At 44.6% G+C, this 72089-nt stretch overlaps 1 protein-coding gene across 1 annotated transcript; it reads right to left on the bottom strand.

The window, feature by feature from the left end:
- Positions 1-28762: 28762 nt before the first annotated feature.
- LOC144693502 (intelectin-1a-like) lies at positions 28763-46429 on the bottom strand. The gene is made up of 7 exons (XM_078563353.1): positions 46321-46429; positions 45200-45352; positions 39875-40122; positions 37382-37540; positions 36172-36292; positions 29525-29628; positions 28763-29197 (listed from the first exon to the last, which is right to left on the bottom strand). Exons 1-7 carry the CDS (start codon positions 46388-46390, stop codon positions 29045-29047), a joined length of 1008 nt encoding a protein of 335 aa, XP_078419479.1. The 5' UTR covers positions 46391-46429; the 3' UTR covers positions 28763-29044.
- Positions 46430-72089: the final 25660 nt, after the last annotated feature.

Raw genomic sequence — 72089 nt, 5'->3', positions numbered from 1 at the left:
GAGCTTGTACAAATATAAACATCTCCCCATTGGGTTCTGATCTGGAAATAAGTCCTTCCTCACCTACTGGCATCTTTTTTTAACTGCCTACATTTTAAGCTGGAATTCTCTCTCCCTTTTTCTCTTTCCTCCTTTTCACCTTGCCATTTCTAATTCCCTTTCTTGTTTTCATTCCCTCTCCTGCCTTTCTGCCTGTTCCCTTTGAAAAGCTTTTTCCTTTTCTGCTGCCTCTAGTTCCATTTTTTTCATTTGCAACTGAAAGTGAGCCCATTCCAATGACCCACCCGTTAAAGAATTCGGACTCTTGGGCACTCCCAATCAAGGAATTTCAAATATATCCCACAAAGAGCCCCCAACTTTGTAATGGCACAGCCAATGGTAAATGCTGAGCTGCTCAAATCTCAATGGGAAACTTGGAGCAACTGCCGCAACTGTTTTGCAATTTGTTAAAATTTTGAGATGCGTGCCTTGAATTCAATACTAATAAGACCACCGAGGCATATAGGTTTCTTACAAAACTAAATTAAACCTTTATTAATAGAAGAAATGATTTTAAGCACACCCATAGATCTACAAATTGCTACTATGATAACTTCTAAATCCCCTAATTAATCTAGCTCCCAGTTAAACTTTCATTAAGGCAACATTGAGACACATAGATTTTAAAAGACCCAGGCAAAGTAACACACGATACCCTGAAACAGTTGAATTCAAAGTGAGTTTTCTTAACGTCAGTTCTTTGTAGACAGAAACTTGAGGCTTAGATGCTGGAGGCATTTCACACTGGTTAGATCTTAGAATGCCTTCCCTTGCACACAGCCTTCTCCCCTTTATCCATATTTCCCCCTTTGAATGCAAATTCCCATTGTTCCATATGTCTTTGGACTTTACCCTCTCTAATAATAAAAATCTCTCATTGTACCAATTTTAGTAGTAATCTTTGGGAAAAAGAAACACACTGTTTCTCAACTTCTCCTGGCTAGGTGAAGCATTTCATCCCTCCTTTGAAATCCGTCTCATCTTATTTATTTAAAAATGCAAACGTTCCCTTAACACCTATGTTTACCTACTCAACATTTGAAATCTAGTTTTATCTTCTGTTACATCAAAGCCTTCAGACCAGCTGCTTTTAATTCAATTAAGTCACACACACACACAGACATAGATGCAGACCCCACTGTTACTCTACAATAAATTCCAATAACATTATGAAAATTATTATATCTTCCTGACACCTGGAGAGTCCAAAGACTGCAACTGGATGAAAAAGGAGTGTGTAGCCATTCAGCAACCTGAAGAAATGGAGATTGTCTTAAACAATGACATGGAAGAACAGCAGAAGAAACTCAAGGAGACTCTGCTGAATTACAGAATTCAAGATGAAGCGAGTGAGCTTCGCAAAGAAACTGAAAACCTGTTGAAAGTCCTTCACACACTACAAGGATCCCTCAGGTCAAAGTTTGTACCTCTGGAAAATTACAAAGAGAAACAAGAAGAATTTAATGTCAGTCTGAACAAACTGAAGAACCAGTTGGCAGAGAAAATGCAAAAATGTTCAAGGTTCCAGGAGGAAACCAACAGACAGAAGAGCTGAAGAATCGGCTGAATAAAGTTAAAGAGGTTTGAAAGCAAAGGTCATAGAACTTTCGAAGATGCGAGTAGGTAATGGTAGCTGTACAACTGAACTAAGACAAGTTGAGATTTCACCAGAGAGAAGTCTGGCCGACAGTGAAGTCAAAAAGAAGGCCGAGACTAAATTCTGTGGTAGAAAGAAGACAGGTAGAAAGAGGATGCAGAATTATTGATGAGGTGCCGTCTTCGAACAAAACTAAGCCTGAGACCTTGTAAATACGAAATATATAGAAAAGTTAAAGGGGGAGTAATGTAGTAACTATAGTTTTGATAAACATAGGACTGTAGCTTTAAGAATAAGTTTGCATTGTAAGATCACATGATCTGTGTAAACCAATGAGTTATCAGCATGGGGAACATCTAGGATGGAGTTCTTCTTTAGTTATAGAGTTGGATGCGCACATGTAGCTGCTGCTGCTGTCTTGTAAATAAAGCTCATGTTTCCACCAAGAAAAGTTGCCAGAAAAATCAATTCTATAGTATTTCTAAATGGTAAAAAGTTCAAAACAGCGGATTTCCACAAAAGCTTGAAGTCCCAGGCACAAATATTATTAAAAGGTCATGAAAAAGAATACAAAATAATCAAGAAGGCAAATGAAATGTTCACCTTTATATGAAGAGGACTAGAGTGCAAGGGGTTAAAAGTTATGGGGCTCAGTTTGATAAAGCCTCAGTTAGACCATACTTGGAGTACTGCAAGCAGGTCTGGGCTCCAAACCTTAGGAGGGATATATTCAGTTTGGAGAGTGTGCGCTTTAGCTTTCCCAGAAAAGTACTTGGGGCAGAATTTTGCCCTTGTCGGGCGAGCCTGGCGGGAAGGTTCCAGGTTGGGAAGCCGACCGCCACCCGCGCTTGGGGCTGGACCACGATTTCATTGCTAGTGGGCCAATTAAGGCTCACCCAGCGTGAAACGTGTGCTGCAGTGCTCAGTGCTGCCTGTGCAGGGGGGTGGAGGAAGGCGAGCGGGGATCTTCATGCATGCACGCGGGTGTGCGCTGGAAAAGCTCCCTGAGGCACAGAGCTGCCTTAGGGAGATGAAGAGTTCTGAAAAACAAAAATAAAGAATTTTTAAATGTTAAAAAACATGTCCCCTTGTGTGACTCTGTCACATGAGCAGGGACATATTATGAATGAGGTATAAAATGTTTTATTTTATTTTTATTTGCTGTTGGAAACCTCATCCTGTCCATTGATGAAGTTTCCTAAAAAGTGCAAAGGCCACTTTGCCTTTTCGCCTGCCCGCCAACCATAAGGTTGCATGGGCAGTGGAAAATTTAATTTAATGTCCATAATAGGCCTTCTAATTGTCAACAGGCGCGCTGCCGATTCCCGTGTACGCCCGCCAACCGAACTATCACACGACTGTGCGTTGACGTTGGGACACTCGCCCAACGTCATCGCGCGTCATTTCACACTCGAGCCGGTCGGGGGCGCGCCCACCTGCCAAGATGAAAATTCTGCCCCTGGACTCTAAGGGTTAATTGCACGGGGATATTACAGAAACTAAGTTTGTCTTCCCTAGAGTTTAGAATGTTAAATGGTGACTTCACTGTGGTTTTCAAGACATCAAGAGGAACTGATAGGATAGAGAAACTAATTCTGCTGGTTGGGCAGCCAAGGACTGTGGGGCGTATTCTAACTATGAACATGGGGTCCAGCAGGACTGAAATTAAGAAAAACTTCCATAAACAAAGGGTGGTAAAAGTTTGGAACTCTTTTCTGCAAATGACAATTGATGCTCACTCAATTGTTAATTTTGTATCATTGATTGAGAGGTATTTTGTAAGCAAATGTATCAAGGGACATGGGTCTCTGGTCAGTCACAAATTCACCAAATGGTGGAACAGGCTCAGGCGGGGTGGGGGGGCGTGGGTGGTGGGGGGCTAAATCGAGTGCTCCTGCGCTTGTTTTTCTAAACAACATGATAATTGTTAATACAATGTCAATAACTTCTCCAGCTCAGAAAAGGAACTATTTAAACTGTTGAGTGTCATTCCTGCATGTGGTAAATTCTTCTTAGAGATTTAAAACAAAGTTAGATTTCAAGCATTAAATTGTTTTGCCCTACTTTTCATTTCTGTCTTTTTTTTTCTTTCTCTCTTAATCCATTTTTTCATTCCTCTCTTTGCTTCTCTTTCTGTACCCGATTTGACTTGAATTCATCCTTCTTCCCAACATTCCTTTTTTCCTTCTTTATGAATCTTCAACTTTCATTGGTGAAAGAGATACACTGTTGGTTCCATCGTTCATTAAGGCCCCAGATGTCCTATTGTCAACTCACACTCCCAGCAAGTTAGAGTGAGAATTATATTGGAGCTGAAGAGTGGAGGAAAAATCTGATGCCATGAGACACATCGCTCCAGCAAGATTTAGCCCAAAGGCATTGTTTGTTTTATCATACTATCTGTTCATCCAGGATTAACAGTGATACTAAAGAAAGGGAGCAAGAGACACAACAGAGGCAGCAACATGGGAAAAAAGCCATGAGCCCAGTCACAAGATGACATTATTAAAAAGTTCAAGTTGCATTTGTGAGACATAGATAGAAAGACATTTGATCCCATTAGATGATTCAGTAGCTTACCAGGAACACCAACAACAGCAAGAAAAGTGTAGTAAATGTCTTCTATTTGATGGAGTACTGTTGGTTCACGCATTTTCTGTGAGATGTGATGATTTCTGTTGACGTTGGAGCCAGTAACTCTGCCTTATTACATGAAGCATTCAGCGGAGTGTTGTATTTATGCAGGAGGGAAATCTCCAGTGAGATAATTCAGTTACATCATTATTAATATTAATTACAGTTCATTGAACAAACAAGTGGAGGTAATCATGTCAAAATCATATGCTCCTTGCCCACTCATACCTTTATGTTAAGCTCGGTTATTTTTCTCAGGTTTGGGTTAACATCCAGGTTTTAAATTTGATGAGTGTTCTAACTTCTACGATTTGTTGCTAAATCATAATGTAATAATGTGCTGCTCAAGTAAAATTTGGATGCAAGTTAAAAATCAGTTTAAAAATGCCTCATTAACCTCTTCTTAATGATGTCAATTGCACCAATAAATATTCACTTGTATCCCTAACTTTGGCGAGTTAGTTTCTTGCTGGCATCCAAATGAGCCTCCATTAAACTTTGAAATGTAATACCCAAAACTGGGTTGCATCCCATCCTAAAAATCAGAAGAAGTTACCTTCCACCCACTCCCAACCCACCCCTTCTTGGGAGTTGGAATTTCATCAATTTAATTGAACTGATTTGAAGTAAGACTGTAGAGAGATCCAGATTCCCAGACCAGATCCATGAAGTCAGTTTTCTGGAGAACAGGGGTACAGTGTAAATAGGCAAGGCTGGGGTGAAGAAATGACTCTGATAGTTACTGCTCTCATCCAGTTATTGCATTAGACATTGTAATGTGCCACAAGGTTTCCTCAGTATTTTGCACATTGCTCAGGCTCACACACATACCAACCCTGATAAACCCACAGCTCCATCTAATAAGCGAACAACACTTTTCCAATCATCGAACAATTCAAACATGTTCTGATTGTTTTCTCTCCAACCTTTCTCCTTATTAATGTTCTTCCTTAGTATTGCGGGCATAGTTGAGGCAGTATAGAGAAGATATTTCCAATTGAGGAGGAGACCAAAACTGAGATAAAACATAGAAAAATAACATAGAAAGTAGGAGCAGGAGTAGGCCACTTGGCCCTTCGAGCCCGCTCCACCATTCATTATGATCATGGCTGATCATCCAACTCAATAGCCTGCTCCCGCTTTCTCCCCATATCCTTTGATCCCTTTCGCCCCAAGAGCTATATCTAACTCCTTCTTGAAAACATACAATGTTTTGGCCTCAACTGCAAATTCCACAGGCTCACCACTCTCTGGGTGAAGAAATTTCTCCTCATCTTAGTCCTAAATGGTCTACCCCATATCCTCAGACTGTGACCCCTGGTTCTGGACTCCCCCACCATCAGGAACATCCTTACTGCAGCTACCCTGTCTAGTCCTGTTAGAATTTTATAGGTTTCTATGAGATCCCCCCTCATTCTTCTAAACTCCAGTGAATATATTCCTAACCAACTCAATCTCCCCTCATATGTCAGTCCCGCCATCCCAGGAATCAGTCTGGTAAACCTTTGCTGTACTCCCTCTATAGCAAGAACATCCTTCCTCAGATAAGGAGACCAAAATTGCACACAATATTCCAGGTGTAGTCTTACCAAGGCCCTGTATAATTGTAGCAAGACATCCCTGCTCCTGTACTCGAATCTTCTCGCTATGAAGGCCAACATACCATTTTGCTTCTTTACCGCCTGCTGCACCTGCATGCTTACCTTCAGCGACTGGTGACACCGAGGACACCCAGGTCTCGTTGCACATTCCCCTCTCTCAATTTATAGCCATTTGGATAATAATCTGCCTTCCTGTTTTTGCTACCAAAGTGGATAATCTCACATTTATCCACATTATACTGCATCTGCTATGCATTTGCCCACTCACTCTGCTTGTCCAAATCACCCTGAAACATCTCTGCATCCTCCTCACAGCTCACCCTCCCACCCAGTTTTGTGTCATCTGCAAATTTGGAGATATTACATTTAGCTCCCTCATCTAAATCATTAATATATATTGTGAATAGCTGGGGTCCCAGCACCGATCCCTGCGGTACCCCATTAGTCACTGCCTGCCATTCGGAAAAAGACCGTTTATTCCTACTCTTTGTTTCCTGTCTGCCAACCAGTTTTCTATCCATCTCAAGACACTACCCCCAATCCCATGTGCTTTAATTTTACACACTAATCCCTTATGTTGGACTTTGTCGAAAGCCTTCTGAAAGTCCAATAAACCACATCCACTGGCTCTCCCTCATCAGCTCTACTGGTTACACTTTCAAAAAATTCCAGTAGATTTGTCAAACATGATTTCCCTTTCGTAAATCCATCCCGACTCTGTCCAATTCTGCCACTGTTTTCCAAGTGCTCGGCTATTGAATCTTTTATAATAGACTCTAGATTTTTCCCCACTACTGATGTCAAGCTGACTGGTCTATAATTCCCTGTTTTCTCTCTACCTCCCTTTTTAAATAGTGGGGTTACATTAGCTACCCTCCAATCTATAGGAACTGTTCCAGAGTCTGTAGAATCGCGGAAGATGACCACCAATGCATCCACTATTTCTAGGGCCACTTCCTTAAGTACTTTGGGGATGTAGATTATCAGGCCCTGGGGATTTATCGGCCTTCAATCCCATCAATTTCTCCAACACCATTTTCCTACTAATATGATTTCTTTCAGTTCCTCCCTCTCACTAAACCCTATGTTCCCCAACATTTCTGGTATGTTATTTGTGTCCTCCTTTGTGAAGACAGAACCAAAGTATGTGTTTAGTTAAAAGCAAAAAACTGCGGATGCTGGAAATCCAAAACAAAAATAAAAATACCTGGAAAAACTCAGCAGGTCTGGCAGCATCTGTGGAGAGGAACGCAGTTAATGTTTCGAGTCCGTGTATACTTAGTTCTGTTGAAGAGCCATACGGACTCGAAATGTTAACTGTGTTCCTCTCCGCAGATGCTGCCAGACCTGCTGAGTTTTTCCAGGTATTTTTATTTTTGTTTTTTATGTATTTAGTTGGTCAGCCATTTCTTTGTTGCCCATTATAAATACCCCTGTTTCTGACTGTAAGGGACCTACAATTGTCTTCACCAATCTTTTTCTCTTCACATACCTATAGAACCTTTTACAGTCAGTTTTTATGTTCCCCGCAAGCGTACTCTTGTACTCTATTTTCCCCTTCTTAATCAATCCCTTGGTCCTCCTTTGCTGAATTCTGAAGTGCTCCCAATCCTCAGGTCTGTTGTTTTTTTCTGGCCAATTTGTATGCCTCTTCCTTGGATCTAATACTATCTCTAATTTCCCTTGTAGGCCACCTTTCCTATTTTACTTCTGCGCCAGACAGGAATAAACAATTGTTGCAGTTCACCCATGCACCCTTTGAATGTTTGCCATTGCCTATCCACCAACATCCCTTTAAGTAATGTTTCCCAATCCATCATAGCCAACTCGCGTCTCATACCATCGTAGTTTCCTTTATTAGGATTCAGGACTCTAGTCTCAGAATCAACTACGTCACTCTCCATCTTGTTGAAGAATTCTATCATATTATGGTTACTCATCCCCAAGGGGCCTCGCACAACTAGATTGCCAATTGTTCTTTTCTCATTACACAATATCCAGTCTAGCCCTGTTCTCTAGTTGGTTCCTCAACGCATTGGTCCAGAAAACCATCCCATATACACTCCAGGAATTCCTCCTCTACGGTATTGTTACTAATTTGATTTGCCCAATCTATATGCAGATTAAAGCCACCCATAATTACAGATGTTCCTTTATTACAAACATCTTTAATTTCCTGTTTAATGCCATTCCCAACATCACCACTATAGTTCGGGGGTCTATATACAACCCCCACTAATGTTTTTTGCCTCTTAGTGTTTCTCAGTTCTACCCATACAGATTCCACATCGTAGGAGCTAATATCTTTCCTCACTATTGCGTTAATTTCCTCTTTAACCAGCAATGCAACTCCACCACCTTTTCCCTTTTGTCTATCCTTCCTAAATACTGAATACCCCTGGATGTTTAGTTCCCATCCCTGGTCACCCTGCAGCCATGTCTCCGTAATTCCGACTATATCATGCCTGTTTACATCTATTTGCGCAGTTAATTCATCCACTTTATTGTGAATATTCCTCGCGTTAAGGCTTGTCTTTTTAACATTACTTGTCCCGTTCCCACTACTGTTCACTGAGGCCCTGTTTGATTCTTGACCTTGATTCCTCTACCTATCACTTTTCTTATTCCCCTTTCTGTCTTTTGTTCTTGTCCTTGATTCCCCCTCCTCTGACTCCTTGCATAGGTTCCCATCCCCCTGCCATTTTAGTTAAAACCCTTCCCAACCATTCTAGCAAATAGTCAATAAAAAATCCAGTAAGGAGTTTGGGAGAAACAGTTGAGTTGATGGAACGGGGAACTTGATATCACATGGAGCAGCTGAGATGATAAGCAGAGGTCCATTTAAGGGGAAGCTAGATAAACATATATGGGAGAAAGGGATAAAAGGATACGCTGATAGGGTGAGTTGAAGTGAAGAGAGAAGAAATTCAAGCATCATAAACACCAGCATAGACCTGTTGGGCAAATGGCCTGTTTCTGTCCTGCAAATTCCAGGTAATTCTATAATTAAAACACAGAAATGTTACCCTTTTATTGATTATTGCGACTGTTACAGAAACATCCACACAATGGGCGGAATAGCCCCAAATTTGTACTAAGAGAGACAGCGGGCAGGAAAAACAACACTTTACCCTCTGGCCACAATGGCAGCTTTTCACGCCGTATTGTCCCATATCTGCTGCATTAATTATGCATCCCCGGGCAGGCTCCGATTCACCTGCCACCCCTTCACCTCGCCACTGCATCACAGCAGGCATCTCATTTAAAGCACAGCCATGCTCAGTGCTTCCAGCCCAGGACTACTGCAAAGAAGGCATGGCCCCAAAAGACAAGAAGGCTGCAGCCCTTGAGTGTCTTTTGGACACCATGGAGGCACAATGTGATGTCCTTTACCCCAGCTCTGGACGCAGGAGGGGCAGCAACATTACCACTCTGGCTTGGTAGGCGATGGCAGTGGTGGTCAGTGGCAACCATCTCATCACTCTAAACTCACACGCTCAAGCCCATCACACATCCACTGGCACCTCACTCACTGCCAGCTCAAGGGACATCACCACCTGCTGTCACACACATTCCCTCACATGTCCACCTGTCCTCATCTCCTCTGGAGACTGCCTCCTCAACCCTCACCATCTTGAGGCCACTTGCACAGATCAACATGTGCCCCCACACACATCCTGGGATACCCTCCTTCCCCAGTACAGCTCTCACCCTGCAGCCACTTCCCTTGCCTAAGGCCACTTCTCCCCCTTCCCCAAGCAAGCCCTAGCCGTGCAGCTGTTGAAAAGCCACTCACATGTGGCTGATCTGGTAGATAGAGACTTGCCCGTGAGCCCCCCTAAAAGTGACTTGGTGCTGTCTGTGAAGCCTGGCGCTGATGATTGCGAGTGCTGCCCGAAGCAAGGTAGGCAAACAAACCTTTAAGTCCCGAGCAAAGTGCAGCCCTCCCAGGTGCACGTCGCTTATGTGCTGTTGTGAAACACGTTGGCAGGAAGGGCAGACGATCCTAATAATGGTATGCAGATGCATTGCAATGAGGTTCCCCAGGTCCGATGGCAGGAAACACAGCCCAACATCGGTGGGCTGAGCAGACGATCGCAAACTGGTTTCGCGCCGTCGTGAACCGATCACGCCATGTTGTCTGCTCATGTCACTGAATACGCCCAACAGTAGCGGGCACGGAAAATCCCAGCCAATGTCCTTTCATTAGGGAAAACAATGTAACAGCTTGAGGCTGTTGTCAGAAACTCATCTTTTACTTGGAGGCATTGCGATGAGAGGATGGTTTTGTGCCCGATAATATACAAGTCTGAACCAGATTATTGTTAAATCTTTTGCTAGTTTAAGCAAAGGGAAGCAGAGAATGTTCTGTTACATTCTGAATATGTCAAAACATCCACAATTGGTATCCCAGTGCTACATTAAGAGAGTTATGAAAGATTTATTAACTCTGATCAGATAAAGTTGCTCGTGGCCCAGTTGACTAGGAGAGAAAGGATAAAGAGAAAAGCGTTGAGAGAATGCCAAATATAACAGCACATTTTTAGTAGCTGAAAAAGCAAACCAACTATTAAGCCTGTAAATGCTACTTCTTATTTTATCCATTGCACAGAAAAAAAACTATTTTTATTATTTCAGGGGATGTGAGCTTGGCTGGCAAGGCCAGCATTTGTTCCTCATCGTTAATTCCCTTAAGGTGGTGGTGAGCCACCTTCTTGAACTACTGCAGTCCATGTGGTGTAGGTAGATCCACAGTGATGTTAGAAAGGGAATTCCAGGATGTTGACCCCATGACAGTGAAGGAATGGCGATATAATTCCAAGTCGGGATGATGGACTGGATTTTTCGTGCCCCCCCAAGGAATATGTTTAGCAGGGGAACACGTAAAATAGGTCAGGTGGCTAGCCCACCACGTTCACACTCACCCCCAAGCTGGCCCAATAATACACGAGGTGAGCAAGTGCTAAAATCATCAGTATGCCCACCATATTTAAATGAGTAATTAAAAGTCTATTAGACTTGTTAGCAAGCCTATTGACTTAAATAATATGCTGCCCACAGGGCAGGAAGATGGGAAGGTAGAGGTGCACAATCAGATTGGCTGACAGCTCCCGAGGGCGGGACTTCCTCCCACTGAGGGGCAGAAGTTCCATTGTTAAACAATTTAGCTTGCCCTCAGCATATTGTGGCTGTGGGGCGGGCTTCCTCAGAGCATATTAGATTCTTGCCGACTTTCCTTTCACAGGAAAGGTCCGCCTCCTGTAAAATGCAGCCCAATGTGTGGCTTGGAGGCAAATTTGCAGTTTGTGGTGTTCGCATGTGTCTGCTGCTTTTGTAGGTCTAGGTGATAGAGGTTACGGGTTTGGAAAGAGCTGTCAAAAGAACCTTGGCAAGTTAACACAGTCCCTCTTGTGGATGGTACTCATTGCTGATACTATGTACTGGTGGAGGGAGTGAATGTTGAAGGTGGTGGATAGGGTCTCCTGGATGGTGTTGACTGTTTGACCTGCATTCATGCAGACAATTGGGGAGTATTCCATCATGCTCCTGATTTGTGTCTTGTAAATGGTGGACAGGCTTTGGGGAGTCAGGAGCTGAGTTACTCTCCAGCAGAATTCCAAGCCTTTGACCTGCCTTTTTTAGACACAGCAGTTATATGGCTGGTCAGTTTTTCCCTCTTGTCCATTCCTTCACCACCTGCTGCAGGACCAACTGGCAATTATTTCCTTCAGGACTCAGCCAGCTTGGTCAGTAATGGTGCTACTGAACCACTTTTGGTGATGGGCATTAAAATCCCCCACTCTGAGTCCATTCTGCGTCCTTGATACCCTCAGTGCCTCTTCCAAGTGGTATTTAACATGGAGGAGTACTGATTCATCAGCTGAGGGAGGGTGGCAGGTGCTAATCAGCAGGAAATTTCCTTGCCCGTGTTTGATCTGATGCCATCAGTCTTCATTTGGTACAGTCAATATTGAGGAGTCCGAGGTCAACACCCTCCCTTCCAAATACCACTGTGCTTGAACCCTGATGGGTCTATCCTGTTGGTGGAATAGGACATACCCAGGAATGGAGGAGTCACGTACATTGGCTGAAAGGTATGATTCCATGAGTAGGACTCTTGTCAGGCTGTTACTTGACTAATCTGTGGGACAGCTCTCCCAATTTTGGTACAGATCCCTAGATGTTAGTACAGAGGACTTTGCAGGGTCATCTGGGTAGGGTATATCATTGTTATTTCTAGCATCAAGATCATTGCTAGGTGATAGTCCTTTTAAATTCATTTTCAACCTTTCTGTACCAGCTTGGTACAACCAAGTGGCTTGCTAGGTCATTACAGAGGGCAGTTAAGAATCAACCACATTGCTGTGGGCCCGGACTCTCAAGTAGGCCAGACTGGGTAATGCTGGCAGCTTTCCTTCCAGAACCAGATGAGATTTTATGACAATCTGACAGTTTCATGGTCACTGTTACTGAGACTAGCTTCTAATTCCAGATTTATTAATGAACTGAATTTAAATTCCACCATCTGCTGTGGTGGGATTTGAATTTGTATCCCCAGAGCATTCGCCTGGGACTTGGATTACAAGTTCAATAACATCAACACTATGCCACCATCCCCCCAGAAGGATCAGAATGAGTGACAAATGTTTAAAGACCTGGCCAATTAATGGTTACAGCTGATAATTTCAGATCAATTAACAGTAATAACTGTTAGATACAGACCAATTAATGGGTACAGCAGACCAACTGACAGTTACACAAGGTGACTCCTGACTAATTTAGAATCACACCTGAGAATGACAGATTAATGCACAGTCACACCTGGTAACTGTTGGCTCATATGGGCAATTTTAATGGGCAAGTGGATATACACACAGGTGTGGGTGTGGGGTGAAACCCCCGAAAATTGGTGTTAGGTTAGATACCCCTACCTGAAAGATCTGCCATCAATTCAGCATTTATAAAAGCTCGCAAGCGATCAGTACTGACCTGACATCACATGGTGTAATTTGGAATTAGTATTGATTGCAATTCATTGAAGCACTCATAGCTTGCCTGTGGAAGCAAACATTCATGTTTGGAAGTGATCATTAGGCATTTTAGGCATTAAGTGCACTCATTAGGCATCAAAGTGACCCAGGAGGGTTTCAGTGCAGCTTCGTACATGTTATAATGAGAAAAATAAATAAATCTTACTGCTTATTTTTGGAATTTTTCCCAAGAATTTCCCTCACCTGCTCCATTTCAGCTGACATGTTAACCCTTCCTTCTAATCATTCTCCCGTGCCCCTGCTGTGCCTACTCCACCAGAGTCACCAACTCTGGGGAAAACAAGGAACACTTCGCCAAGGAGGGGGAGGTGGAGGGGTGAAGAGATGGTCAACAATATAAGTAACAAACTAAATGTGGCACCATTGAGAAGTGACAGAGCAGAGGAAATAAATGTAAAAGTATATAATGAAATAAGAAAGCTAGCAAGTGACCAAGGCTCCTCAATAGCACCTTCCAAACACACAACCGCTATCACCTAGAAGGACAAGGGCAACTGACGCATGGGAACACCATCACCTGCAAGTTCCTCTCCAAGCCACATACCATCCTGACTGACCGTTCCTTCACTGTCTCTGCGTCAAAATCCTGGAACTCCCTTACAGCCCCTGTCTACTTGGCCACTGTTCTTGAGTACCTGATTGCAAAGATCCAGGAGCTTGCGGGCAATGTGGCTCGGACAACAAGAAGAGCCACATCATCCTCCACCACCTGTAGCTTGTCATCAGCAATGACAAGGAGCTCAATAAGCTGCTGGGAGAAGTCACCATAGCCCAGGGCGGGGTCCTCCCCAACACTTAGGCTGTGCTACTGCCCAAGACTGGACATCCCAGCAAGCTTTACACCTGAAGGGGAATGATCAGAAAAAGGTAAAAACATAATGTGAATAAAAAAATTTTAAAAGAAAAAAAATACTGTTCAATGCATGGTTAAAAACCACAATCTTACAGTATCTTTCCCTCCACTCCTTCAGTTCTCCCCGGATCCCAATGGCCCTGCTGTAAGTCAGCAACACCCAGCATCCAGCTCTCATCGCCCAGAGCCTCCCCCTCCCCGTCAGGCCTGCCGGAAATGTACCTACATGGGACTGTGTGCCAGCCCCCATCCCAGTCTCAGGGCCTACCGCCGAAATCCCCTCAAGCCTTGGGCCTACATGCCCCACCCTCAAGTCTCGGCCCACTTTCCTCTCCTCCTCAAGCCCTTTCCACTACCAGCCTCTCCTCACTTCCCTCCAGTCTTGCTCTCTCTCGTCCCCCACCCTCTCCCTCCCCATCCTCCAGACCCCCTCTCTGTCCCTGTCTCTCTCCCTCTCTCTTTTTCTCTCTCTGTGTCGCTCTTTCCCTGTGTGTCTCTCTCCCTGTATCTCTGTGTCTCTCTCTCTCTCCCTGTGTCTATGTCTCTCCCACTGTGTACCTATGTCTCTCTCTCCGTCCCTATGCCTCCCTCTCTCTCCCTATGTCCGTGTCTCCCTTTGTGTCCCTGTGTCTTTCTCTCCCTGTGTCCCTGCATCTCTCTCTCTCCCTACGTCCCTGTTTCTCTTTCCCTGTGTCTTTCTCTCCCTGTGTCCCTGTTTCCCTTTCTCTCTCTCTCTCCCTGTGTCTCTCTCTCCCTGTGTCTCTTTCTCTCCCTGTGTCCCTGTGAATCTCTCTCTCCCTGTTTCCCTGTGTGCCTCTCTCCCTGTTCCTGTGTCTCCTCTCTCTGTCCCTGTATTGCTGTGTGTCTCTCTCTGTCACTGTGTCTTATTCTCTAAAAAAATTATTGCAATTAAGTTTTTCTATGTAACATTCAGAATACATTGGCAACATGGTCTGTTTTAGCAAGTATCGGTTTAAGAAATTGTATAATATCAAAAAATCAGGTTGAATGGGCTGAATTTTCAACTTTTAGTCCCAGCCAAAATAACAGGACCTGTAGCGAGCTGGGAACCCAAATGCTGAAAGAACGGCTTGTTGAATTGCTGAGGTCTCCCAGCCAACCAGAGAAGGCACCCGATCTCCCAAACAATGAAAACTGTCTATTTAAAGGGACCCAGCAGGGGACTGAAAGGCTGCAGGAAATCTTCCTGGGAAAAGTAACAGAAAGCTGTATTTGGAACCCAGAAGTGGGAATGCTACTCCGCCTCACCAGTTCTCGGATTCATCCCTGGAAACATTGAGGGCCAAGAGAAGCCCTCTTCCCTGAGAATGGGAGTGGAAGGAGAACCAGCTCAATGAAGCAGGCATATGGCTGGAGGCAGCGCAGTCTGTGAGCAGCAGAAGTGTGGTTCCATAGACATTGATACCATGCTGGAAAATGATTGATGACCTCATTCAGACCGGCAAGGCGAGTGCCATATCACTTAACTGGCAGTCATTACTCTCTGACCTCCCTATCATTCTCCTGCACAGCTCTCCTCTGATCAACACAACTGTATGTATCAAAACTCTATTATTTTTTGCTATTTTAAAATGAACTTCTGCTGAATCACAAAATGGCTGCTACAAGTCACATGACCACAGGATTGACCCTTTGTTCTGGAAGCTACCAACAGGAGTTGCAAGAACAAAAGAATTCTCCTTATCATCGTGGGATCTCACACCCAATTATCAGGACATTATAATCACAAAACCAGGGGATTCGCAGATTGAAACTCATTCCTGCAGTGTTGTTAACAGATCCATCTCAGGTCCATTTCAAAAGGGGACCATTGAAGGGACAATGGACATCATTTGCATCTTGATAAGCTTAGCCCTCTAGTGGAGTCAGAGGGTCTCCCTAAACGATGGGCAGGAGTTTCCCCCATTGCACTAAGTGTGGGAGCAGGCATGAAAAACGACGTTTTTTCTGCTGGCTGTAATGGTGGTTCTTTGCACCATATCGTCCACTTCCTGCCTCAATTATTATGCACACACGGGAAACATGTTGGATCGCTGGCAGGCTGCCTTTGATTCACCCGCCTCGCCGTCAACTCACCGGTTCCACGCTCTGGGCGCTTTATTTAAATGGCACCTATGCACAGCTTTCTCAATCTCTCTAGCTAAGGACTGCTACAAATACCACAGATGGCCCCAAAAGGGAAGAAGACAGCAGCCCCCAAGTTCAGTGATGCCTCCTTCAAATGCCTGCAGGATGCCGTGGAGGCCCGCCACCATGTCCTCTACCCCTGTGAGGAGGTGCACCAACCTCACCACTCTATCTTAGGAGGTGGTGGCAGCAGTGGTCAGTGCTAACTCTGCACACAAGAGATCAACCACCTAGCGCAGAAAGTGGATGAATGTTCTCACCCTTGCCACCAGGGTTAGTCAACCATCTCATCAGTCTCAACTCACACACTCATAAGCCCATCGCACAATCACAGGGCTTTCACTCAGCTCAAGGGACATCACCACTCATTCTCACACGCACCTTCACATCTCCATCTGGCCTTATCACCACTGGAGATCGTGCTCTTATCCAGTCCATGGCTCCACTCACCACCCACACATGCGAGGCATCCTTATCATCAACCCTGTCATGTGTCTTTCTCACACTCTCTCCATCTGTCTTTATATAGAATAAGCTAGCACACAATTAAAGGGAGAGGTTCCATACTGGGGACTGAGTGCCAGAACTCAAGATTCTCATTCCCTTTGAAAATCACACCATTGTTTTTATCTCTACTTTCTTTCATAGGTATCTCTACCAAGCACCTGAGGCCCTCAACCAGCCAGGCCATTAGCTCCAGCCCCAAGGACACTTCAGATGAGGAACCTGAGGACAGCACCTTTGAAAAGTTGTCACAGTGCTCACCCACACCCTCCACTACCACAGAGACACACATTCCAGTGGGACCAATTCTAGAGCAGCCTCTGGGTCACAGTCTGATGACGAGCCTCAGACCTTGGTCCTAAATCAGTTACTGGAGCTGCAACGACAATCATCGGTACTTCAGGAAGGGATGTCTGCTGCATTCCTCAGATTGCAACGTACGGTGGAGGAGTCCATCCTCATTCAGTCTGAGGTCATAGTGCCAGCGTGCCAGTGCATTGAGGGCAACACTGGCAGGATGGCAGCCACTATGGAGACCTTGGTCCAGGACAACGGCCCTGCACTGCTGCAGGTGCCACACTCCACCGCTGTAGCCGTTGGTGGCATCCATCAGTGTCAATGCAAGGAGGGGGTGGTGGGTAACCTTGACCTCATTCCAGCTTCCCCTTATCCTCAAGGAGCCGAACAGGGGCCCTCGGACACCCATAGGGGGAGGACCTGCAGCTGGACACCCTGGGGCTATCCACCCAGGTGACTCCGGGACTCTCCTGCTCATCCAAATCTCCTCTTCCTTTGACCCCATCACCACCAGCTCCACAGGCCAAGGATGGTACATCTTCCCCAAGGAACACACCCAAAGCAGGCTGGGGCCTTCCAGGTCTCAGCTGTCCAGAGGACGCCTGCCAAGGTAATCACAGACAACAGGGCGTAGCAATCAGCGGACTGCCTCCACCTCTGCTGAGGATGTCAGGGAAGCACCAAGATGTAGTGGTGGGGTTAAGAAAGTTACAAAGCTAGGAGCAGAATGGTGGCATGAGTGTTCAGAACATGTATGTAATTTACCATATATAAATAGAATCCCATCCATTTCACCTCTGCTCTTGTATATGCCTCCTTTTTATGATGAACTGTGTACCTGTCAATCAGGTGCGATACCGTAAGACCATAAGACGATAAGACGTAGGAGCAGAAGTAAGACACTGGCCCATTGAGTCTCCTCCGCCATTCAGTGAGATCATGGCTGATCTGATAATCCTCAATTCCATTTTCCTGCCTTTTCCCCATAACTCTTCATTCCCTTACTGATTAAAAATCTGTCTATCTCAGCCTTAAATATACTTAACGAACCAGCCTCTACCGCCCTCTGTGGTAAAGAATTCCACAGATTCACTAACCTCTGAGAAAAGAAATTTTTCCTCATCTCTGTCTTAAATGGGCGACTGCTTACTCTGACATTAAGCCCTCTGGTCCTAGACTCTCCCGCAAGGGGTGACAACCTCTCAGCATCTGCGCTGTCAAGCCCTCTAAGAATCTTATATGTTTCAGTAAGGTCGCCTCTCATTCTTCTAAACTCCAATGAGTACAGGCCCAACCTACTCAATTTCTCCTCATAAGAAAATCTCTCCATACCCGGGATAAACCTAGTGAAGCTTCTCTGGACTGCTTCCAGTGCCAGTATATCTGAGATAAGGGGACCAAAACAATTCACAGTATTCTAGGTGTGGCCTGACTAGTGCCTTGTATAGTTTTAGCAAGACTTCCCTATTTTTGTACTCCATTCCCTTTGAAATATAGGCCAACATTCCATTTGCCTTCCCTCTTACCTGCTGAACTTGTATGCTAGCTTTTTGTGATTCATGCACGAGGACCCCCAAATTCATCTGTGCTGCAGCTTTCTGCAGTCTTTCTCCATTTAAATAATATTCAGCTCGTCTATTCTTCCTGTCAAAGTGCATAACCTCACATTTTCCCACATTATATTCCATCTGCCAAGTTTGTGCCCACTCACTTAACCTGTCTATATCCCTCTGTAGACTCTTTGTGTCATCCTCACCACTTGCCTTCCCACCTATTTTTGTGTCATTCCCAAACTTAGCGATAGTACATTCACTTCCCTCATCCAAGTCATTAATATATATTGCAAATAATTGTGGCACCAGCACTGATCTCTGTCACGCTCCACTAGTTACAGGCTGCCATCCTGAAAATGCACCCCCTTATCCCAACTCTCTGCCTTCTATTAGTTATCCATTCCTCTCTCCATGCTAATATACTACCCCCAACACCATGGGCTCTTATCTTATTAAGTAGCCTTATGTGTGTTACCTTATCGAAGGCCTTTTGGAAATCCAGATATATTACATCTACTGGTTCCCCTTTATCTATCCTGCTTTTTACATCAAAGAATTCTAATAAATTTGTCAGGCATGATTTCACCTTCATGAAGCCATGCTGTCTTTATTTGATTATATTATGTATTTCTAAATGCTCTGCTATTAGAATAGACTCTGACATTTTCCCAACGACAGATGTTAAGCTAACTGGCCAATAGTTACCTGTTTTTTGTCTCCCTCCCATTTTGAATAAGCTTGTTACTTTGGAAGTTTTCCAATCCTCTGGGACTTTTCCAGAATCTAAGGATTCTTGGAAGTTTACTACCAATGCACCTACTATTTCTGTAGCTACAACCTTTAATATCCTAGGATGCAACCCATCAGGTCCAGGGGACTTTTCGGCCTTTAGCCCCATTAGTTTCTCTCTTAATTTTTCTCTTGTTATTGTTATTGTATTTATTTCCACCCCACCCCACCCTTGTGCCCCTTGATTATTTAGTAGTTTTAGAATGCTATTAGTGTCTGGTACCGTGAAGGCTGAAGCAAAGTATTTATTTAACTCCCCTGTCATTTCCTAGTTACCCATTATTATTTCCCCAGCCTCATTTTCTAAGGGGCCTATGTTCACATTGGCCTCTCTCTTCCTTTTTATATATCTAAAGAAGCTCTTACTGTCTATTTTTATATTACTTACTAGTTTACCCTCAAAGTTTATTTTCTCCCTCTATTATTTTTTTTGGCCATCTTTTGTGGGTTTTTAAAACTTTCCCAATCCTCTGGCTTACCACTAATCTTTGCCACATTGTATGTTTCTTCTTTCAATTTGATACTATCCTTACCTTCTTTGGTTAACCATGGTTGGTTTATCCCCTTCTTAGAATCCTTCTTCCTTACTGGGATATTGTTGTGAGTCATGAACTATTTTCTTTAACGGCTGCCATTGTTCGTCTTTTGTGATAAACTCCTTTCCCAGTGCACTCCAGCCAACTCTTCCCTCATTCCTTTGTAATTACCCTTATTTACATTTAGCACAGTTGTCTCCAACCCAAGTTTCACACTCAAGCTGAATGTTCAATTCTAGCATGTTATGGTCACTGTTTCCTAGGGGATCTTTTACTCTGAGATCATTTATTAAACCTGCCTCATTTCACATTACCAGATCTAAAATAGCCAGATCCCTAATTGGATTCACAACATATTGTTCTAGAAAACTTTCCTGAATACACTCTATGAATTCTTGCTCGTGGCTACCTGTGTCAATTTGATTTTCCCAATCTACATGAAGATTAAACTCACCCATGATTGAGGTACTGTCTTTTTTACATGCCCTCATTATCTCCTGATTTATTTTCTGTCCTACAGTATAGCTACTGTTATGGGGGGCCTATAGACTACTCCCACCAGTGCCTTCTTCCCCTTATTATTTCTTACCTCCACCCATATGGATTCTACATCTTCTGATCCAAGGTCATTTCTTGCTCTTGTACCTATTTCATCTCGTACTATCAAAGCTACCCCCCAACTCTTTCCTCCCTGCCTGTTAGCTCAAAAAGTCACATACCCCTGAATATTTAGTTCTCAGCTTTGATCTCCTTGTGACCATGTCTCTGTAATGGCTATAAGATTATACCCATTAACCTCTATTTGTGCTATTAATTCATTTATTTTGTTCCGAACACTTTGTACATTTAAGTAAAGAGCCATTAATTTTGCCTTTTTACCATTTTTCCCCCTTTGATCCTATTTGCTGCTGTTTTTTTATGTTTGTACACTTTGTCCCTTCCTGTCACGCTCTGGGTACCATTACCTAAATAGCTGCCCTGCAATACTGCCATATCCTTTTGCTTTGTAAGCCTATGTATTCCTTCTCCAGAACCCTCTCCCCCTCTATTTAGTTTAAACCCATCTCTACAGCCCTAATTATTTGGTTCACCAGGACACTGGTCCCAGCACGGTTCAAGTGAAGTCTGTCCCACTGGAACAGCTCCGTTTTACCCCAGTACTGGTGTCAGTGCCCCATGAACTGAAACCCATTCCTCCCACACCAATTTTTGAACCATTCATTTAACTCCTTGCCTTTATCTACCCTATGCCAGTTTGCCCATGGCTCAGGTAGCAATCCTGAGATTATTACCTTGGAGGTTCTGCTTTTTAATTTAGCTCCTAACTATTCAAATTCTTTCAGAAAAATCTCCTTTCTAGCCCTATCAATGTAGTTGGTACCAATGTGGATGATGACAGCTGGAATCCACCTCTGCCACTCCAAGTTCCTCTCCAGCCCTGAGGAGATGTCCTTATCCCTGGTACCAGGCAGGTAACATAGCCTTTGGGACTCACATTCTCAGCAGCAGAGAACAGTATCTATCTCCCTAATTATACTGTCCCCTACCACTACTATGTTCCTATTTCCTGCCCCCACTTGAATGTCTCCCTGTACCATGACACTGTGGTCAGTTTGCTCATCCTCCCTACAGTCCCCGCTCTTGCCCACACAGCTTGCAAGAACCTCATAACTGTTGGACAATTGCAGGGGCCGAGGCTCCTTGAACACTTCTCCTGGGTCTCCATACCTCCCTTACCTGCAGTCACACCGTCCTGTCCCTGATCACAGGCCAAATTGGAATTGCCTAATCTGAGGGGTGTGACCACCTCCTGGAGCAAAGTGTCCAGGTACTTTCCCCGTCCCTGATGTGGCGCAATTTCTGCAGCTTAGATTCCAGCTCCTCAACTGAGATCTGAAGTTCCTTGAGCTACAAATACTTACTAAAGATGTGTTCACTCTGGATTACCTTTTGGGTGACCAGCAGCACCCACATGCTGCAGCAGCAACACATCACCTGTCCTGCCATTACTATTGTATTTTATTTAACTTATTAATTAATTACTCTAGTATCCCTGCCCTTTACACTTCATTGTAATTATGTTTCATTACATCAGTATTGATCTTATACTTAACAAGCTATTTTTATGAAAAGGAGAGAAAAAAAGACTAGAGACCTAAACACAAGCTAAAGACCTTACTTTTACCTTAAAGACTAGAAATACTCACCAATCCTACTCACCAATCAGCTGCTTTCCCAGCACTCACATCACGTTGTGGTCTCTCCGCCGCTGGTCTCACTGCTGGCAGGCCTCTCAATCTGCGCCTTTTATTCCCTCCTGCTCGCCTCTCGCTCAGAATATACTATCTTGAGCCTTAGGAATAGAATAAACCTTAATCACTTACCAGGTATTAATCAGCTTCTTCTCCTGTAGCAGAGCAAGAATCAATTCCCGGAGGCTGAAAAAGTTTAGGCCAAAGCAACCAAACACCTCTTTCCCTTCCTCTGCTAAACTCTCTAAAGCACTCAACTCCAGCGCTCTATTGTAAGGCCCTCCCCCAACTTATCGCACATGTCGCTATCATGGGCTGCTTCGTCATAGTAGTATGCTTCCATATCACTACAGTGTGTGCACCTTTTATACACCATTCTTAACATCAGCAATGTCTTGACCTTAAAGTTAAGTGTGCTTGTCGAATGAACCTCGTTCACATGCTTTGGAGGGTCTTGTCATGTTTATTCTTGGCTGTGTAAGATTGAAGCAGAGGTGTTCTTCCATCTCGCCTGCATTCTTGAAAAGTGATGGTATAGTGTGCAAGGAGAATTGTGTTCACGCAGGGAGAAGGCTCATATATCATGCAACCTCATGTGCTCTCTGTCACTCTCTCTCTCAGCAGGGTTTTCATGCTCTGAGCCCATACACAGAGCTCATGTGTGTTGCTGTCAGCCAACCATGTTTTCAACTTTCAGAGTGTACATCTGCTAAGCTCACTAATAGATGGGGGCACCTTGCCACCTCAAATTAGCAAAGCTCAGCCCCTCTCAGCCACATTATTGTCCTGGCATCTCTCACCCTGTAGTTGTGTGACTTGCGGGGACAAGGCTCTCATCACAAACTAGGGATGCAGCGCTGTGTGTCCCCTCACCTGAGCACTCACCAAGGTCACTGATGCTAATTCCAAACGGTCATTCCTGCAGGCAATAGAGGCTTTGAGCAGGCTCTGGAAGCGCACGTGGTTGCTTTGGACAATGTGGAGGGGAGCAATGGGATAGGAGCAAGGATGTACATGAGGCTGAAGTGTGCTCTTTATTCGCAATGCCACATGCCCTTGAGGGCTTCATGGTGTGTGTGCATTTTGGACTTGGCAAGGGCCAGGGCTGGCCATGAGGGCACAATATCTGTGTTAAAGAGGAGGCATTTTAATGTCCGGCAGGCAAGTGTTTGTTGTCACCATGCTCAGGTGGTCCAATCCATATCAAACTGAGGATAAATGCAGCACAGGATCCCTAACTGAGAGCGCTGGATGTCAGTATGATTTGGAGGAATACACCACAGACAACTGAGTCATCTATAAATGCAGCGGAACCTCTTTGGCTGCCTCGCCCAAGTGTGAATTATCTGTTTCAACATCGATGTTACACAGAGTGTGTCGTTGCATTGCTTCAGCTGGATCTCCTTGAGGAGCCTTGTCACATTGAAGGCATATAGCTACTAGACCATGAGATTAACCGACAGCTTCTGGGTCTTGTAGGGTGCCATTATGGATGCTGGAAGAGGCAGCACCTTCTCATGTCTGATGCTGGGACACCCTCCTCCAGTTAGCACCTCATCTCAGCAAGGACACATGCTGCTGAGGGTTCATCATCCTTCAAGGATCAGGACAACATGAGCCTGATGTGTAATTATTCACTCTCATATTGAAGTGCATGGGCGAAATGAGATGAGTTGCAATGCTGAAGCACATGGTGGCCCGTGATGGAGGGCTCTTGTCCAAGAGGGTGATCACTACAACTTGCCATCCTCCTCATGGAATCTGGTGGTTATCAGGGCCTCACAAACCTGCCGACTTCATCTGGCCCATAGCACATGGCCTCTTCCCCTGCAGCATCGCCTTCCTCGAACTCCTCTCTCTCATCCCCTTCGAGGTCCTCCTCATTGGGGGAGACGTGCAGTCCCTCCATTTCATCATCTGGCAAGTCCTCCCCACTTTACAGCTCCAGGTTGCGCAGCACGCAGCAAGCCATGATGGTCCATGAGACCCTCTGGGGACTGTACTGGAATGCTCCACCGGATCTGCCCAGGCATTGGAATCACATCTTTAGGATCCCTATGATGTGCTCCACCAATGCTCAGCTAGTGCCATGAATCTTGTACCTTCTCTCTGCAGGTGTCTGAGGGAGCTGCATGGGCATCATCAGCAGGTAACCTTTGCAGGTACCTTTTGTCACTGAGGAGCCTGCCCTGGATCCTGTTTGATCTCTCGAAGATGCCCGGGATCTACAATCTACTCAGAATTTATGAGTCGTGGACACTTCCTGGGTATCTGGCGCAAACCTGCATGATCATTTTCTTTCGATCGCAGATCAGCTGTACGTTGAGCGAGTGGTAGCCTTTCCCTTTTATGTATTACAGTGCCTGTTGCCTGAGAACTTTATAGCCACATGAGTGCCATTGATGGCACCCTTCACCTGTGGGAATTCAGCAACCCCAGCAAAGCCCAGTGCTCTCGCGTCCTGGCTTGCTTGATCTCTGTCGAAGTTGACATAATTGTGGGCCTCGGCAAAAATATCATCTATGTCCTCATGAATGCATTTGTGCATGGACGTTTGAGATCCCACAGTGGTCCCCAGTGGAGCCCTGGAAGAAGCCACTGGTTTGGACGTTCAGAGTGACTGTTACTTTCACAGCCACCGGCAATGGATGCCTTCCCTGTGGCACCAATTCCTGGAGAATGTAGCCAATGTGAGTTACCAGATCCCTGGACATCCAGAGGCATCAGTGACATTGGTTCTGGCTCATCTGCAGATAAGACATGTGAGCTCTGTAGATCCTGGGTCTTGTGAGCCACCTACACACAACGTGTCTGTGAGCCTCATCCCCTGCGTCCAGAGGTGGCCCTGCTGGCCCTTGGTCTTGAGAGTCTTGCTCCTGCAGTTGGCGATCCAGGCGCCTCCGTCATAATCTTCTCCTTCTTCTCTCCTGCCTTTTAGTGATAATGGAGGCAGCGATAAATCCAGCCTCTATTTTCCTGATGGTCTCCTCTCTGCAATATCAATGAGAAAGAGACAAGTGTCAGCATTAGTCTCCAAGGGTCCTCTTTTTGTCAATGACTTGTCAGTAAATGTGGGTTCAAGGGCTTTGCCCCATGTCAAGACTATTGATCCCTGAAATGATGGTCAGTGTGGGATGCATATCAAGGTCCCACCAGCCCCCCACCCCTCCCCCCTCCCACAACATGACTGACAGCTATGACATTGCTTTGGCCAAGTGCTTGGATGTGCTGCTTTCAGCCCAGGCATTGGGATCCTCATTCACTGTACTCTAATGCTACATTTTTGGGAATAAACATGAGGGTTCATTTAGGAAATTATTTGATGGGGGCCTGAGGCTTCTCTTCAGTTAACCATCCAGCACCAACTTTTTAACAGGCTTCTGGAGCTTGACCATTCATTCAATTGCTGTGGAGTTCATTATTACTCTGGGGAATTTCATCACTTTGAACAAGGGGTTAAAACAAGGAGATCAATTAATGCCACTTTGCAGGATTAGTCTTGCATGAATGGGCATAATTACTTCACTTCAAAAACAGAATTACCTGGAAAAACTCAGCAGGTCTGGCAGCATCGGCGGAGAAGAAAAGAGCTGACGTTTCGAGTCCTCATGACCCTTCAGCATCTGCTGTTTTTGTTTTGGATTTCCAGCATCCGCGGTAGTTTTTTGTTTTTATCATTACTTCACTTTCCTGATTCCCTGCACTGTCACTGAAAGGTTCCTAATATATCTCAGCTGTGCCTCTCTCCTCATTTGGGAATGCACAGTTCAGTTGTGTGCCAATGTAATCAACACACCTCCCCAACAGCCCCCCCTGCTCCCCGCCACCCCCAGTGCATGCACCTGCCCTCCAATTGGCCTGCACAGCGCCCACTAGCAGAGTTTCTCCTCGTTTTAATTTTGCACTGTGCCATTGCTGCAGGTTTAAAGGTGGTGGTGCAGAATTCTCACTGCCAGAGGTGGTGGCATAGTTGTATTATCACTGGACTAGTATTCCAGAGACCCAGGGTAATGCTTTGGGAACCTGGGTTCAAATCCCACCATTGCAGGTGGTGACATTTGAATTCAATAAACATCTGGAATTAAAAGTCTGACCATGAAACCATTGCTGATTGTCATAAAAACCCATCTGGTTCATTGTTTCCCTTTAAGGAAGGAAATCTGCTGTCCTTACCTGGTCTGGCCTACATGTGACTCCAGACCCACAGCAATGTGGTTGACTCTGAAATGCCTTCTGAACAAGGGGAATAAATGCTGGCCTGGCCAACGCCACCCACATCTCATGAATGAATTTTAATAAAGACCAGCTTGGACCCTCCCTGTGTGAGTATGGAAACCCTTCCCAGCGCCCCAGAGGAGCTTCATGTTCAGGTTTCCCTCACAGACACCCCCCCCACCCATCCAGATTGATCCAATCGTGCTTCTGCTACATGTCAGATGTTAGCCCCTGAACATTTTGAATTGGACATGTGGACTATGGCTCGTGTGGACCTCACCCAACCCCATCTTGAGGCCACTTGCACTGTTCAACATATACTCACAAAGCATCTCCGCAAGCATTACCCAGACATCCCTGTCACTTGCCATTTCAACACTCCACCCTGCTCTCATGCCCACATGTCCGTCCTTGGCTTGCTGCATTGTTCCAGTGAAGCTCAACGCAAACTGGAGGAACAGCACCTCGTCGTCCGACTAGGCACTTTACAGCCTTCCGGACTGAATATTGAGTTCAACAGTTTTAGATCATGAACTCTCTCCTCCATCCCCACCCCCTTTCTGTTTTTTCCCGCACCTTTTTGTTTTTTCCAATAATTTATATAGATTTTTCTTTTCCCACCTATTTCCATTATTTTTTAATGTATTTCCATCCATTGTTTTATCACTACCTTTTAGCCTTTTTAGATTCCTTCACCCCACCCCACCCCCACTAGGGCTATCTGTACCTTGTTTGTCCTGCTTTCTACCCTTAATTAGCACATTCCTTTAGATGATATCACCACCTTCAACACCTCTTTGTCCTTTTGTCTGTGACATCTTTTGGTTATCTCCACCTATCACTGGCCCTTTACCTAGCTCTTCTTGTCCCAACCCCTACCCCTCTTAAACCAGCTTATATTTCACCCCTTTCCTATTTCTACTTAGTTCTGTTGAAGAGTCATGAGAACTCGAAACGTCAACTGTGCTCTTCTCCACTGATGCTGCCAGATCTGCTGAGTTTTTCCAGGTATTTTTGTTTTTGTTTTTGTTTTGGATTTCCAGCATCTGCAGTTTTTTGCTTTTATCAACATATACCCACCCCATACCCTCCCCCCTGTCTTGTGTCTGAGTGCAACCTTCCCCACTTGTAACCCCCAGTACAGGCCTAGCCTTGCAGCCCCTTCCCATGCCTCAGGCCAGCTCCCTGCCTTCCCCAGTGGAGCCCTACCCCTGCAGCCCATTAAATGCCACCCCCACCTTACTGCTGGTCTGGTAGGTAGAGGCTTGTCTATGACACCATCCCCAAAAGCGATGTTGTGCTGCCGTGAAGCCTGGCACTGATTCATGCAAGCGCTGTTCAATGCAAGGTTGGTGAACTAACCATGAAGTGATGTGTGAAGTCCAGATCGCCAGCTGCACGTTTCTTATATCCTGTTGTGAAACACGTCATTGTAATTGCACGCCGACATGGCCTAATGATCCAGCATGGGGGGATGATTCCAGTGAGCGGGGCTTATAATGATACAAATGTATTAAAATTGCATTTCTGACGTGCCACAGTGGGAAATATGGCCTGCCATCGACGGGTGGAGCAGACGATTGCAAACTGGTTTCACAATGACATAAAACTGATTTTTGGCCTTCTTGCAATGTTTTCCGCTCCTACCCGCCATGATGCCCACCGCGAACGGTTGTGGGAAATCCAGGCCAACGTCTTCCCACGCAAGAAGTTCAATATGAATGGTAACTCTTTCAGAAGCTAATGGCTGGGACACTATCAGTCCTGAAACCATAAGCCAGTTCCAAACAATAGATAAACATTCCTTTTCATATTATATGGAGAAAGAAGGTCACATGACTCAAGTGACCATATTGAAATCTCTATATTCCTTTGGAGAACTGAGGAATCCTCAGTCTGCTGTTCAAGATCCAACTGGAAAGAACTAACCAAGTAGCCGGCCATCATCTCTCAACTCTTGACAGCTTGTCTGATTTTAAAAGTTTCTGATCAACGCCTGCCAAGCAGTCTAAAAACAGAAAGCCCATTGTGCGTCCTTTATTTCAAGGATTTTTTTGTGTTGCTATTTCCAACCAGGAACTCATCTGGACTGAACACCGCCACAGAGGAAACAGCTTATAGACTTTGACTTCTTGGACTTTGGTAATCACGTGAACTAATATTCATTTCTGTGGTTCTTTTACTGTTGTCGCCCATAGTTGTAAATCTTGTTCTTTTCCATCCCCCATTACTGTATATGTATATGTGTGTGTGTGTGAGGTTGTGGACACTTCCCCTCCCCGGGTTTGAATGTGAATAAACTAACCTGAATTAATTGTAATGCGAGTTTGCTGTGAGTTATTTGTAATTTGGGTCACACAAACTGAGGGTTTGGGGAAACACATCATAGCCTATTTTTAAAATAATTCAAAAACACCCTCTGCTTACAGACAGGGAGAGGATAAAGAAGTTCAGTTTCTCTCTCTCCGTTTTACATGAAATCTGGACAGGGTGTCTCCTGCCTGTTTTTGTTTACTGCTACATAACAGACAGTTTATTATTCATTGGAATCTGTCATAAGAGCTAATTTCCTGAAAGCATTCCTAAGGGGCCTTTTTGTAACAAGTCACTAAATATTATAACTTGAATGATATAGTAATTATCTCACACCAGTAGCATTTGCAATTCCAGTTTATTGAGAACCTGTCAGGAATCTGACAAAAGTCATTAAGGAATTCAGCATTAAGAAAAGATGATTGTCGAAAATCCCTGGCATGATCAGTGATTAATGATATCTCCCTCACACCAAGTGTTAACTGTTATACAATTGGCCCCTTCACTGAATGTTGGGATTATGTGAATTTCTGACTGCAGAAGCAAGAGGAGCATTAGATAAAGTCATTTAAAAAATATATGTTTTGAATGCTAAATGTTGTCAGGTTGCATTCAGTTGTCAGTGTACTAGCAAGAGACACCCATGAAGATGTGGCTTGCATTAACGGTAGAATATCAGGACAGCTGCTTCTGAGATCTCCTTAGATGCACTCCACAATTGTCCTGTGCCATGACCATTCCAGTCAAATGCTGTGAAATCTCCACACTGTCTTGGCGAACTCTCAGGAAAGTATCCTCCACCTCCGATACAGACCTAGACATAAATAATTTGAAATATTTTAACGTCATGTCCAGCAATATCCCAATGGGCAAAGGCACCAGTTAGTTTATTAATGAGGCATAGGCTGAACTGTGCTGATCAAGAAAGCTGCAGGCGCAAGTACACGGAGTTAGTTAATCTCATTTGGGGCAGAGTTAGGTTAGAAAGGGGAAAATTAGCCTGGATTGTCTCCTGGTCCTTGTATAGTGATTTTTGCTGGAAAGTCTGTGTGTGGATTGTCCACTGACTTTCCTTCTTTTCTACTTGCTCGGCTGCATTCACTTTTCTATCATCCGTCTCCACTGCAGCCCCCTTACTTACATGTTCCGAATTGCATGCATTATATTTCACTCCAGAGCACATGGCTAGTGCTGCCTTTTCATTGTTGAACACTCTGAATTGCACAAAGCCGGGTTCAAATTCACCTGCAAACACATATAAAATCATATAATTATTTATATATAAAAATTAGGCATCTAGGACTTTGGATGTCACACTTCAAAGGATTACAGTTGGAAAAATTGGATAATATCCAATCATTTCTGCTCTTATTTGACTTATATATGATCATACGAATTAGGAGCAGAAGTAGGCCACTTGGCTCCTCGAACCTGCTATGCCATTCAATAAAATCATGGCTGATCTGATTGTAACTTCAACTCCACATTCCTGCCTACCCCCAATAACCTTTCACTCCTTTGCTTATCAAGAATCTATCTATCTCTGCCTTAAAAATATTCAAAGGAAGGAGGTGTTGGAAAGGCTACCTTTACTTAAAATAGATAAGGTACCAGGACTGGATGAGATGCATCCAAGGGTACCGAGGAAAGCGAGAGTGGAAATTGCAGAGGCACAAGTGATAATCTTCAATCTCCCTTAGACACAGGGGAGGTGCCAGAAGACTGGAGAATTGCGAATGTTACACCCTTGTTCAAAAAGTGATACAAGGATAAAGCTGGCAACTACAGGCCAGTCAGTTTGACCTCAGTGGTAGTGAAACTTCTGGAAACTATAGTACTGGATAAAATCAATAGTCATTTAGACAAGTGCAGGATAATTAAGGAAAGCCAGCTTGGATTCATTAAGGGAAAATCATGTCTAACTAACTTGCTAGAGTTTTTTGAGGGGGTAACAGAGAAGGGAAACGCTATTGGTGTGGTGTATATGGATTTTCAAAAGGCATTTGATACAGTGTCACACAACAGACTTTTGAGCAAAATTCTAGCTCATGGAATAAAATGGAAAATAGGCGCTTGGATAAGAAATTGTTTGAGTGACAGGAAGCAGAGAGTAGTGATAAATGGTTGTTTTCAGATCGGTGGAAGGTTCGTAGTGGAGTTCCCCAGGGGTCAGTGCTGGGACCTTTGCCCTTCCTGATATATATTCATGACCTAGATTGTGGTGTTCAGGGTATGATTTAAAATTTGCAGATGATCAGGAGATTGGAAATGTTGTCAACTGTGATGGGAATAGTCTTGAACTTCAAAAGGACATAGGCATGTTGGTGGATTGGGCAGACAAGTGGCAGATGAGGTTCAATGCAGAGAAGTGTGTGGTGATTCATTTTGGCAGGAAAAATCTGGTGAGACAGTATAAAATAAAGGGAGAGCCGCTAAAGAAGGTGCAGGGACAGAGGGATCTCGGTGTATACATAGGTCATTGAAGATGGCTGGGTATGTTGAGAGAGCAGTTAATAAAGCATAGAGTAGCTTAGGCTTTATTAATAGGGGCATTGAGTACAAGAGTAAGGAGGTCATGTTGAACTTGTATAAGACACTAGTTAGCCCTCATCTGGAGTACTGCAACCAGTTCTGGGTGCCATACTTGAGGAAGGATGTGAAGACTTTGGAGAGAGTACAGAGGAGATACACAAGAATGATTCCAGTAATAAAAATCTGTAGCAATGAGGATAAAGTGGAGAGGTTGGGACTGTTTTTCTTGGAGAAAAGGAGGCTGAGAGGGGACTTGGTAGAGGTATTCAAGATCCTGAGGGGAATGCATAGGGTAAATAGAAGCTGTTCCCACTCAAGAGAACATCAAGAACTAGGGGGCACAGATTCAAAATAATTGGCAAAAGGAGTAAATGTGAAGGGGGGAAAAAGGCTTTCACCCAGAGGGTGGTTGGAGTCTGGAACAAACTTCCTGAAAGGGTGGTGGAGGCAGATTCAATTGAGGTATTCAAAAGGGAATTGGATTGCTACCTGAAATGAAAGAATGTGCAAGGTTACGGGGTTAAGGCAGGGGAGTGGAACTATATTGAATGCTCTTTTAGAGAGCCAGTGCAAACCCGATGGGGTTGATGATGTACCCCAGCCCCCATGGTGCCCACTGATTGTGGAAGGCCTCTACCATACTGGCGGACACCATGTGCTCCCTCTCCAGGGCCACCCAGCCACAAACATAGCCGCAGTAGAGGGGCAGACAGACAGGTCGGATGACCCCTTTGACTACCCACTGCCTGGACCTATTTATGGCCACCTTGGCCAGGCCCAGGAGCCAGTTAATGAGGTGGTCCTCCTACCTCCCTGCCCCACTCCACACTGGGTGACCAAAGATCAGGAGCATGGGGCTGAAGTGTAACCAAACATTGAAGAGCCGCCCCTTCAAATAATGAAGGAGGGGCTGCAACCTCAGGCAATCTATGTACACTTGGAATGGGGACTCCCCTTGATCGCAGAAAACGCATGCAGCCTGGGAGCCCATGAGCCACCTTAACCTATGATTGCATGGCACTGTTGCATGCACCCTCCACACCAGGTCCCCAAATGGATCCTCTACTTAGAGACTTTTTTGAAACAAAACTAATAAATTAAACTAAAAATCAATAAATCAGAGGGGGTGACAGCCCTTGGTGGGGCACTGTAACTAAAACAAAATCATGAAAGGAAACTTACAAATTCAAATCAAAATGTAATTTTCAGGGGTGAGGCACCCCAACCCCCACAGTGCCCACTGATTGCAGAATGCCTGTAGCATACCAGTGGACACCACATGTTCCCTCTCCAGGGCCATTCCCTATTTATATGTGCTCAGTGACAATTAATACCCAACACCTGTTTCTCTTAATCTTAACAATGTAATTGGCATGACATTAACAAATCTTAACAATGTAATTGGCATGACATTAACAAATCTTAACAATGTAATTGACAAGACATTAACATTGGATCCTCCTGTAGCTATTCAACCGATTGGGCACACTGCAATTTTGCATGTACTACATTTTATTACAAATGTCTACAGTTCCATTCAAAATGCTGTTAAATGTCAAATTCAAAATTTAACTATTACAGTATTTTGCAATTTAGTACTTTGCTTTGTGTACCATCAAACTTGAAAGTAAAGTTATTAAAATACCTACAATATTAGTCTGGTTTTCAAAGGAAGGAGACTTACATGGTGGGTTTCCCTATCCCAGTGTGTTATAAGCTGTTTAAACCTTTGCCTGTTGTTCTATTTGAAGCACCAAATAAAGAAAGATGTTTCAATTGATAAGGAACTCAGTCTGCATAGTTCAATAAGGTTTCTCTAGGATAACATTCTTTGAGATTAAAGATCCCTAATTCATTAATCATTACTTAAAGCTCTTTCCTCTGACACCAGCAATCAGACTTATTGATTTTCTTGGCGTTACCTCCAGGGTCTGGACACCCACTTTTTTATGATTTATTCTTTGGATGTGGTGATCACTGGCACAGTCAACCTTTATTTGCCTTTGAGAAAGTCGTTGCAAGCCACCTTCTTGAACTGTTGCAGCCTATGTGATAAAGGTGTCTCACAATACTGTTAGTTAGGGTGTTCCAGGATTTTGACCTTGTAACATTGCAGGAGTGGTGATATATGTCCAAGTTGTGATGGTGTGAGAGGTTTTCCCAAACACTTGCTGCCCTTGTCCTTCGAGGGTGCAGATTTGGAAGGTGCTGTGGAGTGCTGCAGTACATCTTGTAGATGGTGCACAGACATGGTACACTGATTGGGGAGGGTTTTTTAGAAGGTGGATAGGCACCAATGAAGCCTTGGCCATCATCATGTTGAACTTCTTAACTATTATTGCAGCTGTATCCAGCCAGGCAAGTGGAGAGGATTCCAACACATTTATGAATTGCACCTTGTAGCTGGTGGGAAGAGGTGGTGAGGCTATGGGGAATCAAGAGGTCAGCCATTCACCAAAGAATACCTAGCTTCTGACCAGAACTAATAGCTACAGCATTTAGTAGCTGGTCCAGTTAAGTTTCTGGTCAAGGGTGACCCCCAGGATGATACTGATTGAGTAATGTTAATGCCATTGAAGATCAAAGGGAGATGCCTATGCTGTCTTTTTGGAGATGATCATTGCATGACACTTGTATTGCACAAATGTTATTTGCCGCTTATAAACCCAAGCCTAGATGTTGTTCCGGTCTTCTTTGTTTCCAGCTGATAGTCGTTGGGTCCAGGATACTGCCCTGAAAAACTCCTGTAGCGAATGTGCTGAGGCTGAGATGATTGACCACCAACAACCACAGCCATCTTTCTTCATGCTATGCATGACTCTAGCCACTGAAGAGATTTTGTTCTGATCCCTATTAACCTCGGTTTTACTGGGACTCCTTGGCGCCAGATGTGGTTAAATGGTGTTACAAAAACAAAAGACTGTGGATGCTAGAAAGCTGAAATAAAAATAGAAAATGCTGGAAATAGCCAGCAGATTTGACAGCATCTTTGGAGCTGAAGCATTAAGTCTGTTTCACTCTCCAAAGATGCTGCCAGATCTGCTGAGTATTTCCAGAATTTTCTGTTTTTATTTTGGCCAAATGCTGCCTGGACAGCAAAGACTGTCACTCTCACCTTTGGAATCCAGCTCTTCTGAGCATCTTTGGACTAAAGTTATACTGAGGTCTGGAGCTGAGTGGCCCTGGTAGAAGCCAAGCTGAGCATCACTGATGCTTATATCATGACCTTATGTTCTGGTGAGTAGAGCTTAGGAACATAGGAGCAGGAAAGGTTATTTATCCCCTTGAGCCTGTTCAGCCATTCAGTGAGATCATGATTGATCTGCAACCTAACTTTTCTGCACCTGCCTTTAACCCAATATCCCTTAATAACTGTAGTTGACAAATGCCCATCAATCTGAGATTTAAAATGAATATTTGATCGAGCATCAGTTGCCATTTGTGGAAGAGAGTTCCTAACTTCTACCATTCTTTGCATGTAGAAGTGTTTCCTAATTTCACTCCTGAAAGGCCTGGCTCTAATCTTTGGATGATGCGGCTTAGTCCTAGACTCTGAAGCCAGCAGAAATAGTTTCTCTCTATCTTCCCTATCTATTTCCCTTAATATATTGAAAGCACAAATCATGTTTAACCTTTTAAATTTCAGGAAATACAACCCTAGATTATGTATTTCTCCTTATAATTTAACCTGTGGAGTTCTGGTATTATTCTGGTAAATCTACTACACACCCTTCAACGTCAATATATCCTTCCTAAGCTGTGGTGCTTACAGTGCTCCAAATGTGGTCTAACCATGGCTTTGCATAGCTGTGGTGACGTACCTCATTTGGTAGCACTCTAGCCTTAGAGTCTCCAGGTTCAAGTCCCACTTCAGGTTTTGAGTAGTAAAATATCAAAACTGACAGTGCAGTACCAGGGGAGTGCTGCACTGTTGGTAGTTCTGTTTTTCAGATGAGATGTTAAACTAAGCCACAGTCTGCCGTCTCAGATGGACTTAAAAGATCTCAAGCAGCAGAGTTAACCTTGGTGTTCCAGCTGATATATATCCCTCAATCTTCATCATGAAAGCAGATCATCTGATCATTATCACATTGCTGTTTGTGGGAGTTTGCTGTATGCACATTGGTTGCTATGTTTCCTACATTACAGCAGTGGCTACACTTCAAAAAGTGCTTCATTGGCTGTCAAACACTTTGAGAAATTTGGTAGTCATGGACAATGTTGTGTAAGTGCCAGACTTCCCATTTTTTAAATAATGCACCTGGGTACCCCAACGCGCACCCCGCCCCCCACCCCCCCACCCCCACACCCCCACCCCCACCCCCACACGTCTCTTTGGACCTCCACTGTTTCTAGCTTTTCACTATTTAGAAAGCACTTTGTTTTAATCTTTTTAGGTCCAAAGTGGATGACCTCACATTTTCCTGCATTGAAATTTGTTTGCTACAATTTTACCCAGTTGTTTAACCTATGAATGTCTCTTCATAATTTTATCCATCTACATTGTTTACAATGCCGCCTATATTTCCATCATTGGTAATCTTGGATACACTTCAATCCCATAATTAAGTTAGATAGGAACTGTCCGTGGTGCTTTGGATGTAAGCTGACAAGGGACCAGCTCCACGACAACCTCGATGGATTTGAACGTAACTGCTTTAGCAGCATAACCTAACATTTTATTTGCTTTGTTTATTGCTGTCTCATGTTGTTTGCATATAGAGTCTGATGAGACCAACACCCGTAGATATCTTTAAATGTCTCCCTTTTACTCTACTCAGAGTATACCTGACTCCTACCTTTTCTTCAAATATGATCTGGAATGCATTTGAAGATTGTTGGAAGCAGGTTCAGTAATAACTTCCAAAAAGAAAACTGGTGTATACTTGAAAAACAAAAATTGCAAGACTACAGGGTAAGAGCAGGAGATTAGGACTAATTGGATTGGTCATTCTGTGGTGTGAGATACCATGTATAATCTTGTGCAATATCTATATGGAACTGCATTTTCAACCTCTATGCCTAAATGCTAATCCTGTTAAATCCTCTTCGATAAATTTTGCATTGGGCCAATTGAAAGGCATTTTACTCCATCTGTGACTTTCACATGGATTGTGTGGCTTATCCTTTATGGGTATCAGAACCTAAAGGGGAAACTCTTTGCCTCTTTGAAATGTTGCACTGAGCTACAGGCAATCATTTTGAAGGCAATACACTTTAATGCTAGACTAGAGTAAAATGAGCATTTGCACTTACCGTGGGCAAGAGGCCCATAAAAATTTCTTATCTTCTCCCCATTGCCGAAGTCATAACTGATGGGACTTGAAGGTCCGTTATCATCTGGACATATCCCTTTGTTATATTCTAAAGGGTATTGCTGAAATAGAGCACATTGTTCACAGATTGAAAGACCACCTTCTTGACAGACTTGTCCTCCTATGACCCTCCTCTTCCTGTTCCCACTTCTCCCAGTCTTCCTCCTAACTTTGCAATTCTCCCCTGTCAAGCAACACCTTTCTACTGCAGCTGTACAGGGCCTTGGTGAGACAACATCTGGAGTACTGTGTTCAGTTTTGGTCTCCTTATTTGAAGAAGGATATAAATGTGTTAGGAGCAGTTCACTTGGCTCATTCTTGGGATGAAGGGCTTACCTTATGAAGAAAGGTTGAACAGGTTGGGTCTATACCTATTAGAGTTGAAAAGAATGAGCGGTGAACTTATTGAAGCATATAAAATCCTGAGGGGATTTGATAGGGTGGATACCAGAAAGATGTTTCCTCTTGTGGATGAGACTAGAACTAGGGGACACACTTTAAAAATAAGGGGTCTCCCTTTTAAGATGGAGACGAGGAGATTTTTTTTTCTCTCAGAGGGTTGTTAGTCTGTGGAATTCACTTCCCCAGAGAGCACTGGAGACGAATTTATCCAAGGCTGAGTTGGATGGATTTTTGATAGACAAGGGAGCCAAGGGTTATGAGGGGCAGACAGGAAAGTGGAGTTGAGACCACAACCAGATCAGCCACGATCTTATCGAATGGCAGAGCAGGCTCGAAGGGCTGAATGGCCTACTCCTATTTCCGTTGCTATGTTTAAAAGTGATTTGACATAATATTACCTGCAGGGGAGAACTGATTACTCCTACTAAAATGCTTAATTTTTGCAGTTAAACCCATGTTCAGCTGTATTAATAAAGCTACCTTAACTTACCACTCCTAAATACATCAAGGAACACTTTTAATGGAAAAAAATAAACAATTATACTCTTTTAAAATGCCCAATTGCTCTAGTTCATGGAAGATTTTTAAGTTTGTGATAATGCAAATAAATTTTATTGGAAATTTGAACTGTACCCTAACCAGCCTAATTTTGAGCCCCTTTTAGATGCAATTTCCCAATTTCACACTACAGAAACCCCATTCCTTTTTCAAATGTTGTAATGAAATTGAGGCAATGCTGAAACACTCACTCTGAAAAGCTGACACAGATTTCCCCCGTACAGTTGGAGGAAGTTGGTTTCAGTGTGATAGCGAAGGATTGCTGCATCTTTCCAGTTTTTTAGGGGTGTGTCATTGGGCACATGCCAAACAGATATGTCTGAAGCTGTTATGTCATAGTAACCTGGGTTCTGTTTGGAAACAGAGACTGTTAGTCAGGGTTACAGCAAGCTGAGTTCAGGAGCATCAAAAACATGGGTAACTAAGGGTGACCTCTTTAGAAATCATTTACTGCAATATAATATGGAGTTGGTAATACAGTCATAGGATGGCTACAGCACAGAAGGAGGCCAGTCAGCCCGTGATTTTCATGCCAGCTCTCTGCAAGAGCAAATCTGCCAGTCTCCTTCCCACACCTTTTCCCCAGAGTCCAGTGTATTTTTTTCTCTTCAGGTGTTCATCCAACTCCCTTCTGAAAGCCGCAATTGAATCTACCTCCACCACAGTCTCTGGCAGTGTATTCCAGATTCTAACCACTAGCTGCGGAAAAATAGCTTTGCTTCTTTTGCCAATCACCTTAAATTGGTGTCCCCTGGTTCTCAACCCTTCTGCCCACGGGAACAGTTTCTCCCTATCTACTCTGTCCAGATGCCTCATGATTTTGAACATATCCATCAGATCTCCTTGCAACCTTCTCCCTTCCCAGGAGAACCCCAGCTTCTCAATCTTTTAACTGAAGCCTCTCATTTTTGTAAACATTTTCTGCACTCTCTCTAAAGACTGTTTTGATGCCAGCAGCTTGGCTACTTATTGCATGCAGACTGGATACATTATAGGATGCTGAGGTCTACAGAGTGCCTACTCCATGCTTGATAATGCATTCCAAGAGTATCTCCGGTTCATTAAAAATGCACTTTTACAGCAAATGAGAGGAGGCACCTAGGATATGATTTATGCACTTCGCTAGTGCTCTAAGCACATGTACAAAAGGAGGGCAGTAAGGTTAGCTGGGTTACACTGAAAGGTTGTAATGTCTCCCTGCCTGTGAAGGAGTGAACAAGTAAGTGACTGGGAGGTAGGAGATAAAAATCAAATATAATGGCTAGAAGCATGGGAGAGACTTCTGACCACGCTTGCCTCACGCCCTCTGAGGACGAGAAGTAAAAAAAACTGATCAGGGTCTAGTGAACAGGCCCATCAAAGCACAGGGGAAAACTTACAGTGGAAATGTTTGAGCCAGGGTGCGACCTGTCATCACCATGGCCTCTCATGTTCATGGCCTTGTCATTGAGGTATAGTGTCTCTGGCTCTGCTGGTCCGCGGTGTGCTGCAGGGTTGCTGCCTCCATTGAGCTAGCGATCTCTGCATGTGGTGGGGAGCCCCTCTGCCAACAGCAAAACGTCAGCTAGGCCACAAAAGCACTCTTAATTGAGGCTTTAATGATGTGAATTGGCTCCCCACCACTGTGGAGTTCCGTTAAGCATTTTAACAATTTTAATCCTACTCTTTTTTTGTCCAGTGGAAACATATTAATTTCTGTGAATCTCTTGTTACTGACTCCTAAATTCCAGGATCATTCTAGAAATTCTGCCCTAATGCTCTCTGGCATACTAATGTTCTCTTTAAGGAAGTGTTTGTCTGCATAGTCTCATGATCTACACAGTTTAGAAAACTTTCCCACTTTACAGTTAAATCCATTCTAGTCCATGCATGGCTGTTTCAGTCAGAGATCGGTACTTACATTTAGGTATTTATCTACTTTCTTCTTTGTTAATTCACTTCCCTTTGTCTTTCAGGTGCTCCGTATTTACCTTTCCAGTTTGTAGAACATTATTCCACATTAAAAGTCACCTGCCCTCCCTTAGTGCACCCATTTAATTATCAATCTCTCTTGGACTTGGCTCTTGGTCACACTTGCTAGATGTCATCAGGAAATTACACATCTGTACAAGAATGACTTTCCCCCTTCAACTTGTTAATAGCATAAAGACCAAGTGATCCTTATTTCTAACCCCCAGGAGGGCTTCAATTTCCCTTCAACTTTATTTGATAAAAATACAATTTCTCTTAATAAATTAATTTGGGAGCCTTGTTCTTCTTCACAAGACGTCTAAGCCAGTGTTACAACATACGCAACTTTTATTTTAATAACAGCTTTTTGTAAGCAATGTGTCTTGTGGGCATCACTCGCCATCCACATTGCCATCTCATGGAGTCCAATAGGAGGGACTTCTTTGTGCAATATTTCTTTCTAAGAGACGGTCAACTAGTGAATCAACCAGACTACAAGGGGCAAGTAAAAGATACCACAATATCTTCCCTCATTGGGCTGCAAAATTGAACGGGGCAGTTCAATTGATGTCCTTCCTCATTAATTACAAGCCAGCCTCAGCTCCTCCAGTTAGACTTCTCGCTCTTTCCACATTTGTCTTCATTGCTTCAACTCTGGTCAGCTGTTCCATTAACACCAGTTGTTATAAACCATGCATTCTTTTAAACAAAGAGATTTTACAAAAGCTCATCACCTTCATGTCATCACCTGTCGCTCCTTCTGGTGAACCAAATGTCACATAGTTGGACCATGACTTGTCTCCTGCTGGGACATTAGCATTATTCCCTTGTTGGCTGGACCAGCGGTCCCCAATGGTGCATTTCCCATTTATGTTGTTCTCATGGATGCTTGCGACAAGAGTCCAACCACCTCCATTGCTGGTCATGTCACAAAAGGCCTGGTAGATTTCACCATTGCTGCTTACCAAGAGTTGGATACCATCTATGGCAAAGAGGATAATATTAGGCAAATTAATTGAATCAGCATTTGAGAGCAGAAGTGGCTCTGTACATTAAAATATTTGGAACAAAGATTGCAACTGGAAGGACATGTTGGAGGAGATTTTCCTGTTATTGCACCTGTAAGCACCTATAATCAACTAAAGGAAAATTAGGTAGAGAGGATTAAATACAGATGACAATGGCCACTTGGCATGAAACTAATGAGTAAAAAAAAATCAGGCAGAGACTCCCTCATAATAAATAATTTGCATTTTTGAAGTACTTTTTATGACCCTAGAATGTCCCAAGTCACTTCACAGTTAATGTAAGTGTAAGAAACAATTGTGATTGTCCCTGCCTGATTTTCCCCTGTGTTGTACCCAGCTACTTCAATCAATCCCGGTGCAGTAGCAGGAATCTCGGTCCCATTACTCTATTTTTCTTTGCACCTTCCTATTATCTCAAAATCTCTCTCTCCCAATGGCAGGCTTTGCCGTTGGGCTGTAGTTCCAAGGGCAGCAAGTCTGTGCATCTTCATTGAAATTCCCATTATTCACATGCAATCAGACAGTTATGGTTTGTCTGACTTTGTAGCATCGATGGAGAACTTGGTGCTATGCTCCTCTTATTAAAGTTAAGGTTCAGACAAATTGCACACAGTATTTGCTTCAATTTTCGACACCCACTTTCAGCACTCCATTCTCCCAAACATGAGCCATTCTTAATCATGGGACCTCCACAGCAGAGCCCGATCTATCCTCTTTCTTGACATTGAACATGCCACGTAATAAAAACAGGACCGAACCTAAATAACTTTACCCCAGATGGAGACAAATGTAAAACCCCTACAGCTCCTCTGGCATATAGTTATCTACAATGTTTTAAATAGCAAGCTGAATTATTAATGAAGCTTGAGCATGTTGGCATGGAATTTCTATTTTGGGTGCCATCAAGAGGAAAGATACTTCTCCTTATTTATCCAACAAGTTGAAACATTATCTTCACATTTACCCTGTCCAATCCATTCATAATTTTAAAGGCTTCTACCAGACCATCTCCGCTCTTCTATTTCAAAAAAAAGTCCCCAACTTGTTCAATCATTCTCAATAACTGTAATTGCTCGGATCAGGTACCCTCCTTAGAAATCTTTTTATGTACTTTCTCCAGAGCTTCCATGTGCTTTTCAGAGTATGGAGATCGGAATTGCACTTTAAACTATAAATGCAGTGTGACCGGGACCCTACGCACGTTTAACATTCCATCGTGACTTTGAAATTCTATGCCTCAAGAAATAGACCCTATTTCTTTGCTAGCATTTGTAATTGTTTTGTTAATCTGCAATGCTTCTTTTCATTATAATATAAAATAAAAAGAGAAAATGCTGGAAAAACTCAGCAGCTCTGACAGCATTTGTGGGGATAGAAACAGAGTTAACGTTTCAAGTCTGTATGACCCTTTCTCAGAGCTCTGAATGAGGTTTCCTCAAAAATGCAAAGGCCGCCTGGCCGATTCGCCCGCCCGCCAACCATAAGGTTGGACGGGCAGCAAAAACTAGTTTTCAATTAATTGATTAATGGCCTTAATAGGCCTCTTAATTGTCGGCGGGTGCGCTGCCGACTTGCATGCGCAACCACTGACCGAATTGGGTTGGGTGTGCTCCCGCCCGTAGGATGTAAAATTCTGCCCTTGTCTTGCAAATAGCTAAGACCCTTGTTTCTGCTGCCATTATGTTATCCTGAATAAGTAAAGTTACTCCAAATCCCCATGTTCCTTCTCTAACTTTCTAAATGTTATACCCTACAATTTTACAACCCCTCCTGCCTGGTGGGGTATTACGGTCCCACGGAACAGAATGGAGATTTAAATGGCTCGTTAAATCTGCCCAGGGGTGGGGGGAGACACACCACGGCGAGGGGGCCCTAAAATTCTGGCCAATGTTTAATTCCCAGTTTTGAGTCTTCTATAGCCATGTAGCTCAGTAATCCCTACTGTGCCTGGTTCATCCCAAGCAATCGCTTCCTGCCCTCCAGTTTTATTACAGACAATGTGTGCTTCGCTGTGCTGACATTTTAACTAATTTTAAAAGGATTTCCTCGCACTTTATGTTTAATCATCTTTTTAGACTCCCATTCTATAACTCTATTTATTCTGTTGCCGTCAATGTTCTCCCTTAGTTTATCTTCCCTATGTTCTCCTGCCCTCATGTTTCGTTTACATTTGGCCTGCTTATGTTTCATGTTGATCCCTCTAGCCCCTCTTACTAATTTAAAGCCTTTCCAACCTCCCTATTTACCTTTTTGCTAGGATACAGGTCCCATCATGGTTCAGGTGGAGCCCATCACAGAAATGGCGCCAAGGAAAAGGAACCCCTGTTTCCCACACCAACCCTTTATCCACATGTTAATTCTCCTCATGTGTCTGCTCCTATGCCAATTTGCATGTAGGTCAGCTAATAATCCAGAGATGATTACTTTCAAGGTTCTGCTTTTCAATTTCAAGCCAGACTCCTGATACTCTGTCAGCAGGACCTCCTCCCTGTCCCTATCTATGTTGTTTATTCCAACATGGACTACAACAACTGGATTTCTGGATTTACCCCCTCCCTTTCCAAGTTCCTCTCCAACTGCTGTGACATATCCCTAACCCCGGCACCAGGTAGGTAATGCAACCTTTGGGATTCTTGTTCTTGGCTGCGGAGGAGGTTACCTATCCCACTAATTATGGAGTCTCCTATTACAACCACATTTCTACTCTGCTCTTCCTGCCTTGGACAGCCTTCTGAGCCATTGTGCCTTGATCTGTATTGTGGCTGTAGGCATGCAGATTTTCTCCTTGTTCTCAAAGGTAGTGAGTACATTGTATGTTTGAGAGGAACAGTGTCTGCGTAACCTTCTTCTCAGTCTCTCCTGAGTGCTCACTACCCTGCTCCCTATAAGTCACACCCTCCCTTTCCTGAACATGTGTTTTCCCTTGGGATGCGGTGAGAGCCTGGATAAAACTGGGCAGAAATTCCTCCCCCTCCTTTATGTGTCACAGTCCCTCCAACTCACCATCCAGCTCAATGACTCTGAGCCAGAGGGATTCAAGTTGGAGACATCTACTGGAGATGTGTTTGCTTGGGTCAATCTATGTTCAAACAAATGATCCAGGAAATGTTTTTGATTTGATCCCAGGATTTGAAGACATAATTTCAACTGACACTTCAGTGTAATACTGAATGAATGTTGTATTGACAGAGGCATTGTCCCAATATTACAGAGATGTGGAGGGCGGTGGGGGGGGCGGAGGTGAGCGTGGTGTGAGTGAGGCCTAAACAGGCAAGCAACCCAAGGATGTGGAAGCCTCCTGATCTTCATGGCATAACCTCAGTAACATTTTTTAGCTTCATTTCATTCCCAGGAGCCTGAATGATAAGCAGCGGGAGAAAACAGTGCCAGTTGGCCAGAGCCTTGGCCCCTGGAATTCAGGAAGCCAGAGAGATCCATGAATGAAGCTTAGATGGAAAGTCCATGATCAGGAGGAGGGACACCCATAATCAAAAGAGGTGAGAAGCCTGTAATTGGAAGTGATGGGTGGCCACTGACTTTGTGGGGGGAAGCCAATTATCGAGAGGGGGCAAAGGCCTGAGATCAGGAGTGGGGGCACAAATGGAGAGGGGGAAGGCTGTGATTGGGAGTGGGTAGGGAGAGCTTCACAATTGGAAGGGATGAGAGGGGACTTGACTGTGATTGGGATGGGAGATGGGATCTGTGATTGGGAGGAGTGAGAGGCCTGTGATCAGGAGACAGGACAGACTCGCAACATGGAGTAGGGAGAGGGCCACAATTTGAGGCGGGAAGAGCTGGAGAACTCGGGTGAGAGGCCTGTGATCAAGGTGGGAAGAAACCCACAATTGGACGGGTGGATATGGCTGCAATCAGGAGGGGCCAAGACTGCAACTGGAAAATGGTAGGTGCTCCTGATCAGAAGGGGGAAAAGGTTTGTTATTGGGAGGGTGGAGAGACCCACAATCAGGACAGAGAGAGCTTCTGATTGGGAGCGGGGGTGAAACCCATTATCTGAAGTAGGACAGGCATTGGCAAATGGCAGGGTGAAAGGTTGTGATTAGAAGCAGGGAGAGAGGCCAAAATTGGTGGGGGTGGAGAAGGATTGGGGAGGAGTGCAGAGGCATCTGTGATTGAGAGGTGGGGTGGGGTGGGATGGTGGCTGAAGGCTTCTTTTTGCAGCGGGGGAGGGGCACACCTGCTTCTCCGGCCCCAAAGGAGCACTTGTGGAGTCAATAGCTCCTGTCTTCTTTTCACTGCTAAATTTTCTGAACCCTGGGAAACTTGGCTGGAGTAAATTTTAAATTGGTTTCCCAATTTCACTGTAGGAGCCTGATTTAAACAAATTAATTAGGTGTCCTGCTTCTGCATAGTGACATGTGTCACTGAGAATAAGTGTGCAGCATGTTGAGGTTATGTTCAATGTACTTAACTCTTTAAACCCTGCCCTGACCACCTACCCCTGTCATGGGATGTGAGGTAATGTTTGTATCAAAACCATTAACTTTTGGATCAAGTATAAAATTCAGGCCTCAACTTCCAGTTCAAACAGATGCAAAAGTTACTATAGTGTTATTTGTAAGAGAGCAGAGAGTTCGCTGATGTCCTGCCCAACATTTATCTATCAACTTCATGATTAAAATAGGCTAATTGGTCAAAAAACACTTTCTGTTTATGGGACCTTATTGTATGCAAAACTGCTGCTATGTAACAACAGTGACTGCACTTAAAAGGATTTCCACTGGCTGTAAGACCCTTTTGGACGTGCTGAGGGTGTGAAATGTTCTACATAAATGCAAGTTCTTCCTCTTCTCCATTAGTTAGTGTGAGTACAAAAATTGGCTGAAATTAACTGCAGAGTGAACTTCATCCCCAAAAGCCCGCAAATTACTTGGTGATTTTACTGGTGAGTAATGAGACACAGGCAGCCTGGTTAATGTTTGCTCTTTCTCCTAAGTAAATGAAGGGAATTGTAGCCACACTGGCTATACCTTAGCACTATGAAGCAATTTAATTTGTTGTTAAAACATTTACCTTGGGTGACATGATGTTTCTCTTTGAGCTCCCTGCAGCTTCTTGTTAAATTGTAGTGGTGATTGGGATTATCTAGACAGCCACTGTCCTTTACCTCGAAGTTGCCAAGTACATTGAGAATTGCAATGTCATGGTTTGCAATGCCAGCTTCACCTTAAACCAAAAAAGATATATTTTGTATCATTTGATACTGTGAGGCACAGAACGAATGAGACAGAAATGGCACAGCACAGAGGGGGAGGTACAGAGAGAGAGACACACACACGCACACACAAACAGAGAAAGGGACAGAGGAGCAGAGCGAGAGGGATAACGAGACAGGTATTGGATGAAGAAGCAGAGGGAAGGAGAAAGAGACAGAGAGCCAGGGAGCCATAAAAAGCAGCATGAGATAGAGGGAGAGAGAAGACACACACAGGTGAATAGGAAAACAGAGGAAAAGTTAGAGATGCTGACAGAGATATAGAAATGGAAAGAAAGAGATGCCAGGGATACAGAGGAAAGAAAATGGATAGAGAGAGTCCACATGACAAGAACAGATGTACAGTGTGGCAGAAAAATAAATAGATACATCGAGAGTGAAGGAGGCAACAGAGCCAGAGATAGGCTTCAAAAATTAGTAAGAGCTAGAGTAAGAGAGTGGGTGAGAGAAGGGAGAAACAGCGAGATTGAAAGAGCCACACATGTAGACAAGCAGAAACAGTGAGACATAAAAATGAGAAAGACAGAACCACAGAGGCAGAAGGAAAAAAAGAAGGGAGAATGAAGGCAAAGACTTATGTTGTGATGCAGTTCAGAGACACTGGTTGTCCTCTGGCACATTGCTGAATTGATTATTCTTCCAGTGTGAATATCACACAGACTAACTCTGGAAAGTCAATACGCTCTTCATCCAATGACATTTAGATGAGCATCCAACTGGAATTTCTGGAGAAACATGAACTCTGGATTGTATGTCCCTTCCAAGCTCAGGGGCATAATGACACCCAGACTGAGAAAGGATCAAATGGTAGAGACACCGATCCAACCTGAACTGCATAGCCCCATCCACTACCTTAGGCATCCAAGTTTAAATTCATATAGCAAACAAAGGGTAAAGATGTGATGGAATTATCACTCACCAACTGGATCATGTGCAGGAGATTGCTCAATATTGGTAATGGCAAGGAAGAGAAGAAGGATGGCCTTCATTGCTTCACAATAGCTTTTCTGTGGCTAGGTATAACTCTGAGAAGATTAAATCAACAAGAGGGCATGATTTAAAAAGCATATTATCCCTACTGACATTTTGAATATTGTACTAACTCATTAATTCGATGTATCAGGATGATCCAGTCAGTTCCTGCCTTATTGTATAAAATACTCATGAATAACACTGGAAATTTAAGTCATACTGGGAATTCTGCAGTGAGAAACTCAGTTACTAACTCCCCAAATCCTGTCTACAAGGCACAAGTTAGGATTGTGATAGAATACTCACCACTTGTGCAGACTAGTGCAGCTCTAACAACACTCAAGAAGCTTGACAGCATCCAGACAAAGCAGCCTGTTTGATCAGCACCCCATCCATCCCCTTAAACAATCACTCCCTCCACCACCAACGCACTGTAGTAGCAGTGTGTACCATTTACAAGATGCACTGCAACAACTTGCCAGATCTCCTTCGACACCACCTTCCAAATTTGCGACCTCTACCACCTTGAAGGACAAGGGTAGCAGACGCATGGGAACACCACCACCCGCAAGTTATCTCCAAGCCACACACCATCCTAACTTGGAAACATATCGTTGTTACTTCACTGTTGCTGGGTCAAAAACTTAGAGATCCCTCCCTTGCAGTATTGTGGATGCAATGGTTCAAGAAGGCAATTCACCACTACCTTCTTAAGGGCAAGTAGGGATGGGCAACAAATGCCAGTGATGCTCACATCCTATAAACAAATAATAAAATAAAGAATTCACTGTCAAGTCAGGTACAGATTGAAATATAGAAGAAAAGAAATATCGGGTTAAGAGAGACAGAGATAAAAATGAAAAGTTTTTTTTATATAAAAATCTCCAAACAACATCTATCACATGAAAGAATGAAACTCCAAACTTGTGCCAGAGAGGTTGAATGACTGTAACTAACACTTATCTCACTGTCAAAAGGATACTTCGGCTTAAAAAAGCTTAACTGCCCGTGGCAAATTTATTTTGTATTCGCATTTAAGTCCAGGAAATTCATATCACTCAATGCAATCAAAAGTGGAGCCAGACAGCAAGGTTCAGGAAGTTAAAAGAGAAGCGGCGCACCTCCGGCAGAAACCTTTTGACTTTATTTAATTTTGCATCGAACCTTGCCTGAAGTTGCTGTGGAATTCGTATGCAAGTAGCAGCGAGGACTATCAGCTGCAAAATGACAACAAAACTTGGCCCATTATAATTTATAAAACAACATCTTTTCAAAGTTTTAATATTTGTGAACATGGATATATAACTCCCCTGCGCACTGAATTCAAACTGATTCTGTGGAAACAAAGAGATACACTTCTCCCAGATGCCCGATTTCAGAAACTCCTTACCTGAATCAACAACTTGACGACAAATGCAACTACACAATAGACACTGGGGACTATTATACTGTGTAATGAAGTGAACGCCCCCTCAATCCAACAATAGATAATGGAAAGATAGATTTCTGTAAAACGACACCAGTTCGGTGTACTGTAATCATCCTGAAATAATTAACAGGATATCTAGGACAATGAGAGATCCATTTCTTAACTCTGTAACCCAAACCTGAACATTGCTTGGCCTGATTTCGATACTGTAATTATGTGCCTTATCATAGAAAAATGTCCCAAGGAACTTGACAAAAACATTTACAGAAAAATGGGCCTAGTGCCAAGCAAGGGGAAATTAAGATTGAGGACCAAAAGCCTGGGAAAGAGTTGGATTTTAAAGAGGGCCTTAAAGAAGGATAGGAGATAGATACACTGGGTTCATGCCATATTGACCCAGATATCAGATGGGTTCCATATGCAAACTATTTTTGTTATGTGTTCATGGGATGTGGGTGTTGCTGGCTAGGCCAGCATTTATTCCCCAGTTGCCCTTCAGAATGTGGTGGTGAGCTGCCTTCTTGAACCGCTGCAGTCCATTTAGAGTAGGTACACCCACAGTGTTGTTAGGGAGGGAGTTCCAGGATTTTGCCCCAACGACAGTGAAGGAATGACAATATATTTCCAAGTCAGGATGGTGAGTGACTTGGAGGGGAACTTCCAGGTGGTGGTGTTCCCATATATCTGCTGCCCTTGTCCTTCTAGTTGGTAGCGGCCATGGGTTTGGAAGGTGCTGTCGAAGGAGCCTTGGTGAATTCCTGCAGGGAGACAACAACAATGACAATAATTTGCATTCATAAAGCACCTGTAAAATAGAAAAATACCCCAAGACACTTCATAGGAGAATTATAAGCAAGATTTGACAGAAAGTCACATAAGGCGATGTTAGGACAGATGGTCAAATGCTTGGTGAAACAGATAAGTTTAAGGAGCGTCCTAAAGGAGGAAAGAGAAGTAGAGAGGGGGAGGGTTTATGGAGGAAATTCCACAGCTTAGGGCCTCAGCAGCTGAAGGCACAGGTGCTAATAATGTAATGATTAAAACTGGGGATGTGCAAGAGTCCAGAATGGGAGGAGCACAAACATTTCGGCATTACGCAACTGGAGAAGGTCATAGGAAGGTCATCAGAGGGACTGAGGCCTCGAAGGATTTGAAAACAAGGATGGGAATTATAAAATTAAGACGTTGTTTAGTCAATGTAGGACAATGGAAGGAAGAACAGGATGGGGTCTGAGTCACGTGCCAGATTCAATGCTGATTGATTGGTGGGGACATTTGTAGTATTGCCAGCATTTAACAGTTGGAATATAGAAAGCCAGGTATTATCATCAATGGAGGCCAACAGGAGAACTGAAGAAATACAAACCAAAATAACTTAGCATTAAGCTGGACCTGATCAACAAGGGATCGAAGGGTCTCTTGTCCTTCATTGAAATAGGGAGCACATGCAAGCTGAGGAAAAATAACAAAATCATATATAACCAAGGGATCAATGTGTCTCAAAGCTCTAAAGTGGTGGTGTACTGCATGTTTCTGTCAGGAATTGTCAAGAAAGAACAACTGAAAGGCTGAGAGACATAGCTGAGGGAAATCTTCCTGGTTGGATAATGGATGGACAATTGATACAGTGATTATCTGGTGCAGCTATTCTTTCCCTGGTAAAACACTTTGTGAAGGTAAATATTAGAGGTGCCTGTAGTCAAAGTAAGGCCCAAGAAATCTTTGAGTTATTGATTGAGCTCCCCAGACTGACCAACCAATTTGTTCGACCTCTATTTACTGTACAATCAGTGTGACAGTTAGAAGGAACTGCCTTGACTGAAATCCATCAATGCCAGCAGTGGTGAGCAGTGGGGGCTGTAAACTTTTAATGTTGTGTTCACAGAGATGATATTGGGCTTGTGAACCTTATTACAATCAGAACTAGTCATGCAGATATACATTCATAAGATCATAATAAATAGAAGCAGGCATAATCCATTCAGGCCATTGAGCCTGGTCCATCATTCAATAAGACCGTGGCTGATCTGATTGTGGCCTCAACTCTATGTTCCTGCTTTCCACCATAACCCTTGACTCCCTTGTAGATCAAAAATCTGTCTAATTTAGCCTTGAATACATTCAATGACCCAGCCTCCACTGCTCTCTGTAAAAGAAAATTCCAAAGACTCTGAGAGAAGAAGTTCATCCTCATCTCCATTTTAAATGGGAGACCCCTTATTTTTTTTAAACTGCGCCCCATAGTTCTACATTCCACCACAATGGCAAATAACCTTTCAGCATCTACCTTGTCAAGCCCCCTCAGGATTTTATATGTTTCAGTAAGATCACGTCTCATTCTTCTAAACTCCAATTAGTATAAACCCAACTTGCTCAACCTTTCCTTATAAGGCAACCCTCTCATCCCAGGAATCCATCTAGTGAACCTTCTCTGAACTACTTCCAATGTAAGTATATCCCTCCTTAAGTAAGGAAACCAAAACTGTACACAGTACTCTAGATGTGGTCTCACCAGCACCTTGTACAGCTGCAGCAAGACTTCCCTACTTTTATGTTCCATCCCCCTTGCAATAAAAGCCAATATTCCATTTGCCTTCTGAATTACCTGCTGTACCTATATTCTAATTTTTTGTGATTCATGTACGAGGGCACCCAGATCTTTCTGTACACAACATTCGGCATTCTCTCTTGGTTTAAATGATATACTGTTTTTCTATTCTTCCTGCTAAAGTTCAAACCTCAAATTTTCCCATATTGTACCCAATCTGCCATTTTTTCCCCTACTCACTTAATCTATCTATATCCCTTTTCATACTCTTTGTATCCTCCTTACAACTTACTTTCTTGCCTATCTGTGCATCATCAGCAAATTTGATTACAATGCAGTTGGCCCCTTCATCCAAGTCATTATTATAGATCATAGATAGTTGACTTTACAGCATTGATCCCTGTGGCACTCCACTAGTTGTTGAGTAGTGGGTTAATGGTTATGTTAGGCATGGTAAGACAAGAAGACGTGGTAACAGTAATACCTCACTACAGCTCGGGAACAGCATCAAAACATGGTGCCAGTGCTAGAGGCCACAGTCAACAAACTGAGGCCACAGATCAGTGACCCACAAGTGATGACCAGTGAAAAAATTGACTTCGCTGCAATGAAGATCAGAACTGTGGCAGGACCTGTCATTTCAAACAATTTTGCAAATCCAAAACATCATTCATGGGAAGAAAGCTAGAAAATGTTCCCAACCATTTTGAAATCCAAGAAATAGCAGATAAACCTTCTCTAGGAGAAATCAAAGAAGCCGATAGGTAGTTCTGGTCTGTGCAGTTGGAAGTCCAAGGCTACAGACAGAATTTAAACTGGACTCCAGGGCAGGAGTCTCTGCCTCATCAAACAGATTGGACTGGCATCAAAACTGACATAAAGAAGTCAAAATCCTACCATCTGATTTAAAGCTACAAGGTCTGGAGGCACGGATCTCCAAGTGAATGGTCAGTTCACCACCACCCTTCGGCATGAAGAAAAATAAATTAACAAAATCCTTTATATCTTACAAAACTGGCCTGTTTCTCTGCTCAGCAGGCTAGCATGTTTAAGACTTGGTCTTATACAGAAGCTTGACGAAGTATCAGTAGAGGACAGTGAAGTATTACTCAAGGAGGAATTTCCAACTTTGGTTAGAGGATCGACAGATTTTGATTCAGCAGCAGCATTTGAAGTTCACGCACTATGCAGTGAGTCACTCTTTATTATGGAAGCACCATCCACTGGGCCAGAGGTGTAGATCTCTCACTTTTTTTCGCACTCAAGCTAGAAGGCGTGGAAATAGAAGGCACTGAAAAAGATGATGACAATCCACCAGAGGAGCTTCTAGACCTTGTTTGGCTCTTTCCTGATGAAGTTCATGAGAAGGGAGCTGTTGCAGAAGCAGATGATCCATTGGAAGATGAGGTCCTAGTTCTCATTACGCTCTTTGACTCCATTGAAGATAGATTTCATCACTCCAGATTAAATCTCTGTTTTCTTTTTTGAGCAGTCAGTGCTATTCGTTGAAGAAGCTATCGAAGAGCTGAGTTTGTCTGCTCCTCCCACTGAATCCACCAATGGGATGTGTCAACAATTACTGGCTGGCCACAATGAGCTATCCAGGGAGAAGGTGATGCTTGATTCCAAGTTAGATCAAACTATTGGAAGAAATGCAGAGCTTGTTAGTTTGAATAAAGTTAAATTGCAGCCCACACTGAAATCACATCAGCAAGCCATGCTTAACTCAAATTGTCATTCAATGCAGAAGAAAAGGCCTAAACTACAGAGCTTCCACATTTGAAGACTCCTATACAAGAATTTAACCTAGATCCAGGTCTGAAGGTTTATTCCATATTGAAGATGGTGTAGTCTTACCTTCTTATGCTGACACCGTCATCTCATTGCCTACAGTGGAACAGCCTCATGCTGAAACAAGCATGCAAATGATATCACTACCTAAACAGCATGCAAGTGGTACCCTAAGAGTAGTAGAGAAGTCGTCTTTCCTTCATATCTTGCAATGTCTTCAGGATGTTCATCGCTCTTCTTCTGATCTACCAGATTTATTCAAACCTCAGGTATTGAATACTTCTTTCGTTGTCCATGCAGCAGTGAAATTCTTTATCAAAATTGAAAGTACTTATTCTCAAAGCGGGAGCAGAAGATTCCAAAGAGAATGTTAATTTGTCCTCTTCTTATTCAAGAGAAAGCGATTGTCCATGTCCTGAAGTTTTCTCTCTCAAATCAGCCTTTCACGTAATGGGTTTCACAACCTTTTCAGTCAAGTCATCATAATGATCACAGCCCAGGTATCAGCAGTCATCAAGAGCTGCTATCCCACTCCACCAATGTGTTCACCTTCCAGGAAAAAGAGAAGGGAACACATACACCCACAACATCCTCCAAGAGAGCCGAGAACACTGTTGGAGATTGAAGACTCAGGTGACAGTGACTTGGAGGGTGGGAAGGATAGAAGGTGGATAGAAACTACTAACAGTACAGAAGGTCTATAGATGTTGGAAATTGTAATGTAAATAGTTTAACAAAAGAATGTAACAGTTTGAGATTATACTCGGAGGAGATGTAAAGTAATGGGTTAATGTTTATATTAATAAGACCATGATGATATTAATGATGCGAGAGTGACATCAGAAGTCAGATGCCAAGAGGCTCCAAGAGAGCTAGGCACAGAATAGTCTGTGTCCTGAATTCTATTTGATTACCCTGAGGCCTTTAATGAGTTCTTAATAAATGGTTTCAAGTTAAACTATACCAACTATCTCAAGCCTGTTATAAGAGAAGCAAAGCCTCATCAAGGTTTGGTAAGACAAGAAGGCATGATAACAGTAAAACCTCACTAAAGCTTGACAACAACATCAGAACACTAGTTAAAGTTTGCCAACCTGAAAATGACCCATTTATCCTGACTCTCTATTTCCTGTTAGTTAGCCAATCCACTATCCAACATCATGAGCTTTTATCTTGTGTAGTAACCTTTTATGTGGCACCTTATTGAATGCCTTTTGTAAAATCCAAATACACTACATCTATTAGTACCCCTTTATTCACATTGCTTATTACATCCTCAAAGAACTCCAAAAATTTGTCAAACACAATTTCCCTTTCATTAAAACCATGTTGACTTTGCCTGATTGTATTATGGTTTTCTAAATATCCCGCCACTACCTCCTTGATAATGTATTCCAGCATTTTCCCAATGCCAAATATTAGGCTGACTATTATGATTGGGATGCTTTTTTGTGCTGTTGATCATGAAAATAGTACAAAGTACTTGTTCAAAGTTTCTGCCATTTCCTTGTTTCCCATTATTAATTCCCTAGTCTCATGCTCTGAGGGACAACGCTCACTTTAGCAACTCTTTTCCTTTTTATATATTTGTATGCTTTTATATTCCTTGTTAATTTTCTCTCAAACTCCAATTTCTTCCTCTATATTGTTTTTAGCCATCTTTTGCTGTTTTCTAAAATTTTCCCAATCTTCTGGCCCACCACTAATCTTTGCAGCATTGTATGCCTATACTTTCAATTCAACACCATCCCTTAACTTCCTTAGTTGGCCACAGATAGTGCATCCTTCTGGTAGAGTCTTTTCTTCTCTCTTTGTGAAGAGTCATGAAATATTTCCTTAAATGTCTGCTACTGCTTCTCTACCTTCACACCTTTCAACCTGTTTTCTCATTCCAATTTAGCCAACTCGGTCTTCATATCCTTATAATTGTCATATTTAAGTTTAAGACATTAGTTTCAGATTCACATTTCTCACCCTCAAACTGAATGTGAAATTCTATCATGTTACAATCACTCTTATCTAGAGGATCCTTTACTATGAGGACATCAATTAATCCTGTCTCATTATATGTTACCAGGTCTAAAATAGCCTTCTCCCTTGTTGGGGTTTCAGAATGTATTGTTCTCAGAAACTGCCCTGAATACACCCTATGAATTCACCCTCCAAGCAACCTTTGCAATTTGATTTGTCCAATCCATATGAAGATTAAAACCTTCCACAATTACTGCAGTTCGTTTCTTACAAGCCCCCATTATTTCTTGAATTATACTCTCTCCTACATATAACTATGGTTAGGAGGCCTATAGACTCCTCCTATCAGTGATTTTTTTCCTTTGCTATTTCTTACCCCTGCTCCTAATTCATATGTTCGCATGCTCTTATCTCCACCCATACTAATTCTCTATCTTTATCCTCCAAACCAAAATCATTTCTCACTGTTGTGCTGATCTCATTCTTTATTAGCAGAGCCTATGCCCTCCTTTTCCTTTGTTTGTGTCTCGCCAAAATGCCAAATAGCTATGAATATTCAAGTCCCAGCCATTGTAACTTTGCAACATGAATCAGTAATGACTATCATATCAAACTCAGTTATTTCTATTTGTGATAATAATCCATCCATCTTGATATGAATGGTGTGTGCATTCAAATTAAGAGCTTTTAATTCTGCATTTTTATCATTTTTCCCCACTCTGACCTTATTTGCTAGTGTACTCTTATATTTTTATGCTCTGTCCCTTCCTGTCACACACGATCCCTTATCACTACCCTGCACAATTGCCTTGGTCTTTCTCTTTAACTTTCCAAATATTGCCTCGCATGAACCCTTTTCCCCACTATTTAATTTAAAGTCTTCTCTACAAACCTAGTAATATGATTCAACAGGATATTAGTCCCAACGTGCTTCAGGTGAAAGCCGTCCCAACAGTACAGTTCCTTCTTTCTCCAGTATTGGTGCCATCAATGAGTCAACACTCTGTAGCATGTGGGTAATGTCCCACGGCAAGGGTGCCCATATTGCTAACCAAGAAAAAGTACAGTTATAATACCACTAAAACAACCTTCGTGGAGGGAGGGAGTGCCCACTAACACAGGCCAGGGACCCAAGAGTTCAATCTAGGATCCCATCGGGTCCCTTCGCTAATTGTAGTTGATCACAATATCATGAGGGTACAGAAACGTGGGGATTTGATAGAGGATTGCAGAAGTCACATTCAGAGGTTATCATTATATCTACACAAGAGTTTTGAAGGCACGGCTAATGTAAGTTACTCAATATTATTGGTGTTTAGGGTATTTAAAATTAATGCTTTGTCAATAATAAATTAAGTGAATTATCGACCATATTACTGTCTCTAGCTTTATAAAGATGTTTAAAGGATAAAAGACTAACCCAAAATACTGCAATCATTATTTTCCTTTAGATAATTACATATTTCAATACGTTTTTGTTTTCATTAATTCATGGGATGTGCATGTCACTGTCAAGGCCAGCATTTATTGCCCATTCTTAATTTCCCTTGAGAAGGTGGTGGCTTTCTTGAATTACTGCAGTCGATGTGGTGTAAGTACACCCACAGTGCTGTTAGGGAGGGAGTTTCAGGATTCTGAACCTGTGGCAGTGAAGGAACACTGATATAGTTCCAAGGCTGGATAGTGTGTGGCTTGGAGGGGAACATGCACATGATGGTGTTCCTAAGCATCTGATGCTCTTGTTCTTTTCTATGGTAAAAGTCGTAGGTTTGGAAGAGCCTTGGGTGAGTTGCTAAAGTGCATTTGTAGACGATGCATACTGCTGCCACTGTGTGGTGGCTTTGGAGGCAGTGAACGTTTAAGGTGGTGGATTGGGTTCTGATCAAGTGGGCTGCATTGTCCTGAATGGTGTCGAGCTTCTTGAATGTTGTTGGAAATGCACACACACAGGCAGGTGGAGAATATTCCATCACACTCCTGACTTATGCCTTGTAGGTGATGGTCAGGCTTTGGGGAGGCTTTAGATAATTTTAGATTTAAATAATCACATACTGAACTACGTGTTTTGATTTAGATAATCACATATTAGTGTTTGTTTGCTTGTATTTTGGTGATATAATGATCTGTGAAAGTTTGAAAAGGGCAGATTAGCAGCAATCACACTCAAAGTGCAGTGTCATACTTGAATAATGGATATTTGGATGTAGATCCGGGGAATGGATAGCTCAAAGAGCCATATTCTAGCTCAAGTCAGGAGAGGAGAGGAAACTGGGACACATTAATATAAGAGCAAGGGTATATCAGATTTCAGAATTTAGTCAGCAACAAGTTGATGATTAACTTGTGTGGTTTTTATCAGAGACAAGCAGAGTTCTTGATCACAAAGTTTCATGAGAAGGAGGATGTACATTTGAATACCCTCAGGTTAGTGGCAGGTGCACAGGTATTAACTGAAAGAGTCTTAGTTTAACTTAGAATATAATTCCCCTTCATTCCCTTATCTGTTTTTATTTGGGATCTGGATTGCAGAGCTAGGTTCAGATCAGCTGTTGTGCAACTGACCTCCCCTCCTGACATTCGTGTGCCATCAGCGCCATTGACTGGTCAAGGTTACATCGTCTGACATGCATCCCATGAAAGTCAGTGTGCAGGTCCTACAAGCACTCCATTTGCAGCCACATCTGGCTTTCCTTGAGATTAACCACTTCCTCTATGGAGGAACTCATGCACACAAAGCCTTGAGCCCTGGTGGTGCGCATGGTCCGGAAGGACTCCTCCATTCTCAGCCTGCATTGCCTCAGAGAACTCCGACGTGTGGGAGCACTTATATTGGAATAGGCACTGCTGGCCTCTATGACCAATGCCAGCTGGTCCTGTTCATGAGAAGCTGCATGTTACAGTGCCAACAGATCCTCAGCAGCAAAGTGGCTCTGAGCCATTTTGAGGGTTTAATATGTGACCTAGGCACTGACTCCTCACATGTTCAGGAGCAACATGTGCCCTGAGGCTCCTCAGCAGGGGTGTCTTCTGGAGGACCAGTACCTAGAGGCCTGTCCTGCGCAAGAGTCCAGAAATTTGGAGGAGCACACAGATCTTGGAGGGCTGTAGAGAAGGAGTGATAGGGAGAGGGGAGATCATGGAATGATTTGAAAACAAGGATCAGAATTTTAAAATCGAGTAGTTGAAAAATTGGGAGACAATGTAGCTCAGTGAACATAGAGACACCTGGAATTCCAATGGATAGACTTGAAGACAAGCCCCAGAGGTTATGCTGGAAATGTATAAATCATTAGTTAGGCCATAGCTCGAGAACTGTGTGTAGCTCTAGTCACTTCATTACAGAATGGATGTAATTACATTAGAGAGGTAGAAAGGAGATTTACAAGGATGTTGTCAGGACTGGAAAATTACAGCTAGGAGGAAAGATTGATAGGCTGTGGTTGTTCTGCTTGGAACAGAGGAGGCTGAGGGGAGATTTGATTGAGATGCACAAAACTGTGAAGAGCCTGGAAAGAGTGGATGGGAAGGGACTCTTTACTTCAGGAGAGAGGTCAGTGACTAGGGGGCATTGATTTAAAGTAATTGGGAGAAAGGTTAGAGGGGAAATGAGGAAAAATGCTTTCACCTAGAGGGTTGTGGGAGTGTGGAATTCACTGCCTGAAATGGTAATAGAGGCAAAAACCCTCATCTTGTTTAAAAGGTGTCTGGATATGCACCTGAAGTGCTGTAACCTGCAGGGATGTGGACAAAATGCTGGAAAGTGGGATTAGGCTGGGTGGCTCGTTTTTCGGCTGGGGCAGACACGATAGGCAGAATTGTCCCTGATTTGCACTAAGTGTGGTAGCGGGCGGGTAAAACGACGTTGCTGGCTGCAATGGCGCTTTTCACGTTGTATCATTCCAAACCTACTGCATTAATTATACATTCCTGGGAAACACTTTTCCATGGCGGGCGGGCTCTCATTCACCCACCGTGCCATCACCTCGTCGCTTCACCTCACCGGGCGCCATATTCAAAGTCCAGCTGTGCGCACACCTCTCAGTGCTTCCAGCCCAGGGCTGCTGCAAAGAAGACATGGCCCCGAAAGGCAAAAAGACTGCAGCCCCCAGTTTAATGATGCACCTATCAAGCGCCTTTTGGACACCATGGAGGCCCACCATGACGTTCTCTACCTCCACTCTGGCTGAAGGATGGGCAGCAAAATCACTAATCTGGCTTGGGAGGTGGTGGCAGTGGTGGTCAGCGCCAATGCCCTTCAAAAGAGGACAGTCACCCAGTGCCGCAAGAGGATGAATGATCTCTTTTGTTCCGCCAGGGTAAGTCACTCTTCTCATCACTCTCAACTCACACACTCACAAATTCGTCACACATCCACTGGGACCTCACTCACTGCTGGTTCAAGGGACATCACCATTCGCTCTCTCACACACACTGTCATTATCCTCATCCCATCCATGGGACCACTCACCACCCACACAGGCCAGGCATACTATCATCTGGCCTGGCAGGCATCCTGCTTGCACTTTCTCCAACTCTATTCATGCAGGACAAGCTGGAACACAACGAGAGGGAGAGGTCACTTACAGGTGGAAGAATGCCTGAAATCAAGGTCCTCACAGACTTTGAAAACAGAACCATCCAGCTGGCCGGTGACGATCTGGACAATGGTGAGGTCGGTGGTGCTCTACCAAGTGAGGGTCCAGCAGTGCAACATCCATCAATCAACCATGCCTTGAGTGATGTGTCCTGTTTCACAGGCCACTGCCATGCACTAATTATCTCCCCTTGCTTGCGCAGGCACATCTGCCAAACAGCCTCCAATCAAACCCCGAAGAAATCCCTGAAGAGGAATCGGGAGGCACCCTCCTTGAAGTCCCATCACAGTGCTCCCCACATCCTCCACCAGCTCAGAGACACTTGGTGGAACCTAGCTTTAGAAAAGCTTCAGGATCACAGCCTGCTGAGCACATCACACTTTCTGATCCACAGCAGGCGACGGCAGGGACTTCCCAGGTGTCCGGCACTCGGAAGACTGCTGGAGGCCATAAATTTGCTGAGCCTGAGTCAGATGATGAAGCAGGCGCGCTCGGGAGGCCCTCTGGACTCTGGAGTCCTCTGGACTCGGTCATGTCACATTTGCTGCAGCTGCAAAGGCAAGCTTGGGAACAACAGGAAGGGACGTCCACTGCACTCCTCAGATTTCAAGGCAAGATGGAGGAGTCCGTCCGCCTTCACGCTGAGGTGATAGCGCGGGCATGCCAATACACCACGGTCAACACTGGTAGCATGGTTTTCAATAGTGTGTATGCGAGAGGGGTGCGGGGCAATTTGATCTCACTCCAGCTACCCCTTCCCCTCAAGAAGTCAGCCAGGGGCCCTTGGGCAGCCATAGGGAGGAGGATCAGCAGGTGCATACCCCGGGGCCATTCACCCAGGAGTGACAAGCCCATCTGAATCTCCCCTTCCTGTGACCCCAGCTGCTCCAGCTCCACAGCTCAAGGAGGTGCCAGTGCCACACAGCAGGACCCCGAAAGCAGGCCCCTAGGTCTCGACACTCCAGAGGACGCCTGGCAAGATCATCACAGACAGGGTGTACCAGTCAGCAGGCTGCCTCCACCTCCACTGTGGATGTCCGGGGGAGCACCAAGACGTAGCAGCAGGGTTAGGGAGGTTAAGAGGACGTAGTTGCACAGCCTGGGCATGGGTGTTCCTCACTTGTACATAATGTTCACTATTGTCAATAAACTCCCAAGAATGCCTCCCTGCCTATGGCTCCTTGTTCCGATGAGCAGTGTTCTTGTCATTCAGATGTGAAACCTTTCTGCACAAAATAAAGGCAGGTGTCTCAGTCCAGGGCCTCTTCCCTGTGCTTTGTGTAGCCTTCAGACCAAAGTGATGGCCCGGCCTCACACTCTCTGGACACATTACTGATGCCTCCACCTTGACGGTGCCTATCATTGCTGCCAGAATGTAGTGGGCAGGCATCACACAGTTCCGTCAATCTCTGTGTGCTCTCAGCACCTTTAAGGTGGGGCTGGACCCCATCTCTTCAGCATCTGTGACCAGTGATTCTGCTCCTGGAGGGCTCAGGTGCTGAAGGCGGACAAAGAATCAGATGCTTATAAAGTTTCATGGCTGCGTCTCTACGATATGACTCTGATCACAGAGCACAAGCGAGCTGCCCCCGGCCAGACAGGAGTCAGACATTCTCAGAGGCCATGTGAAGACGTATGGAATGTCCTCACTGCATATCATCATCATCCTCCTGCAATCGAGTGACTATTAGGGCCTCCGCTGCGTCTCCATGACAGGAACAGTATCACAGAGAGTATGTGCGCTGCCATAAGCCATAAGCCAGACTGGAGTCAAATGCTCAAAGATGCAATGTCAGGATCTTATAGTGTCTCCTCACTGCATGTTGTCATCATCCTCCACAAACCTAGCAGCTATGAGCGCCTCCTGAGCGCTCCTGCTTTGTCTGGCCAGTGCGAGGGACTCATCGTCATCATTGTCGCCTTCAAAAATCTCCTCACCCTCATCCCTCTTGATGTCCTTCTCATCAGAGGAGACCTCCAGCTCCTGCATCCCCTTCTCAACCAGCTCCTCTCCTTGTTGCAGTGCCAGGTTGTAAAGGGCGCAGCAGACGACGACGATGCATGACACCCTCTGCGGACTGTATTGCAGGGCTCCACCAGACTAGTCCAGGCACCGGAACCCCTTTTTCAGCATCCCAATGGTCTGCTCCACCATGGTGTGAGTTGCAGCATGTGTCTCGTTATACCTTCGCTCTGCTGCATCTGAGACCGCCCCACACGTGTCATCAGCCAGATCCTCTTTGGGTAGTCCTTGTCTCTGAGAAGCCATCCCTGCAGCCTCTGTGGACCTGGAAGACGACAGGGATCTGTGACCAGCTGAGAATGTAGGAGTCGTGCACACTCCTTGGAAACCGTGCTCAGACCCGCTGGATGCGATTGCGATGGTGGCACATCAGCTGCACATTCAACGAATGGAAGCCCTTGAAGTTGACATGGTTGCATGCATGTTGCGATGGCGATCTGAGCGCCATGTGAGTACAGTCGATCACATCCTGCACCTGTGGCAAACCCGAGATCTGGGCAAATCCAATCACTCTTGCATCCTGGTTCTCCTGCTCCCGGGTGAAATGCACAAAGTTGTGTGCCCTTGCAAAGATGGTATCCGTGACCTCATGGATGCATTTGTTGGTGGAGGCTTGTGAGATCCCACAGAGGTCACCTGTGGAGCCCTGATAGGAGCCACTGGCGTAGAAATTGAGCACCACGGTCAATTTCACAGCCACTGGCAGTGGATGTCCTCCATGTCCCCGTCGCGCCAAGTCATGCAGTAGCTGGCAGATGTGACCAGCCAGTTCCCTAGACGTGCACAGTCTTTGGTGACATTGGTCCTTGGTCTTCTGCAGGAATGAAAGGCAACGTCTGTAGGCCCTGGATCTAGCGAGGCGTTGAGCAGTGACGGCTCGCTGTGGCTCAGTGGCGTGTGTGGGAGTCCGAGCTGTCCCTTTTTCCAAAGTGTGCTGCTCCTCCCTCTGCGCAGCCAAATGCCTCAGTCGCTCTCTTATCTATCTTAACTAGCATACAACTAGTTCACCAAGCTCCATGATCCTGATGTATTCCTCCTGCAGGATGAAAGACAGAGACATGTGGGTTAGCTTGGGTGTACTAAGAACCTGTCTTGGTTAAGTCTGAAGGCCCCTTAATGCATCCTAGAGAGTGCTGGCCACCACTTGGATGGCCAGATATTAGTGCGCTGCATGGCTGCCCGAAACCCCACCTTCCTCCCCGCCACGCCACCCGACTGATTGGCAGCAGCTTTTCCCATTGGACTGCATTCTGTGCTCCCAGCTCAGGCACAGGTATTCTCCTAACCCCTGCTGCATGGCTGCACTGTTAGCTTGAACCATGGGGGAGACTGGTCCAAACTGGGATGATGACATTGCAAGGGGCTGTGAGCGCCTCCACCAGTGACTGCTCCACGGCCAGCTTCCGCAAGGAGATTGTACAATGTACCCAGTTGTCCAACTGTTCTGCAGTCCACTAAAATGCTCATTGGTTTGCAGCCTGTGCACAAAGGGTGAAAAGCTCTGGAGCACTTTGATGTCTCTGCATTGCTTGAGTGGGCAGTTAAGCTAGAGGCCTGACTCTAATCATATCAATGTGGCTGCGCCTGGACAGTCTCAGCTGCAGAGGAATGGTCACTTTATACAAGATGTCCCTAACGTGTGGCCATTTCCCTCATCCATCCACCTCCCCCCCCACCCCCCACTTCAACCATCAACCACAGGGCAGCCTTTGCCACCCTCCTCAAAGTCACCTCAACCGCAGGGCAGCCTTTCCCACCCCCTACCCCAACGTGCCTCCACCTTGAAGTCCAACAGGCATCCCTCGCAAGCATTCCGCAACGTTACTGTGCACTTACATCTGAGTTCCCCTCAAAGTGCAGCCCCCAATGTGCACGCCTTATATTTGCTGTTGTGAAACATGCTGGCGTGCAATCACACCGATGTGTTTCCCAACAGCATATATAAGGCGTGCAATTATGCCAATGTGGGTGGTTGATCCAGCCGGGAGGGGGAATGAGTCCAGCAGGCTAGCCTTATAACTATATGCTGATATATTACAATGATGCTCCCGATGTCCAATGGTGGAAAACACAGCCCATCGTCGACAAGCTGAGTGGACGATCGCAAACTGGTTTCACGACGTCGTGAAACTGATTTTTGGCCTTCTTGCCATATTGTCCGCTCATGCCACCAAGCACACCCGGTGCCAGCAGGCATGGATGATTCCACCCAATGGGTAAAGTGGCCTCTTTCTGTGTCGTAAAGTTTCTATTATTGTATGATTCTAATCAAAATACTGGCTGCTTTTTCAGAAAAGACACTGGCTGAGAATCTGTTCGAGATTTCACTGAAAACAAAGCAGTGGTTACATTTAAAACTATATTAAAAATGAGATAAGTTTGGGCGATAGGGACAGGGTAAATGTTGTGGCCAGTTTCAGTAAGAAATGTCTAGCTGATTGTCAGTGCTGATTTGTTGCTGTTGTTTTTGGAAGCTCATTTACTGTGCTGTGAATGGATGATTTTACTCCTCACCCACAGTCCGAAATGATACATAGGACCCCAGCTTCAATATTTTTTTATTCTTTCATGGCATGTGGGCATCACTGGCAAGGCCAGCATTTGTTGCCCATCCCTAATTGCCCCTGAACTGAGTGGCTTGCTTGGCCATTCAGAAGGCAATTAAGAGTCAACCACATTGTTGTGGATCTAGAGTCACACGTAGGCCAGACTGGGTAAGGACAGCAGATTTCCTTCCCTAAAGGACGTCAATGAACCAGGTGGGTTTTTATGACAAATGATGATATTTTCATGGTCATTATACTGAGATTAGCTTTTAATTCCAGATTTTTAAAAAATAATTGAATTTGAATTCCACCAGCTGAAATTGTGGGATTTGAACCCATGTCTCCAGGGCATTAGCTTGAGTTGCTAAATTACTAGTCCACTGCACCACTGTCTTCCCCCATCCTTGATTATTGAGGAACAGCTGGGGTGTGTGCTGTGCATGCCCTGCCTGGCTACACTGGGTGGTGCAGCAGAAAAGCCGCCACAAGGAGATGTTTAGAATTATTAATGTGGGGCCTAGGAGGAAAGCAGTTTTTCTCCAGGTTCCAGAAAGATGGCAGTGGGCTGCTGCTGTGTCTGGCTCCCCTCCCTGCTCCGTTACAATTGGACTCGTTCCTCCCCGCTTCGGTCCTCTCTGTCTGACAGCTTTCACACCACCCGATATTCGCCTGGCCTGGCGCTGGTAAGCTGCAGCAGAACGCCAGTCTGGAGCATGCGGCTTGCTGGCGAGATGGGAATTGGTCAATCAGATTGGAGCAGGCCTCCTGGCAGCAGGGTGGACTGCTGGCAGAGGCAGCCAGCCAGTTGCCACATTTTGCCAGTCAGCTCTCTGAAAGTTAAAACCTACCCATTAGTGTTTGTGGTTTTAAAGTCATTTGAGCAGGCGGAAGTGAGTTTGGATATCCTAGATTATTAGCACGCCTAGTGTAGAGTTTCTCATTCATTTGCAGTATTGCCTACTTTACCCATGCCAATTTGGAAACCAGGTCTCATTAATGAAAGAAGAGCACCTGAACCATTGTGACAATAGAACCCTCGGGGGTGAATTTGAGCCTATCTGCCAGAAGTGAACGAACAGTGGGTAATTCATTGTCACCCTCAGTCTTCCTGCACAGTTTTGGCCAAGTTTCAAAGGTGAATGGGCAGTATCTTGTTAGAATTGTTGTAACTAACTTAGCACTGTTATAATTGCCCTGTCCTAAGCTTATTAGAATTCTGCTCTTAAAGGTAAGAATCTAACACACTGTAAAGAGAAAGAAAGAAAGACGTGAATTTATATTGTGCCTTTTGCAACTTTGGGATAGCCCATAGCACTTTACAATAAATGAAGTGAATTTGAAGCATAGTCACTGTTATAATGCAGGAAACACAGCTACCAATTTGTGCACAGCAAAGAACATCAAGACAATGACCAGATAAACTGTTTTAAATGATGTTGGTTGAAGGATAAATGTTGCCTGGGCCACTGAACAGATCTCCTTGGGATCTTTAATGAGAGGACATATGAAGCATCGGTTTCATGACTCATCCAAAAGGCAGCACCTCAGACTGTGCAGCACTCCCTTGGTGTTGATTTTGTGCTTAACTCTCTGCAGTGGCACTTCAAGCCACATCCTCTTTACTCAGAGGCAAGAATGCTACCAACTGAGGCACAGCTAGTACCTAACTCCTAATGCCTTGGATTTGAAGTGACTCTGAGAGATGAAAGGGCAGTATTTTAAAACCCCGCAACTCTTGCCACTGACTGGAAAGGCAGTTAGGAACAGTTGCATATATGGACTCGGTCCGCACTGCCTAATACCTTTCTAGTGAGCAGGTGGCAGGAGCATTGGTAAAGTGAACTTCTAAAAAGTTGTTTTAAAAACTCTGAAGACCACAAAGAAGTGTGCCGAAACTAGGGGTAGAATTTTCCGTTGGGGAAGGGGGGGTGGCAGAGAGCGGGCGCGGGTGGGCGCGACCCAATCAGCGCCCATGATCGGGTCCGCGCCACCATTTTACGCGGGCGGGCCAATTAAGGCCCGCCCAGCGTATTTGCCGACTCCCGTGAATAGCGGGAGTGTGCGGACAGCGGCAGGCGTGCACACACCGCCGGGTCCAATGGCGACCCAGCAGTCTGTTTATGAGAAGGCCTGACAGCCTCCTGTAGGCTGCTCACAATGTCCAATTCGAGGGCGCTCCACAGCGGTCAGCTGAGCAGGTCAGGCTGGAGGGAAGGGCAGAGGAGCAGGCCAGGCTGCAGAGTAGGCCAGTGGGTGGCCAATGCGCCCCTCGTTTTTCAGATGAATGCCTTGCTGCCCTCCTCAAGGAGGTGGCAACAGGGCAGGGGGTGCTGATTCCCCAGGATGGGAGGAGGAGGCCCCCCCCACGTGACCAAATGTACCTGGGAGGAGGTGGCGGAGGTGGTGAGCTCCCGCGACGTGGTTCGATGCACTGGATCCAGTGCCATAAGCGCTTTAACGATTTGTTGTGCTCTGGCAGGATGAGTACCATGTTGGCGTTGGGCATTTAACCCAGCAGGTAGCTTTAGCCTTTGAGGCCCACCCACAAAATCTCACTGTCGTGACTGTATTGAATCATGTAGGGTATTTTTCCTACGCTGGGTGTGCAAGCAGATAGTGCCCATTCTTAGATCAGCCTGAGTGGTTCATGAGGAGATGAGTTCTCCCCCGCACCATGTGTTGCTCTTAGCCGCAAGTGACTAGTCTGGGGGCAACCTGCAGGAGATGCAACTAGGCATCTCAGAACTCCAGCACATGTCCTATTTAGGGTGATGAGATGGTGGAAGGGGAGCCTCAAGGTGCCGTGGCCAAGAGCCATCTGCTGCCCTCGATGCTGCACGTAATTGCGCCTCCTTGCTATGGGAGCAAAGACCGTGTGTTTCCTAAAGTGATGTATGCAGAATGTGTCCAAGGTGGCTGTCGGAAGGGTTGGGAGCAGGCGTAATATCTTTGTGTGAATGATCAGCAGTAGCGGGGAGAGGAGGCACTGGAGGCCTGATATGGGCCACTGTGGTTGTGGTGCAATGTGGGCATGCACAGTCCATGTGCAATTTGTCGTAGTGAATGGTGTTCTCTCTTTCTCAGGAAAAGAATGCTCAAAATTCCTCAGAGCATGTGAGGACTGGAGGCAGCCAGGCACACTTCTTCATGTTAAGCTGCTTCAAGCAGGAGGCCTTTGAGCTTGAGAGGCGCCATGCACCCAGGTCAACTGGTGTCGGTGAGGCTGGGGTGGAAGGGCCACGTATTTGAGGCCAACAGTGAGATCCACAATGTCCTCCCAACATCCATAGCACTGATGATTGTTTAATTTGTTATTGTTGCAACATTGCTCGGTCATAGAGTGATAGAGTCAGAGGTGTGGAGCAACAGAAAAAGGCCCTTTGGCCCTTCAAGGATGCGCGGGTCAAACACATACCTAAATATTCTAATCCCATTTTCCAGCACTATGCCCGTAGCCTTGTATGCCAAGGCATCACAAGTGCACATCCAAATACTTATTACATGTTAGGAGGGTTTCTGCGTCTACCACCCTTTCAGGCATTCCAGATTCCCACCACCCTCTGTGTGCAAAAGTTGCTCACCACATCCCCTGTAAATCTCATGCCCCTTACCTTAAATCTATGCCACCTGGGTAGTAATCCCTCCACCAAGGGGAAAAGTTCTTTCTGTCTACCCTACCTATGCCCCTCATAAGTTTATACAACTCAATCATGTCCCCCCCTCAATCTCCTCTGCTCCTGGGGAAATAACCCCAGTCTATGCAATCTCTCCTCATAAGTGAAACTCGCCAGGCCAGGCAACATCCTGGAAAATGTCCTCTGCACTCTCTCCACTGCAATCACATCCCTTCCATAATGCGCATTGCAGAACTGCACGCAGAACTATAGCTGTGGCCTAAGCAGCGTTTTCTACAGTTGGAACATTACCTCCCTGCTCCTATATTTTATGCCTCAGCTAATAAAGGCAAGTATGGCATATGCCTTCTTAAACACCTTATGTACCTGTCCCGCTACCTTAAGGGACCAGTCGATATGCATACCAAAGTCCCTCTGATCTTTGCTACACAGTCCTACCATTCATCATGTATTCCTGTGCCTTGTTTGGCCTGCCCAAGTGCATCACCTCACACTTATCCACATTAAATTCCATTTGGCATTCATCAGCCCATCTGACCAGCCCGTCTATATCCTCCTGTAATGTAAGGCTATCCTCCTCGCTATTTACCACCCCACCAATGTTCGTGTCCATTGGTTCTGGAAGATTGAGCGCATAATGAGCCAGGGGGAAAGGGATGAAGTGTGTTAGTGTGTGCACGCTAACTGATCCACTGTCCTTGTTGTTCATTTCAGCATCATCAGAGCATAGCCGGCAGGAGGAGCTGCAGATGCCCCCTCTCATACCTGAGGGCCCTCAAGTGTCACCTGCGTCACACCATTTCTGCGAGGCAGGCACCAGCGCAGATACTAGCACCTCTGTTGGGCATTGGAACATCGGCTAGTATCCCAGCGCACAGTGGAGAGGGCACTTCACATTTGCTGGAGGAGCTGGCAGAGACAGAGAGTGCCAATGGCGCCAGGAGTCGGAGGACTGCAGGGGACTAGGCACATGGCTCAGTCGGTGCGTGATGATGTGCCTCTGGAGTCGTCCACGACGCAGCAGCTGCAGGAAATGCGGCCGGGTGTGTGGAAGCATCTGGGTGTGATACGTGAGGCTATGCTTCGCTTGGTGTCCGTGGTGAAGTGTTGCGTTATACAGTATACCGCTTTGTTCGGATCTGACCGATATTAGCGGAATCAAAGGAGACAACTGATTATAAATGTTACTTTATTATATTTACACAGCTATAAGCAATAATCTCACGTCCTTCTGCCCATTGGGGACCCCGCGGCAATGGCTGGTCGAGAGATATCCTCATGTTCCTTGGCGCCGGTCGCGAACCCAGTCCATTGATGAAGTCCAAATTCAACTGGAAGGTCCCCACCTTTATAGTATGGTATAAACAAAGGACTTATCTTGTTTGCTACATTCTTTCTCGAGTTAGTCATAGCCACCTGGTGTTTGCAAACATTAGACAGATAATACTATATTAACCCACGAGTATCATTCTGAGACCATGGCAATCTGCAGATTCCCACATTCCATCCCTTGATTCTCAGGGGTTATCAAGCAAATGAATATATGCACGAATTAATTGCTCAATGGCCATTGCCTTATGATATAATTTATATAATTTACATAGTAATATCAATAAAACCAAAAATGCAATACAGAGTATGATTAGTAAAATCACAATTGGATGCATAAATTAAGGTGAGGATCGTAGAGGCTTTGGGAGACCATCCGCTGAAAATATCCCACCAATGACGGGTGGTTAAGGTATGTAATTCGTCCGTAATACGAACTAATTCCTGATCCATGTATTATTTACAGGTAACTTCCTCCATTTACATGTTCCTCCCGAAGCTCGTATGGTACATGGCTCAAACACTGGGGTGTGATAAGGACATACCAATCCTTCAGTCCAATACTCACAATCCTTCCCAACTAGGGTCTTATTATATTCATCCAACCATGTTGCATAGAATATGGGGAGCCAAAACTTAGCTCCAAATAAATGTGGTAATATAATAAATTTACACCATATATCTTTACAAGTTCCATTTAGAATTGTAAATGTTATATTGCATGCAGTATCATTACATTGCGTACGTTTCAGGTCTGGATTTATAGTCAAATTAGTATTAGTCAAATTTAACAGCTTCATCCATGCATTATAATGTCCGGTATATAGAGTAAGTTTCAATTCATTCCGTTGGGCTATCTCATACAATTCCGTCAAATTGCAATGCGCTAGGGCAAAAATAAGGTCCCATATCCATCCATCAGAGGTATAACGATCCACAGAAGTAACCATGTCATCTTCACCTGTAATGACATAACGTAATAACTGTTCTTATTTACAGTTTCACTCTCTTTTCCTCAGTTTATTAGTTTTTATACAGATTGGTGTATCTTCATTCTCAAGTAACACCCAGTAGGTATTACCTTCCCCATGTGCCAATACTTCTCCTTGTACAGGTTTCTTATTAGGGTAATGCACCCATACTTTTCCACCTTTACATACATTTTGTTCAGTGGACTTTAGTTGTTGGGGAGGAACTCAGTTCCGCCCCATCATCCATTCAACAGGAGTATCCCCAGGCCTAGTCCGATTGTTAAGATTGCATTCTGCTTGAGCTAATACTTTCAACCATCCCCTTATGGTATGGTTGGTATGATATGTTGGTTCAACAGCCCATTCATTCCTTCAATTAATCCTGAGGCCTGTGGATAATGTGGTATATGATACACCCACAAAATCCCATTGTCCATTGCCCATTGCCTGACTTTTTGTCCGGAAAAGTGTGAGCCATTATCTGATTGTATCTCATTAGGGACACCGTATCCCTGCACAAGATACTCTAACCCTTTTATCGTTGCAGCTTGGTTTGCTTTCATATAACCCGAGTACATATCTACCATTGTAAGTACATACTGATATCGTTGCTGAAGGGGTAATGGCCCTATATAATGAATTTGCCAGAATTGCCCTGGTCCCAACCCCCTTATTATCTGCCCTAAGGGTTTCTTCTGTATTGGGAATTGTTTCACATTCTGGCATGTTGGGCACTCAACAACTACCATTCGTGCGGTATCATGTGTAACTGGGATTCCTCTGTCAGATGCCCATTGTTGGGTTCCTGCCACCCCTCGGTGTCCGGATTTCCAATGAGCCCATTGTGCAAACTGCTTAACTTCCTCTTCTTCAACTCCAATAGCTCGAGCTCTTGTCATCTCATCAACATTTGCATTGTTCATGCCAGTGGGTGTGGTAGTTTTCATGTGGGCGTCCACATGATTTACATACAACTGTCTCTTATGAGCTTCTTCCCATATCTGAGCCCACAAGTCTTTTCCCCAAAGGGGTTTTCCATGTATCGCCCACTAATTCAAATGCTGCAAGCTTTTGTATTTGTATGTCTGTTCCCAAAATATGAAGTTAAGCTCAAGACTTGACAAAGTTTGGCAGAAATCCAATTTTGGCCGAGTTAATGAATCTGGGATAATTCTAAAAAAAATAGTGGGTTACTTTTGAGACAATAAGATGTTGTTTGAAGAAGAAGATAAGGAAACAAAACATGTCAATGCCTGATTTCTGTTTTAAAACTGTTGTGAGAATACATTATTGGACTGTAAGTCTCTCCAGACAACCTGAACAAGATAAGATGGTAGCTATTGCATGTGTAAAATGGTATGAGGAAGTGAGACAGACAGACAGAGAGAGAGAGAGAGAGAGTGAAGCAATTTGTCCGGGAACTGTGCTGGCAGCTTCACAGGCTAAGGCAGGCACCCTGGACTAATGTGACAGAGGCAGGTAACTATTTGCAAGAGATGGTGACCCAAATAGGGATTTATACCGCAAACTTTCAGGGACCAGATCATGAGCCATTTACAGCTGGTATGCGAAATCGATTAATGCGACATGGTCCTCCACACTTAAAAGGCATTTTGCTAGCTTTGTTAGGTCCAGCACAAAGACAACCAGTGGGAACTGTGGTAATGTTATTAGGACAGTTAAGGGATGTCGAAGAAGGGCGAGCGAGAGCCAGAGTCACAAATAGTGGAGAAAGGGAACCAGGAGAGAGTGGCGACTCTCGTGGAGAGACGCCTCCAGGGGAACAATCAGGTGGGGTTACGCTCAGACCTGCAAGCCCTCACAGCGCCAGTGGCCACAGCTGGTCAGCACCAATGTGCGAGACGGTGTGGGTTTCAAGCTCCCCAGCTCGCTGCCCATCCATCCACGGAGAGCAGGGAGGAACAAGGCAAACTCACATTGGCGCAGCAGCTGCCTGTCGTATCTGTGGGTTCCTCTCAGGGCGCTTCGGATGAGGGCACCTCGGAATCAGTGCTGGACTCATCGTGTGCAGCCACAGACAATGTGTCGACGTCTTCATTGTCCACTGCGTCCCCCCTTTCCAGCGCAAGATTGTGCAGAGCACAGCATGCAACCACTATCACCGACACACGATCTGGAGGGTACTGGAGTGCACCCCCTGAGCGGACCAGGCATCGGAAGCGCTTCTTGAGAAGACCGATGGCTTTCTCCACCACAGCCCTTGTGGAGGTGTGGCTCCTATTGTACTGCCGCTCAGCTTTTGATATTGGATGGCGGAGAGGCGTCATGAGCCATCTTCTGAGGGGATAGCCCTTGTCACCCAGCAGCCATTCATCCAGCCGAGCTGGAGCACTGAAGAGCCTCGGCAACTGGGAGTATCTGAGGATGTAACCGTCATGGGAGCTGCCTGGGTACCTTGCACAGACTTGTACAATCAACGTCCTGTAATCACACACTATCTGCACGTTCATGGAGTGGAATCCCTTCCTGTTGACGAAGGCACCGGGCTCACCTGCTGGCGCCTTGATGTCCACATGTGTGCAGTCTATAGCATCCTGGACGCGGGGGAAGCCAGCAATGGCTGTGAAGCCTCTGGCTCGCTGTGCCTGACTAGCCTGGTCCAGTGGAAGTGGATGAAGGTCAATGCACGCCTGAATAGAGTGTCTGTGACCTGCTTGACATAAGTGTGGACAGCTGATTGGGAGACACCGCAAAGATCACTCACCGAGCCCTGGAAGAAGCCCGAGGCATAGAAGTTGAGGGCAACTGTGACCTTCAGAGCCGCTGGCATGGGATGTCCGCCCACATAGTTAGGAGAGGTCTCAGGGCCAATCATCTGACAGATATAGTTGGCTGTCTCCCTTGACAGTCGGAGCCT

This window comes from Cetorhinus maximus, chromosome 18, assembly GCF_964194155.1.
Source record: "Cetorhinus maximus chromosome 18, sCetMax3.hap1.1, whole genome shotgun sequence".
In the NCBI taxonomy this organism is placed as follows: Eukaryota; Metazoa; Chordata; class Chondrichthyes; order Lamniformes; family Cetorhinidae; genus Cetorhinus; species Cetorhinus maximus.
This window is presented reverse-complemented; position numbering and strand designations above follow the sequence as displayed.

Coding starts and splice junctions, on each gene's coding strand:
- LOC144693502 (XM_078563353.1), bottom strand. CDS start 46,390: ATGAAGGCCATCCTTCTTCTCTTCCTTGCCATTACCAATATTGAGCAA. Junction 36,293..37,381: donor ATCTGTGTCAGCTTTTCAGA/GTGAGTGTTTCA, acceptor GCTCTATTTCAG/CAATACCCTTTAGAATATAA. Junction 29,629..36,171: donor TTATGGGCCTCTTGCCCACG/GTAAGTGCAAAT, acceptor ATGTGTTTGCAG/GTGAATTTGAACCCGGCTTT.